The 60948-nt window shown below is 34.1% G+C and overlaps 8 protein-coding genes across 22 annotated transcripts; 6 read left to right on the top strand and 2 right to left on the bottom strand.

Annotated features, from left to right (window-relative positions):
- The first annotated feature begins 1436 nt into the window (after positions 1-1436).
- Positions 1437-9785, top strand: LOC123226594 (cleavage and polyadenylation specificity factor subunit 2). The gene is made up of 18 exons (XM_044651142.1): positions 1437-1774; positions 1852-2020; positions 2448-2544; positions 2620-2746; positions 2836-2948; positions 3090-3184; positions 3272-3423; positions 3642-3699; positions 3784-3891; positions 4618-4870; positions 5332-5516; positions 6379-6468; positions 7246-7344; positions 7920-8051; positions 8141-8185; positions 8275-8442; positions 9306-9383; positions 9517-9785. Exons 1-18 carry the CDS (start codon positions 1626-1628, stop codon positions 9616-9618), a joined length of 2220 nt encoding a protein of 739 aa, XP_044507077.1. The 5' UTR covers positions 1437-1625; the 3' UTR covers positions 9619-9785.
- A 1342-nt stretch (positions 9786-11127) lies between these two features.
- On the top strand, positions 11128-16615 carry LOC123225759. Of its 3 annotated transcripts, XM_044649975.1 has the most exons (11): positions 11129-11525; positions 11904-11990; positions 12102-12242; positions 12456-13132; positions 13275-13363; positions 13516-13619; positions 13726-13816; positions 14360-14435; positions 14590-14704; positions 14799-15330; positions 15889-16615. In XM_044649975.1, exons 1-11 carry the CDS (start codon positions 11243-11245, stop codon positions 16379-16381), a joined length of 2688 nt encoding a protein of 895 aa, XP_044505910.1. In that variant the 5' UTR covers positions 11129-11242; the 3' UTR covers positions 16382-16615. The 3 variants fall into 3 exon arrangements, with proteins under 3 accessions (XP_044505909.1, XP_044505910.1, XP_044505912.1); XM_044649974.1 differs by having other exon boundaries at positions 11128-11525; positions 12102-13132; XM_044649977.1 differs by having other exon boundaries at positions 11383-11525; positions 11893-11990; positions 12102-13132.
- A 1586-nt stretch (positions 16616-18201) lies between these two features.
- On the bottom strand, positions 18202-20004 carry LOC123225761 (60S ribosomal protein L36-3-like). 2 transcript variants are annotated; one of them, XM_044649982.1, is made up of 4 exons: positions 19886-20004; positions 19186-19290; positions 18583-18782; positions 18202-18395 (listed from the first exon to the last, which is right to left on the bottom strand). In XM_044649982.1, the coding sequence occupies exons 2-4, from the start codon at positions 19285-19287 to the stop codon at positions 18365-18367; spliced, it is 333 nt and encodes a 110-aa protein (XP_044505917.1). In that variant the 5' UTR covers positions 19288-19290; positions 19886-20004; the 3' UTR covers positions 18202-18364. The 2 variants fall into 2 exon arrangements, with proteins under 2 accessions (XP_044505917.1, XP_044505916.1); XM_044649981.1 differs by having other exon boundaries at positions 19186-19339; positions 19886-19970.
- Positions 20005-21280: 1276 nt separating this feature from the next.
- On the top strand, positions 21281-25697 carry LOC123225760. 3 transcript variants are annotated; one of them, XM_044649978.1, is made up of 6 exons: positions 21281-21444; positions 21642-22605; positions 23613-23671; positions 24458-24586; positions 24815-24950; positions 25282-25697. In XM_044649978.1, the coding sequence occupies exons 2-6, from the start codon at positions 21901-21903 to the stop codon at positions 25609-25611; spliced, it is 1359 nt and encodes a 452-aa protein (XP_044505913.1). In that variant the 5' UTR covers positions 21281-21444; positions 21642-21900; the 3' UTR covers positions 25612-25697. The 3 variants fall into 3 exon arrangements, with proteins under 3 accessions (XP_044505913.1, XP_044505915.1, XP_044505914.1); XM_044649980.1 differs by having other exon boundaries at positions 21281-21455; XM_044649979.1 differs by having other exon boundaries at positions 21281-21488.
- Positions 25698-26506: 809 nt separating this feature from the next.
- On the top strand, positions 26507-29501 carry LOC123225058 (probable prolyl 4-hydroxylase 12). The gene is made up of 7 exons (XM_044648904.1): positions 26507-26792; positions 27204-27317; positions 27579-27636; positions 27711-27794; positions 28421-28478; positions 28579-28751; positions 28849-29501. Exons 1-7 carry the CDS (start codon positions 26722-26724, stop codon positions 29200-29202), a joined length of 912 nt encoding a protein of 303 aa, XP_044504839.1. The 5' UTR covers positions 26507-26721; the 3' UTR covers positions 29203-29501.
- Positions 29502-30815: 1314 nt separating this feature from the next.
- On the top strand, positions 30816-36342 carry LOC123225930. Of its 6 annotated transcripts, none has more exons than XM_044650295.1 (10): positions 30816-31041; positions 31871-32095; positions 32450-32586; positions 32833-32877; positions 32956-33009; positions 33579-33683; positions 33789-33992; positions 34161-34246; positions 34654-35681; positions 35791-36342. In XM_044650295.1, exons 2-10 carry the CDS (start codon positions 31915-31917, stop codon positions 35970-35972), a joined length of 2022 nt encoding a protein of 673 aa, XP_044506230.1. In that variant the 5' UTR covers positions 30816-31041; positions 31871-31914; the 3' UTR covers positions 35973-36342. The 6 variants fall into 6 exon arrangements, with proteins under 6 accessions (XP_044506230.1, XP_044506232.1, XP_044506235.1 ...); XM_044650300.1 differs by lacking the exon at positions 30816-31041 and adding an exon at positions 32216-32320 and having other exon boundaries at positions 31956-32095; XM_044650297.1 differs by lacking the exon at positions 31871-32095 and having other exon boundaries at positions 30817-31041.
- Positions 36343-38700: 2358 nt separating this feature from the next.
- On the top strand, positions 38701-45015 carry LOC123224907 (short-chain dehydrogenase TIC 32, chloroplastic-like). The gene is made up of 8 exons (XM_044648675.1): positions 38701-38889; positions 39868-40099; positions 40262-40341; positions 40933-41086; positions 42842-42920; positions 43787-43868; positions 44150-44196; positions 44668-45015. Exons 1-8 carry the CDS (start codon positions 38784-38786, stop codon positions 44824-44826), a joined length of 939 nt encoding a protein of 312 aa, XP_044504610.1. The 5' UTR covers positions 38701-38783; the 3' UTR covers positions 44827-45015.
- A 179-nt stretch (positions 45016-45194) lies between these two features.
- LOC123224906 (mitogen-activated protein kinase kinase kinase YODA-like) lies at positions 45195-55735 on the bottom strand. 5 transcript variants are annotated; one of them, XM_044648673.1, is made up of 14 exons: positions 55439-55735; positions 54741-54793; positions 54367-54665; positions 53862-54255; positions 51696-52436; positions 51322-51406; positions 51082-51144; positions 50601-50761; positions 50426-50501; positions 50121-50180; positions 49927-50034; positions 49580-49819; positions 48246-48334; positions 45195-47160 (listed from the first exon to the last, which is right to left on the bottom strand). In XM_044648673.1, the coding sequence occupies exons 3-14, from the start codon at positions 54407-54409 to the stop codon at positions 46647-46649; spliced, it is 2574 nt and encodes an 857-aa protein (XP_044504608.1). In that variant the 5' UTR covers positions 54410-54665; positions 54741-54793; positions 55439-55735; the 3' UTR covers positions 45195-46646. The 5 variants fall into 5 exon arrangements, with proteins under 5 accessions (XP_044504608.1, XP_044504604.1, XP_044504606.1 ...); XM_044648669.1 differs by having other exon boundaries at positions 53862-54665; XM_044648671.1 differs by having other exon boundaries at positions 53862-54665; positions 55612-55735.
- Between the last annotated feature and the right edge of the window lie 5213 nt (positions 55736-60948).

Here is a 60948-nt window from a genome sequence, read left to right as displayed (position 1 = left end):
GTCCTATCACTTAGATAATCCCCAAGTGTAGCAAAATTCACTAGCCTTGTTTCGGTGTTTTATACAACGGTCAAGAAGTGGAAAAAGAGAGAAGTTAAAAAACGACACGGGAATGTTGAGTGATATTAATTTTATTGTATATTATAAAAATGTAACAAATTTTTATTAATTGTTAAAATTATTGTATAATTTCAAGTAAGTGTGAAAAAATGAAAACGTGAATCATGGAGAATGTCGTTTCATTGAAGTTTAGGTGGTACATAGTAATTTGGCCTTTTGACCGATAAAATATTTCATCACGCATCATTTTAAAAATTTCACATTGATACTTAATTTTATTGATTAGAAAATCCATATCTCAAGCGAAGTGTAATTGGTAAACAGTCATTTGGCCTTTGGCCTTTTGAACCATCAAATGTCTCATCACACATCAATATTAATATTCAGATTGTGCTTAATTGATACTTTAATTTTATTGATCAGAAAGTCCGTGTCTTGATCAAACCTGAGTGGTAACTGCTCTGGCATCAGTGGTATTATAAAGGCCAAAGGACTTATTCCCACCCAAAATTTATCTTTTTCAAGTTTTCATTCCTTATTCTTAAAAAATCTAAATTCTCATTTATAAATTATTAAATTTATTAATTTTAAAGATAAAATTATTATTTAATCAATAATATTAAAAATAAATTAAAATTTTATTTTTTCTCTCTAAAAATTAATAATTTTTTCTCGTACCAAGTTTAAAAAAAATATATTTTCCTCTCTAGGTTTTAGTTTTCTTTCTCTAGTGCCATCTCTAGCATCTTTTTCCTTCTGAGGCTTTCTCTTTTTTCGACGATCTTTCTCTCCTCATCTCTCCCTCCAGTTACTATGTAAACTAGAAAGACCTGTGCAACAAATTCCTAGACAAAGCAATGCTTTTGTGAGGAACTATGAAGGGCCAACGAGAGAGAGAGAGAAATTGTTAGAGGGAGAGACCATCGAAAAATAAAAACTAAATCCTAAAGAGAAAAATGTTACTTTTTTAATATTAACTTAAAAAGAAATAATTAGTTTTTAAAATTTAAGAAAGAAAATAAGATAAAAATTTTAAACTAATAAATTTAATTAATTTTAATATCTCATAACTAAATATTTAAATATTTATAAAATAATGAATAAGAATTTAAGAAAATAATAAACTTTACATTGAAATAAGACATTTGGCCTATTATAAAATGCCAGTCAAGTAAACTTCTTGCACTTTTCTATTTTATAATTTTATTTTTGAAAAATCTACTTTCAGTTGCAAATAATTTTTTTTATATTTTAATTTCAATATTTATGAAAATATAAATTAATAATTTTCAATTAACCTGACAAACTACGTCATTTATTTGAACTGGAAGCCTTTTTGTTATCTGTAATGCTTACGAGAATTGTGAAAAGTTCCATGAGAGGCGTATTCGGATTGGACCGGTTCGTATAAAACCCTGACCCGAACCGATGTAGTGTCTCCGAGACTCTCCGTTTTTTCAACAGTGACACTAAAAACGGCATCGTTGCACTCTTCTGCTTCACTACTAAAATTCCGACTCAAAAGAAAGCGGAGGAGTTCGTGTCGTGTGTAGCAGTTTCAGAAAATGGGAACATCAGTGCAGGTAACTCCATTATGCGGAGTGTTTAACGAGAATCCATTATCTTACTTAGTCTCAATAGACGGCTTCAACTTCTTAATCGATTGTGGATGGAACGACCATTTCGATCCTTCTCTCCTTCAACCTCTTTCCAAGTACTTCTCTCGATCCTTCATTCCGTTCTAATTTATTATTTTTTTATTTTTATAAATAATTACGCACTTTTATTCAGGGTAGCGTCCACTGTAGATGCGGTGCTTCTTTCTCATTCAGATACGCTTCACTTGGGAGCTCTCCCTTATGCCATGAAGCAACTCGGCCTCTCCGCTCCGGTTTTTTCTACTGAGCCTGTCCACAGATTAGGTCTTCTCACTATGTACGATCAGTACCTTGCCCGGAGGGTAATTGCTATAATTCTACTTCTTGCATTCTCTATGTCTTTTTGTTTCCACTGGTGGGGCTGGGCCCTGCGCTCGACTCCCGAATTTGTTTAGATAGAGCTCGCACCAGGATGGCCAACACGTTTTTGAAACCGAGAGTTTGGCTTGCGAGCCTGAGATTGTTTTGGGTATTGTTAGGTTCAATGAACCATAAACTCAAACCATGATTTTGAGCTATCGAGCCAAGTTTCAAAATTCAGACTTAGGGATCTAATCAAACTCAAGCTACCTTTAACTTTGGCTCAATGAACTCAAGCCAAACTTGAGCTGTCTTATTTTTTGTTTGAGCTGAACTCTGGCTAGGGGTGTTTGTGCTCGGCTTGGTTCATAACCAGGCCTATCCACTGGGAGAGTTTTGTTTACAGGAATTCTACATTTTCCTTTGCAGCAAGTCTCGGAGTTTGAGTTGTTTACGTTGGATGATATTGACTCTGCTTTCCAAAATGTGACAAGGCTAACCTACTCTCAGAATTACCATCTGTCTGGTAACATTTTCTGCAAATATTGGCTATTGATTCATTAATTAATTTATTTAAGCTTGTAATTGTGATTGTTATTAGGGAAAGGAGAGGGGATTGTGATTGCTCCTCATGTGGCTGGGCATCTCCTTGGAGGAACTGTGTGGAAAATTACTAAGGATGGAGAAGATGTTATATATGCTGTTGACTATAACCGTCGCAAGGAAAAGTATACACCTTCCTGATCACCTCAATCAAAATGCTTTGCATAAATTTAATTTTGTGCCAATCCTATTTCTTGGTGTGCCTTTGTCTCAGGCATTTGAATGGAACTGTTCTAGAATCTTTTGTTCGGCCTGCAGTTCTAATAACGGATGCCTACAATGCTTTGAACAATCAACCTCCCAGGCAGCAAAGAGAGATTTTTCAAGGTATATTATTATGTGGTGTTGGATATTATTGTTAACAGCTCTATTTTTCTTTTTTCCTCCTATGATTGCACATGCATACAAGAATGTGTGCCTCAAAATTTAGTTCAAAGATTTTCATGTCATTGTCTCCATTTGTTTTAGATACTATTTCAAAAACTCTAAGAGCTGGTGGGAATGTATTACTACCTGTGGACACTGCTGGGCGAGTACTGGAACTTCTCTTGATTTTGGAAGATGTGAGTAGTAGGAATAGGGATGGCAGTTTTGTAAGTCTGGTTAACTATTTCATGATTATAAAAGTTAATTCTTTATGAAAATTGCAGTACTGGCAAGAAAATTCCTTGAACTATCCCATTTTCTTCCTCACATATGTTGCATCAAGCACAATTGATTATATCAAGAGTTTTCTGGAGTGGATGGGTGATTCCATAACAAAGTCCTTTGAAACGTCACGTGACAATGCTTTTCTTCTGAAGTATGTAGTCCTGTTTATTTTTCTTTCTTTTATGGTATACTATTGTACTTTATGTTGTTTTAATTTTTTTCTAACTTAGATTGTCAATTCTTTTATCGCAATACAATCTAAATGCATACTTAGTTGTAGATTGGTTCATTCGAATTTGTGAAGTATACAATGTAATTGCTAATCTTAAGGAATAGTTCCTTACTGGGAATTTGTATCTTCATTTGCAGGCATGTCACCCTTCTGATTAACAAGAGTGAACTTGATAAAGCTCCTGATGGTCCCAAGGTTGATTTTTCTATACACTTTAGCAAGTGGATTATGTCTCAACTTGTTATTTTTTATGATTTTGATTTGTTATATGTTATTTAGGTTGTCCTAGCATCCATGGCCAGTTTGGAAGCCGGTTTTTCTCATGATATATTTGTTGAATGGGCAAGTGATGCTAAGAATCTTGTTCTTTTTACTGAAAGAGGCCAGGTATGCTCCCAAGGTTATATGATGTTCTACTAGCTATATATGTATTGCATTTGCCTGCTAAGTTTTTTCCTTTTGGGGTTCTGATGTATTTAAAAAGTTTTCATGCTTGATCTCCTGCTATGTTATATGTCTGAAGCTGAGAATTTACGTATCATTATCCACATTCACTGAAGCTATTAAAAATTTTGTTGGTTGTATTTCAATGAGATTAGTAGCAACTAGCATTTAACTCCTCAGTGGATACTTAATGTGCTGTTTGTTGGTTTAGAATTCTTCATCTTGTACTACACCAACTCTTCTCTTGATCTTCAAACCATGTTTAAGATGCTGTTTACTCAGTTTTGTATTACTATTTTAGATGATACAAATATATAAAATAAAAAATTAATTGCTGTCTATTCAGTTCTTTTGCATCAAATCCAGTATGCAGCAATGTCCATTTTATTTTTTCTTTTAGCAGTGGCAACAATCATCTCCTTCCTTAGCATTATTTAAGCTTGTTATGGAATCAGTCAACCACTTGGCCACATATTCACTCTATTTCTTATCTTTCCTGAAAAGAAAAAGGAATTTTTTCTATAATATTATTTGAATGGTGGGACTTATTTTTTTCTACCCCTTTTATAGAATGATTCTATGGCAGCATTGAATAAATCAATGTCTTTTTAATTGCTATTTGGAACTTTTCTGTGTATCAATGTACAATCTCTTGCGCTTTGAATGCAGTTTGGTAGTTTAGCCCGCATGCTTCAGGCGGATCCACCACCAAAAGCTGTTAAAGTCAACATGTCTAGGAGGGTTCCTTTGGTTGGAGAGGAATTGATTGCTTATGAAGAAGAGCAAAACCGATTGAAAAAGGAAGAAGCTCTGAAAGCCAGTCTCATCAAAGAGGAAGAATCTAAAGCATGTCATGGGCCTGATAACAATTTGAGTGACCCGATGATCATTGATGCTGACAATGCACACACTCCTCTAGATGGTAAGTTTATCCATTTTCTGACTTTTTATTGTTTGATGAGTTTTCAAGTTTCAATTCTGTTTATGATGCCTCTGATCCATTTAAAATCCTACATTACATGTAAAAGAACATGACCACTGGAAAGGTGAAGGATTATTTTGTGAAATTTTGTGTTGAAAGATAGTATTATAGTTATGGAGTAGTTTTTTGCTTTTCTGAATTTTGGTGTTTTTGTTATTGCTTTTCCTATGGAGTATAGATATGATATTTAGGGATTTTGAATGTGTCAAATGCCAAATTAAACTAACAGTCACAAAATAGAGACATTGTAATAATTTTTGAAACCACAAGTACCTCTTTGCCTTTCAGCCAAAAGTAGGGGCATGAGTTATAATCTTCCTTAAAAGTTATTCTTGGCTGTCACTTGATGTAAATGTCAGCATGTAGAGCATGATCTAAAGTATTCTCATTGTGATTTGCAGTGGTTGATCCTCCTGGGGGTGCGTACAAGGACATATTAATTGATGGATTTGTTCCTCCATCCACCAGTGTTGCCCCAATGTTTCCATTCTATGAAAATACATTTGAGTGGGATGATTTTGGTGAAGTCATAAATCCTGATGATTATGTGATTAATGATCAAGACATGGATCAGGCAGCAATGACTGTAAGTGTTCATATTGATATTTTTACCTCTTTGTTTCTTTGTGATTTTTCTCTAGCTGAAATGATTGCTTTGCCATTTCCACCTTTAAATTCTATATTCACTAGTTATTATCAGTCATTGTAGAATGGATAAATTTTGTGAAAACTAATTAAAAGTATGTCATTACAAAAGTATTACAGCACCTGTTATATGTAAAATATTCTGTAACAGCTAGAAATGTTACCTTGTTATATTTTTGCATGATGCTATGGAAGCTTTTCTTAATACTAGATCATTACTATGAAACCATTACATGTAAAGTCAAAATGAAGACTACGTAGTCCTTGTTAATTGTGCTTCACAACTTGTGTTGACATTAGCAAATTATAATATAAATGATGTTCAAATGTATTGTTAAAAAAAGTTTCTTAAAGGGAAGTGTGAAGTGTTGGAAAGATAACTAGCATGGAGTTAAATTCGTTATAGCATGGAGTAAATTCGTTATCTAATTTAATTGATTGTATCTCTGCTCAGAGATATTGGAATACTGTAGTAAAAAAGTTTGCTACTTTAAGGTGGACTTTGTGCTATTTGCTTCTTTTGTAATGTTTTAATTTTTCCTTAGAATGGATAAAATTATTGATATTTGTATGAATTTTGTTTGCACTTGAAGGGTTTATTTCTTTTAGTTTCTCAATTGAAACTTTTCAGCATTCATTATATTTCTTTATGTTCTACAAATTTATGAAAATAATATCTATATTTTCTTTGTTTCATTAATACTGAAAGATTTGAATGACACAATTATTGACTTTTACATACATCCATAATTTAGCAATGTGGTTGGTTGCTATCTCATCTAGTAGTTCATCTTCGTTCTCAGGTTGGGGATATGGATGGAAAGCTTGATGAAGGTTCTGCTAGTTTGATCCTTGATACAAAGCCTTCAAAAGTTGTATCAAATGAACTGACTGTAAGTTGAATTCTGCTTCAAGCTACGCTAGAAAGTGCTATTTCACCCCTTTTTATTCCAAGATCACATAACTTGTGGAGCATTAGATGTTTTCGATGGTTTTGTTTGACAAATTTCCAATATTATGTTGATCATTTCCATATTAATTCAGCAAACAATCGTTTAACTGAAAATATCATATAAATGAGGTCCTTCTTTCATTAACTGATTTCAGTTAAGGGTCGGTGATTTTTCCTACTGATAATGTCTCTTTTCTTTTTTTGTTCTCTATCTTATTCTATTTTTTAATTGAATATGAGGCACTAGGGGTGAGGAAATTTTAAACTGGTTTATGCTGTAGCGAACAATTTCTGTTGGTTCTTGTAATATCTGTGGTTGGTGAACTCAGACTAACTTCTTTTGTGTGTTTTTTTTCTAACGACATATTGTATTTTTTTCAATAATCAAGCATAACCGACATGCTTAACTGGATCCAAGATTTAAGTTTAAACCTTAGTCAACCCAAAAATTTGTATTCTATTGAATACTAATCAGAGGTTTCAGGATTACATCTTAATTTCAATTTATTATTTGTGCTGAAATGGAAATGGAATCAATGAATTTATATTAGCAGTTCTACCATCAGTTTTAAGCAGATTTGTGTCTTCTGTTGGATCTATCTATAATTCTTACTGTAATAGTTTTGTAGCTTTATCTTTTTTTTTAAAAAGCAGGTCCAGGTGCAATCTGGCATAAATTTTGCTCTTTTCTAAACCTGTTTTCTACATTGGTGGTCAGGTACAAGTGAAGTGTTCGTTGATTTATATGGACTATGAGGGGCGTGCTGATGGCCGCTCAATCAAAACAATACTTGCTCATGTGGCCCCTTTGAAGCTTGTACGGGTTTTTCTTTGTGCTTGTCATCTTTCCTTTACTAGTGCTAAGGCTGTGGATATGATGTTTTTGTGTGCTATAATGTTCCTTTTGGCGGGGGATTCTTTTTTTCTTTTTTTTTTTTTGCACATCTTGTCAGTTTAAGCCACAATTAATCATTTAAATGGCTTCTGCATGTGCTAATTTATTTTCACCTCATTCTGTGGCAGTTTTGACACATCATTGCTCTGTATGATTAAAGCTACTTTTGGTTTATGACTTTTCTGTTAGTAATGAATCGTGAGTAGTTTTACCACTGAGTTGGGCATGTCAAGAATGGATCATATCAGGAAATTGGACATTGCAAAATAAGAAAATAACCATTTTTCTTTAGAAGCATATTAGTTTAGTCAGTTCTTAGGTGCCCCCTTGGTGAGTGCCCTTGAGTCTTAGGCATCACCACTTCTTTTATTAACATTAAATCTGATCTTCCAAGCAATCAATTTATTAGCCTTAGTGAAACATCAGAGCTTTTCCAGAATTTGCATGTGTGTTGAGTATAATTCTGAAGTTTATGGCATTTGTTTTTTTCCTTCAAGGTTTTGGTACACGGATCAGCAGAGGCGACTGAGCATTTGAAACAAAACTGCTTGAAGCATGTTTGCCCTCATGTTTATACTCCACAAATTGAAGAAACAATTGATGTCACCTCTGATTTATGTGCTTATAAGGTATAATTTGGTTTCATTTTGATTTTTTTTTTTCTGTGGATTAATGTTTCCTGAAGTAAGATTCATTTTGTTCTTTACATGACACTTAGGTACAACTTTCTGAGAAGTTGATGAGTAATGTGCTCTTTAAGAAGGCAAGTGTTACAGCAACTCATAGATTGTGATGCTTAATGATATCACATAAATCATCTTCCTCTAATGCCTTGTAATATTACAATTTCAGTTGGGAGATCATGAAATAGCTTGGGTTGATGCTGAAGTAGGGAAGACAGAGAGTGGCATGCTGTCTTTATTACCAATCTCAACCTCCCCTCCACCACATAAATCGGTGCTTGTTGGTGATCTAAAAATGGCTGATTTTAAGTCTTTTCTCAGCAGTAAGGGTATCCAGGTACTTTTCGAACAACACACTGAAATAATTTTTTGTTGAAGAAAATTAATGAAAATTATGTGGTTAATTGTGACTGACATTTGTTTTCCATCTTTTCTGTTTTTGCCCTTATCGTATGTTTCTTATTCAAACCCTCTTTTAAGTTTACTGTGATAGTAATTGGCGATGCAACACACCAATACTAGGTCAAAAATTATTTAACTCGGGCTTAAAAACAAAAAGGAAAATCACACACTTTTCACTTTGGCATGTTCTGTATGTGGTTGCAGATCATCTGCATTCCCATGGCTTTTCCTCTTCCAAGGTGATTGCATCCTGATAAGGTCCTGGAGATTACATAGTCTCTGCCTAACTGCTAGTTCTTTTATTGATTGCTTGGCTAGCTCAATGAAGAAACTACTTCAGTGTTGTAAGACCAAGTGAATGAGGTTATTATCGGCACCTCATCTTGCTCAAAAACTGAATCAGAAACTAAATGATGCCATCCATGTGTATGATATTTGCATGCAGATATGTGTACATGTCTACCTTACTACAGAATTTGCACAGAGGTTGCATGTCTTTTTGGCCCTCTGGACCTCTGTGTAAGATTGTATATGCATCTTTGCGTGCACATTTCCTGGCATTGGGAATCCATCCCATTGCCATCTCAAATTTGAGTTCATTGAAGATTTACCACTCTAATGATTGTCATTTATTTGGTTTACAACTCATATTTATCATTAATATTTGACTTGCTACATTATTTTCTTTCTCACCATACGATCACCGTGTTATAATATGAAAAGATGATCATAACTTTATGAACCATAGTCCACAAAATCTTGTGATCATAACTTAAAAGAGTGTTATATCTTTTACAGGTAGAATTTGCCCTTGGTGGAGCTTTGCGATGTGGTGAGTATGTCACAATACGCAAGATCGGGACTGCAGGCCAGAAGGTGAGAGTAATTCCACTTTGACGTGTTATTTTCTTTTCATTTTTTCCAGTTGAACTTTGTGGGAAGCAATCATGCATGAAATATTAATTGTTGCAGAAAATTACTATGGTTTTTTTATGTTTCCATTATGCAGGGTGGAGGTTCTGGTACCCAGCAGATTGTGATTGAAGGCCCCTTATGTGAAGACTACTACAAGATTCGTGAGTATCTGTATTCACAGTTTTATTTGCTATAACATGAAGAATGGCACCTAAGCAGTTTCGCATGCTCATCTATTTCTGATTGTAACTGGAGCAAAATGTACAATTTCATTTCTGGTGATTTGTTTACCTCACTTTTATACGGGTCATTCCATAGTTCTGACACCTTTTGAGCTGATATAAAAATTTCATTTTATGCAAATAGTCCTTTCAAGTATGGGACAATATTTTAGACTTAAACCGGGCTTTGAGTCAGTCAAGACGCTGGTCTGGGTCTTTCCTAGGCGAGATGTAAGAATTATTGATATACATATATATTTAAAATATATACCCAAATAGAATTGTGGTCTATTGGTGCATTGCATGCTGCTAATTCTTGGGACCCAAAGATGTCAGCGGATTGGTTGATGAACCGTGCCATGTTCAATGGCTTAAACACTATTGAAACTTCACCCGGACCAGCCATCAGGTTCCAGTCAAACCAGGCAGACCAGGTTTCAAAACTGTGGTACGGCATAGCATATTTCTTTTACCTGGTAAAGGATCAGAGCATTTAACATACAATTTTTGGACTTTAATTTGAACGATTTTTGTTTTTTTGTTCTTAAAATTTCTGCCAATGATAAAGTAAGACCGGTATTCTTGTATGAGTTCCTTGTTTTCATTTGTTGGAGTTTGTATGGATAGGAAGGCAAAGTAATTGATTAAATGGGACCAACGGCAAGTCACATGTGCAATTACAATTAAATCACATGTGCAATTACTAGGTACAAGGACAAGCTATTGTGAGGCGGAACCACTATGTCCCACCCAAACTTTGATGAAATGAGATGTCTCACCCTTGAATATGAAAAGTTTGTATAGATCCATCAAACATAGAGGGTGTAAAATCCGTTGCATTCATATCTAGATTCGAATTGAGTTGAATACGAGCTTGGCTATATTTAAGTTTGGCTCGTTTAAAAAAGAGACGAGTTGGCTTTGGAGCTCAAGTTTGTTGGATCTCGAGGATGGTTGGTTGAGTTTGAGATCAATATTTGATGAATGACGTGAATTTGATTCTATTAAGTTTGACACTATATTGTTAAGTTCAAAGTCGAGCTTTAGCTCAAGACAAAATTTGTTAAAGTGAAATGACAATATTTCACATCGATTTTATCAGTAAAATGATATCATTTTAATGTTATATTAAATTACATATTTTTGAAGTAAAACTGAATAACTTAGAGGTGGTATGTTTTTGTTTCGGAAAAATTCGAGATTAAATTAGGGTTCAAGCTCAAACTTGTAAATAAAATATATTATTTGGTCTTATACAAGCCACATCTATCAACTTGCTCGGAATAATTAGATTCAAATTTACACTACTTTTATCAAACTCGTGTCGCAAATATAGTAGGCCTAAAGCAAATAGAAAACGATAGTTGAGGTTACAGAAGCAGATATTTTTAGTCAATTGTTGGCAGAAGTGTCATTTATCAGACACTATTCATTTTAATTTCTTTTTTTGTATTTTTAATATTTAAAACATCAGGCAATTTTTCAGCCACAAAAAATTAAAAAAGAAGAGAAAAACTCCGAGCAAAACGCCAGCCTAGATTTCTTCTTCATTTCTCAACCATCCTTGAATTTCAATTCAACCAAATCGTACCCTTTTCAATGGCTTCTACGACTGCCTTGTGCTCTCCCACCTCTCCCCAGCTGCGGCTGTCTCTCAATTGCAGGAATTGCCGAAATTCCACTACAATTCTTATTCGCTGTCGTTTCAAGAACCTTAATCATCCCGTTCGCCTTCTCTGCTATTCGCCGAGCGGTAAATGGCGTCTTTATGGAAAGACACGGATCGAGTCGAAATCATCGAGCGATGCCTTTTCCGGGTGGTCCGGTTCGGCCGATGATGGTGAAGAATCACTTGAATCGCAGAGAAAGAAATGGCTTGGAGGTATGAGGAAGGATCTCTTTTGCCTTTTTTTTTTTTTTCTCGGCTCAAATTTTCTGGTCACGTTAGTTTAATATAATATGCGAAATGCAGTTCGAGCGTCCCGATTGATCTTTGAAAGCTTAACGAATTGAATGTATATTTAGTGCTTTTCTTGAATTGTTAACTACTTTCTATGCTAAATTACAGTAATGTCATTGTGTTATGTATGCTAACGCTTCGTTGACTTCAATATGGCTGGAAAGTTCATGATTGGGCGGAGTTAGATGATGATAAAGTTTTTTTTTTTTTTTTTTTTTCGAATCGGCGAGTAGATGATGATGATGATAAGGTTGGTTTTTATATTAGTCTAATAACACTTTCAAAGTAGTTTGCTTTCAGGGATGGTGGGTACCGGCATCGCTGGAGTAGTTCTGCTTGCGGGGCTTACCTTTGCCACATTGTCTCTAAGCAAGCGGAGTACTTCCAGTAAGTTGTGGCCTCTTCTTGCTCTTTTTGAAATAAAATTTGCTGAGTGCTTAAGTATATCCACCATGTTGTTTTCTTGCACTTATGATTTATATATATTCTTGAACACAGGGGTTAAACCGGAAATGGAAGCCTTGACAACTCAGCAGGAAGTTTCATTGGCCTCCAATAATGAGAAAGTTAAAGTTGATGAGGATGGAGACGGGGAGCGTGATACGAAGCTAGATGATAATAGTGTGGAAAACAAAACAGGTACAAATAATGTTCCTCCTTCTGAATATAATGAAGCTCCCAGTGAAACTAAAATTGCCAACAATGATCAAATACTGCCGGTAGACGATGTCAATTATGCATCTAGTGCCGTTCATTTTTTTGATAATACTTCCATTCAAGAGAATTTGCAACATGAATCAGCTTTCTATGACACATCAGTTGCATTTGATGCAATGAAATTGTTTGAACCAGATAATGTTGGCGGTTCCTTAAGTGCCCTTAGTCTTAAATATTCAGATGATAGCCCTGATGCATGTTTACTCGAATCAACTTCTGAAATCAGTAAAGACACCCTTGCAAATTTTGAAGAAACCAACTTTTTTAATCCAACCGACCCTGGCAGTGATCATCTGGAAGGGTTGCCTGGATCAAATATTTCCAATGTTTCTTCGTATCCCACTTCTGCTACCATTGCTCATGTACCCACTGAGCCTGTGGCTGTGAATATATCAGTCGGTTCAGGCACATTTTTAAACCCCGAGATAGTGGCCAAAGATCCTATGGAAGCTGTATCCTCACCTTCATCCATGGAAAATCTTGAACTCAGCAAAAAGGTACAAATCTCAGGTGAAAGAAACAATTCTTCCCTGGAATCTCATAACCTCAGTGAGATTAGGTCTTCCAGAACAACATCTGTGTCAGAATCTGCCAATCCATTTTCAAATGAAAAAGAGACATATCAACAAAATGAAACTAATGAAATCAGGTCAAATACTGTACCAGCTACTAGGAGTTGCTTCTCCCCTGCTGGTATACCTGCTCCATCTGTAGTTTCTGCAGCTCTACAGGTGCTCCCTGGGAAGGTTTTGGTTCCTGCAGTCGTTGATCAGGTTCAAGGGCAAGCATTAGCAGCACTGCAAGTGTTGAAGGTACTTTCTTAGTTTGTGTATATGATTTGTTTTAACTATCTAACAAGGCAGTGTCCTCATTTACATTATGCCCTAATTGAATTCTATGGTCAAAATTATTGTTGTTAAGAGTTTTATCAATAATGAAAATATTTCTATTCAGGTTATTGAGTCTGGTGCTCAACCCACCGATCTTTGCACTCGTCGAGAGTATGCTCGTTGGTTGGTGTCTGCAAGTAGTGCTCTTTCTAGGTACGTTCGTCCTTCCTCTGAATGGTTGGATGTGGTTTCAGGAATTCTTTAGGATTAGCAAATGCTAGATGCACATTGTTTGTATTTGAATAGCAATACAAAAATCATAAGTTCAGAATTTTGTGATCCGATAGTTGTTCATTTACTTGCAGGAATACAGTTTCAAAAGTGTATCCCGCAATGTATATAGACAATGTTACAGAACTTGCATTTGATGACGTTACACCTGAAGACCCTGATTTTTCATCAATTCAAGGTAAGCATTATTAGTATCTTGATTTTGGTCTATAATTATTGTTGATAGCATACCAGTTATTGTATACTGCTTTGTTGCATCTTAATGAGCTTGATTGATGTTTCAGGCTTGGCGGAAGCAGGGCTTATCTCAAGCAGGCTTTCTCAACGTGATTTGTTTAATGAAGATCCTGGCCCACTCTGCTTCTCTCCTGAAAGGTGATTTGGCCAATGATCTGCAATATAATTCTGTGCGTTTGATTAGATTGTTGGATTCCTTGAATGCCAATCTTCCTTGCTGTTGCTACAATTTCATGGCAGAAAATAATGTTTACATTACTGGTTCTATTGCTCTACCTAATGCTACTCAATTAGCTTTCCATGGTTAATCTAAATCCATTACTATTGAAATTGATTACTGAAATTATTTATTTATTTTTATTTTTCTGAGTATCTGGACCTGTTCAATATTCATTATATCATGTATGATGTTCTTTGTGATTTTTCATATCCTTAATGGTATTGGTACAAATTTTCTGAATGGTGACCAAAACCTTGTAGGCATGATGTGGAGGCTGGGTAATGCATGTTAATGCTAATTCCTTCACTTGGAGAAGAATAAAATAATGAATAAATAAAAAATAAGAATGTGATATATGTCAAGTTTGCCATTTTTTAGGTCTTTCAGATATGAACTTACTATGTGTTGTATTTCGCCAGGACTGCTTCCATTTAATAGTTATAAACTCTTCTGTACTGCAGCCCATTATCACGGCAGGATCTTGTTAGTTGGAAGATGGCCCTTGAGAAAAGACAACTCCCAGAAGCTGACAGAAAGGTTTTATTTTATATGGCTTTGCCTGGTTTAAAGTTTCAGCTACATTTCTTTTGCATAGTTCCGAATGTAATGATAGATTTTCTTACCACAAAAAAAAAAAAAAAAAGTGCAATGATAGATCTTGCAATTGTATTTCCTGCAATGTCATGTGCAGATCCTACACCAACTTTCTGGTTTTATTGATATTGATAAAATAAACCCAGATGCATGGCCTGCACTTGTGGCTGATTTGTCTGCTGGAGAACAGGGAATAATAGCACTTGCTTTTGGTCAGTGGCATTCACTGATGATCTATTTTTTTTCAGTTTGTATCTCAAATTTTTATGTCTAATACGCCTTCTTTTTTTTCTCATTTGAAAAAAGGTTGCACAAGACTCTTCCAGCCAAATAAACCTGTCACAAAAGCCCAAGCTGCTGTTGCCCTTGCAATTGGCGAGGCTTCTGACATAGTTAGTGATGAGCTTGCACGAATTGAAGCAGAATCTGCAGCAGAGAATGCAGTTTCTGCACATAATGCCTTGGTAGCTGAAGTTGAGAAGGATATCAATGCAAGTTTTGAGAAGGAGCTTTCCATGGAAAGGAGCAAGATCGATGCTGTGGACAAAATGGCTGAAGAGGCAAGAAAGGAACTGGAAAGGTTGAAAGCTGAGAGAGAGGGGGATAGAATTGCCTTGACGAAGGAGCGTGCTGCTATTGAATCAGAAATGGAAATTCTGTCAAAGTTGCGGCGTGAAGTGGAGGAGCAGTTGGAGAGCCTTATGAGTAACAAGGTAGAGATGTCATATGAAAAGAAAAGAATTAACAAACTTAGAATAGAAGCAGAGAATGAAAACCAGGAGATTGCCAGGTTACAATATGAGCTTGAGGTTGAGCGGAAAGCCTTGTCTATGGCTAGGTAAGTAAAAAATGATTTTATTTGCTGGAAGCAGTTATATACAGTTAGCATTTTCTTTGATGCTATGATATGAACCTAAAGTGAGTTCTTGATGTGTTTAAGATGAAGAAAAGATGTGCCACATATACATATATGCCTTTTACTTCCTCATGAAATTAATAAATTAAAGAGAGAGATAATACTTATGTTTAGATGTTTATAGTTATGCAAGTTTATAGAGTGTGAGAATGGTGAATTCTTAGAGGTAAGCCTTTGCACTTAACTGTGTTTTGTCAATTTTACAACAATTTTAACTCCTCTGTCCTACTTGTGGAAATGACTAAACCTTGGCACAGCTTGCATATCTAACTCTTTTTAATTACTGAAGCTCATATTTTTTGTTCTTATTATATGATTACCAATATTTTGACCAGAGACTGGTTAAATTTAAACCTGCAATGTATTTCTCTATAACCTAAAATGACGAATGTTGTACATGGCCAAATTATTTGTCATATCAATTCTTTTAAAACCATCACATCCTATTCATTAGCATTTTCTTATTTTCTCCAAATGCAGGGCTTGGGCTGAGGATGAGGCTAAAAGAGCAAGGGAGCAGGCAAAAGCCCTGGAGGAAGCAAGAGATCGGTGGGAGAAACATGGCATTAAAGTAGTAGTTGACAGTGACCTCCGTGAAGAGAGTGCTGGTGGAGTTACATGGCTTAGCGCTGGTGAGCAATTCTCTGTTGAAGGAAGTGTCAACAGGGCTCAGAATCTGGTGGACAAGCTCAAGGCATTGGCAGATGAGGTTAGAGGGAAATCTAAAGAAATTATTAATAAGGTCATTCAGAAGGTACTTCTCTTTATTTCAGTTGTAAAGGAGTGGGTCTCAAAGGCTGGTACAAGAGCTGAAGAATTAAAAGATGCAGCCATCTTGAAAGCGAAGGGATCAGTACACAACTTGCAGCAAAGCACTGCAGAATTTAAATTAGCTGTCACTGAAGGTGCAAAGCGGGTAGCCGGAGAATGTAGAGAAGGCGTCGAGAAACTCACTCAGAGGTTCAAAACGTAAGTTGTCCTCTTTGTTTTCCTTTTCTAGAGCACCAATAAGTTTTTGTGCCGGCAATTGCAGCTGAGAAGCCGGAAGTGTAATATCTATTCATAAATCTGGCCAATTTTTGCTCAGTTTTGTAGTTGTAACTGATGAGTAGGGGCCGTTTAATGAGCTCTTAGGCAAGGAGAAAAATCTTGTCTTAAATTCTATGGAAATCACTTCAAACCGAGTTAAATGTTCAATTTTGTGAAATCCGGTCATGTTGATGTGGTGTAAAAATTGATTTTTATTTTCTTTTTAGTTTTTGCAATTGTTAGGATTTAAATCTGGCACCTCGCAGTTGAATGTTGACACGGGTATCAAATCCAATTCAATTTTGATTTATTATAATTCAAATTTTGTATGTAATGAATAAATATAATTTTTTTTTAATATTAGTTTAAAGTTTATTTAAGTAGTTTATCGGTTTGATCAGTGTCCGATTGAGGCATTTAATTGGGTTAAAACCTGGTCCGGGTTTTAAAATTAGAACATCGGGTATGTTGCAACTTAAAACTAAGCAGGACAGTATGACATTTAAATTCCCCAATATTTCTTACTAAAATATAGCTATCAAAACCTAAACTGATCTTTACATAGGAATGGCAACGAGGAGGGATGAGGTAAAGATCTAAATCCCCGTTCTCGTTTCTGTTAGAAATATTAATTTCTATGCTCGGTGTGTCCTCATTATGAGAATAAAAATGATTCTTTGACCCCTTTCCGTGTAGAAAAATGCTTTTTATATATTTGTAAAATAAAATCTTCTTCTCATATATTAAATAACAAAATTAAGTAAAAGTAAAACTAATTTATTATTTCAAATGTCAAAAAAATAATATATTAACTATTTTAATATATACAACAAAAATTTAAATAAATTTAAAAAATATAAATAATTTAAAATTATAAAAATATGATAATATTTTAAATAAATTTATTAATATAAAGAAATAGGAACGAGACAAAAAGATAATATATATAGAATTTTTTAGTCTCCAATCCTTTTCCCGTTTCTTTTAAAAAATCTTTTCTCGATTAGAGTAAAAAGAGGGTCAAAACTCTTAAAGTCAGACCAAAATTACTATTTTTATCTTTACTTGCTCTTATGTGTACCGCCTAGATATGGACTAGGCAGTGTTAGATTACACCAACACCGATGCAGCCTGTCAATATATTGCTTCTTGATTCGATCATTTATCAATTTGAAGAAGCTGTGCTTCCTTCCCCAAATGCGTTGAATGAGGATATTTGGAATGATGAATGATAGAAACCTACCAACATAACAAATCCTACTTCAAGCTCATGGTTAATTAACCTGTTTGAAGCAAGATTTGTGATGTTGGTAGGTTCCCTTATTCAAAGAGAGTTAATATTTCGCTTTAAGGGTTCATTAGTTCAAGCAATTGAGCTTATCCAAACATTCATCCAGAACCAACCCAAACATTCTTCCTACCAGTAATTGAGAAAATTACTGACCATTCACTGACTCTAGAATTCGATGATTTGGACTCTTTGTAAGTTCAAACCAAGCCAAACATTCAAATTTAAAAATAAGATTGTTTTCAAACTAGATTTTAATATCTACTCATCAATCTCAAACCAATTACGAATTCGCAATGAGAGTCTTGTTTGAACTCATCAAAGTCTGTATAGTTTCTTAAGTATTTATGTTTACTTATTAAGGGAATGTAATCTACGTAGATAGACAAAAGAATTATAGGTTCTGTTACTATTCCAGAGGGTGAGAATCGTAGTATTCAGCATTAAAAAAGGTGAAAAAACTCTGGAAAATATAATTAAGCAACAAAGAATTGAAATCAGATAACTAAATATTTCTCCAAACAAAAAAAATGCCACAGCAGAATAAACGTTTTAATGCTTTCAATATGTTCTAGAGTAATCGAAAAACAGCATAAGATAAACAAACTCATCTATCTATGATGAAGTCAGAAGTCAAGCTTACTTCTTCTTATCTCCACCTCCGGTTGCCCTGCAGTGAAAATTCATAGAGAAAGGAGTTAAAGATTGTCTAGAAAGAAATCCTAGCTTTTAAAAAACCAACCATATTTCATCTCATAAACATAATTCGATACAATGGCGTATACCAGTTTTAGGAACATTTCAATGCCAATAAAACATTAAAACATACATAAAAACAGTATCCACTTGAACATTACCTCATCTTGCGGAGAACACTAGACATCTCTTCACGCTTCTTCTTTGCCCTCTTGTGGGTACCCAACTTTCTTTTAGCAACCTTCAATGCTCGCTTGTCCTTTCCAACTTTCAAAAGCTCAGTGATCCTCTTCTCATATGGTGCAAAACCAGCAACTTCCCTGATTACATTCCTCACAAAGTGGACCCTTTTGCTTGATTTCTGCATGAAAATAACGGTACATGGTGACCACTTTGAACATGAGCATTTTTCACTTGCAAATTTGAAGGAAGTCCTAAGGTTTTAACATAACAGCAAGATAAACCTAAAATTGCAAATTGAAAAGCTAATATGAAGATGACACTGCAAACCATCCCTGAAAAAGATACAATACAAAGGAATCATGGAATCCCTAGAAAAATTAAATAACGGTTTGATTGTTGTTGAATGCCAATACAAACACTTCTCTCTAAAGGTAAAGAATACTAATGTTTATAAAGAACACCAAAATTATGAGAACGACTGGTTCGCAGATCACTAGATGGGGTACAAGAAAAAAGAAAGTACATTTGCCAATATTTGAACCAAAGACTGCTATAAATATCTTGGGACATAAAAAACTTACCCCTTTACGATCAGACGGGCATGGAGGCAATTCCTTCTTGGTCACAATATGACCTTTGTTTAACCCTACAAAGAGACCAGTATTTGGCTGTTTTGGAGCCATTACCTGCCAACACATAAACGCCAGCCAAATTATGTCCCAAGAGCACCGAATTCTTAACACCCAGAAAACAAAACATAAACATGCATTTCAGCCCTTTCCGTTCAAATATTGTCACCCAAATCAAATACCTAAAATCATTGTTATCATTTTAAGTACAGAGATATAATTATTTATAAGAACCTCCTAACTTTTATTAAATCCTTTTAACATAACATAACTGCGTCTGTCCAAAATAAATACTGTAAGTTAAATACATTCCCCTGTTCGCTTCCTCAACCAATATAAACGCATTTCCCTGTAATCATTGAATTTTCGGCTAAACTGATAACAGAACTGAAATGGGATTTTATAACCGTGCCTGACTCTATGTTGTAACACCAGACCCAGTAGCAAACGAACTATTCATGAGTGCACAAAGTATAGCAAAAGCAATACGAAGTAACTAAAATTACCCTTAAAAAAAGAGAACACAAATGAAGAAAGCTAGAGACAGACCAAGCAATTCAGTATTGCTTGCGTTTTCATCAACTAATAGCCAAGTCAGCTTCATAGAGAAACGATCTAGAGAACCACACAGAATAAGAGGAAAAGATGGTACCTCTAGACGAGCCTGAGCTGAGCTGCGAAGACCTGACAGAAGAAAAACTAGGGTTTCGGCATTGTGGTGCTTTTATAGGAAACTAAGAGGATAAATGTGACAACCTCAAGGGTATTTTAGTTTGTCTTGATTGAAACGCAGCGTTTTAGTCACAACATTGTGAGCTGGATTACCGAATTAAATAATTGGGCCCAATAAACAAAAAGCCCAATTGCAATTTTCATAAAAGGGCAAGGGAAGAACGAGATGAAGCAGAGATGCTGGGCCTTCGGTAGACTGCCGAAATCACAGCAGCAAAGGCGGCGAACCAGACGCCCAGGACAGAAGCAGGGGCTGCAGCAAAAAACTGCTGCAAAATCTGGCCTGGAACTCAAGAGGGAAGCAAGCAAAAAGACGTGGGAGTCAAAGCAATGTTGGGCAAATCATCCAAGGAGAAAATTCTTCACAGGCTGAACAAACAGAAAATTGGGCAGCTGAAAGTGGAGTAATCTAGTTGTGGAACCAGTATTTTGCCAAACCAGCAGAAGACTTGGGCTGATTCTGCAGACCAGGGCAGGAACAATGCAACACCTGCAGGAGGTTATGAGCAACTGGAAATTAAACCTGGAACAAAGAGTGAGGTGCGGCAACAAGGGGAGGCTCTGGAGCTGCAGCTGGGGGCCAAACAAAGCTGAAGACCAATTAAAGAAGCAGATCCTACTAGACAGATTGCCGGCAGGAGGAAAAACCAGAGATCTTAGGACATATTGGGAGAGGACAGAATGCAGGGAACTAGGACAATGACTGGGCGGTAAGTAAGCAGCAAATCCAGAACAGGAGAAGAGTCAAGGCTGATGGAGATGTGTACAAACTGCCATTGGAGGAAGTTATAGGGTTTAACTAAATTTCTTTAGCCTAATTCAAGTCAGTCATTTCGAATTTAAGCATGAATTCAAGCCACGAACTTCCCAATTTGACAAATTTAAACTTGAGCTTTGCGTAAGCATAATGGAGTCCAGTAATATTCGGCTCAAAATTCACATTTTCGGAATTAAAAAAGTTTCAGTTTTCCCTTCAAATATCAAAATAGTAAATTGAAATATAATTCCACAAAAATTTGTCCCAATTATTAATCTAGCTTTTATAGAAAGTTTAAATTTTTTTGCCGCACGAAGTTACCAACGGTCCAATTCCAAATATTGGGCACATCTGCACATGCGTCATCTCAGATCTTCCGAATGACCGAATTATTCATAGAATAGAACAAATTTACACTGATGCCACTCAGTGATGGCCAATAATCTTCTTTCGCGTTTCAATGCCCACCTAAATTTTGTCTTTGACTTGCAGGTGGCCTTGTTTTCTTTCCGATTCATAACTTAATATATTTAAAAAAATTAATTTTACACGACTCAGCATTTAAAACAAAGTTTGATGTTCACCGTCAACCTTCTTCATCAGTTTTCCACACCTGAATGAAGAAGTTTTGATCATCAGTTAACTTACTTCATCTTGAAGATTCAGTATCTGGGTTTTTATATATTTTCAATTTTGATATCTGGCGAGTGGTGCCTTGACAGGTGACTTTACTGTACGGTTTTCAACTCAATTTTTCTTAAAGAAGGTGTTATTTCTGCTGTTCCCCTGTTTTTATTTCCTTTAGTTGTTGTATTCATTTGATTTGGATCTGTACTTTATGGAATTTTTGTAGCTCATAACTTAACATTGTTCAGTGTTCACTTGATTTATACTTTCAAATTTATCTAAAACATTGCAGGGTCATCTTCTTTTTCCTGCTAGTCACAATCGCATCGCTGCCAGGGCCCAATTGAATTATTGTTTCTTACTTTAAGAAGAAAGTTTGATTTTTTTTATGTAACTACTTCATTGCTATATCAAAGCAGAAAATTTGTCCCGATCGAGATTTCCAACTTGTTTCCTTTCTCTTGGTTGTATATTTCCTAGTTTTGTTTGTCACTGATATGCAGAAGTTATCATGTTTGATATATTTTAGTATAGTTAGAGCATAGGGATCGATGTCGCTTTTATGTTGCGTCCCTCTTCTTGAGTGTGTGTATTGCCTGGCATGTGCCCGCTGGGCGTGGAAGCGATGTCTACACTCAGCTGGCCATGACAGTGAAACTTGGGGGGTTGCAACTGCCGAGGAATTTGAGCCTGTTCCTCGCCTATGTCGATATATCTTAGCTGTCTATGAAGATGATCTTAGTCATCCGATTTGGGAGCCACCTGGAGGATATGGAATAAAACCAGATTGGTTACTGCTAAAAAAAACTTATGAAGATACTCGAGGACAGGCTCCTTCCTATATATTGTATCTTGATCATGAACATTCGGATATAGTCCTTGCCATCAGGGGCCTTAATTTGGCGAAGGAGAGTGACTATCAAGTGCTTTTGGATAATAAGTTAGGGCAAAGGAAGTTCGATGGTGGGTACGTCCATAATGGTCTACTGAAGGCTGCTGGGTGGGTTTTGGATGCAGAGTGTGAGATCTTGAAGGAATTGGTAGAGAAGTATCCAAAATATACATTGACTTTCGCAGGACATTCTCTTGGGTCAGGTGTGGCAGCAATGCTAGCATTAGTGGTGGTGCAAAATAGGGATAAATTGAGCAACATTGAAAGAAAGAGGATCAGATGCTATGCAATTGCACCCGCCAGGTGTATGTCACTGAATTTGGCAGTCAGATATGCAGATGTTATCAATTCTGTTGTACTTCAGGCAAGTTCCAAGTCCTTTTCATGTTTGGTGCTGCTGTTTTTGGTAGGAAGAATTTTAGAACTGCATCTAGATCTATTTCCACGTTTTGTAGTTTTATTATATGAATTGATTTTAGGCTTTTCTGGAATAGGGAAACTTTAAAGTTGCTTCTCATTATAGTGTTTCTGTTCGTTGGAATTGCTAGTAGCATTCACTTTTACCTTTTTTTGGGCTTATCTGTTTGTTGGTGTTGCTAAGATATTTTGTTCTGGATAAGATACCAAACATATATATGATGGAGGAGCACAGCTCTGGGCGGCTACTGCTATCATCTTTGATCCCAAATTGCCTGTATAATTACAGCAGGATCAAAGTGAATTATCTGCCTCATGACTATCTATGTAAAGACAGCATCAATTTTGTGTCTAGAAAGGATTTGTTTCCATAGAGAGCTTGCATCTAGTTGTTGTAGGGCTATATCAGCAGAACTCCTGATGCAGATGAAAATTCATTGGAAGTTTGTCAAAAAGACACATTTGCATGCATATCTTCTTATTTATTGTTGACTAGCTGACCATCTCTAGATTTCTGGCAGAAATCCATTTCTGCCTCTCGAAGAAATGCAATTTCTTTCCACAAGTTGCAGATGATATAGTTTTGTGTCCTAGTCTTGGAAGGCCATTTATACTTGCTCATCTCATGGAATTGTTATGTGACAATGATGCTCGCCATTCATTTTGATTTGGTATATATTTATAAGATTTAGATGAATCTGCTGGATGTGAACCAGTGAGTAAATAAAAGAAGAAAAAATATACATACATTTCATGTGTCTGCAACATTAAATAATGACCTTCTTACAAGGTAATAACTATATTTGGTTGTGTATGGTTGACGTTGATCATAGAACCTCTGATGCCACATTTTGTTGAAGATATTATGTATAAATTTAGAAAATAAGAATAGTTTACTTTAACTGTCTTCCATTTTACTCTTTATGTTTAATTTTGACTATTATACTGAATCAGGATGACTTCTTGCCCAGAACAGCCACACCTCTGGAAGACATTTTCAAATCACTTTTCTGGTATAATTAAACTCTATCATACCTTTTATTTATATTTTCATTTGTTTAGCAGCTAATAACCTCTTGTGATTGATACTAGTTGTGGTGCCAACACTGTTGACTATTTAATCCAAAAAAGTCACTAGTAATGCTAATTTTTTTAGGAGGAAGAAAAAAAGCTCTTGATTTTTATGTTTTGGAAGGACTAAATTGGACTGAGCCATTGGACAAGGGGAAGTTTATTGTGAAAATATCTTAAACTTGTTTAAGCACTGGTCCATGTAGACATCTAAGAAAATATCGAAGGTGCATTTAGTTTGGATAATCTTTTATCATCAAGAACGAAAAATTATCAATTGTTAGGTACAAATAATTATTGTATTTAGTTGAATGTAATTAAAAATTACTAAATTATTATTTTACTTAAATTTCTTCGGATATAATTATTCTAAAATATTTTTCGTATTATCGTTATATTAATTGAAAATGAAGATATTTTTATCTTAAAAAATTAATAAATAAGGATAAAACTGTAACAAAATCAAAATTACTTTTATATTTTTTTAATGTTTAAAGTGAAAGTGGTAAACAAATTACCCTTTATAATAAAAAATTACCGGAATTTTTTATTACTTAACAAATCAAACAAAATAATGTCAGTAATAAAAGATGGATTACCAAAGTAATATTTGAATACTTGAACCAAACAGCCCCTAATATTTATTGGACATTTCAAGAGCATGAAATATTACCTATTGATATTCTGGTATCTGTTAAATATTAACAGAGTTTCCTGTATATGAATAGCTTGCCATGTCTACTATGCGGAAGGTGTATGAGGGATACATGTATACCTGAGGAGAGGCTGCTCAGAGATCCAAGGAGACTCTATGCACCTGGTCGCTTGTATCACATTGTTGAGAGAAAACCCTTCAGGTATAATTAACAGAACAGGCATTAAAGCATAGGTCTGTTTCCTTTCCTCTTAAACTAAGGTTCTATTTATATATATTTTTACTCAGAGACACCCTGCAAGATTTTTACCTATATTCAAGTTTGTATTAAAACATGCATTGTATTTTCTTTTTCTTGCATATCAATTCCACTGTCAAAAGTTGACCTTTGACCACTGAGTGGACATCTGATTCCATTATTTGCTTGCAGACTAGGAAGATATCCCCCGGTTGTAAGGACAGCAGTCCCGGTGGACGGGAGGTTTGAACACGTAGTTCTTTCTTGTAATGCCACTTCTGATCATGCAATCATTTCGATAGAGAGAGAAGCCCATAGGGCTCTGGACGTAAGTTTTCAAATCTCATTATCTTGATATTGATGGCTAAAAAATCCAACTTCTTTCAAGTTTTTTTCAAGGGTCTCTCTAAACTGATTCTAGTGTTTAACTTTCTTTTATTCATCTGTGACAACACCTTTACATATTTGCTTCCCTTGATGTGGTAACACATTTCTTGCATTTTGTTCCACTCTTGAGGAAACTGGGTTTCAAATATTGGTTTTTCATTTCATGCTTAGGAGGAAATCTGGTGCCGCCTATAAGCACTTCTTCCATTGTCTATTTTAACTCAAATCACAAATGTCATAGTGAAGCTTGGTGTTTTTTTCTCACACCACAGATAATGTTAGAGAAAGATCAGGTGATGGAAATACCAGAGAAGCAAAAGATGGAGAGGCAGGAGACTTTGCATGAAGAACACATTCAGGAGTACAAGGCAGCTCTGCAGAGGGCTGTTACATTGTCTGTGCCGCACGCTTTTGTGCCTTCTCAGTATGGAACTTTCGATGAAGAAGGCAGTGATATCTCTCACGGATCTAGCGGAGAAACATCAGTTTCGTCATCTACGAAAAGCAAAGCAAAAGAAAATTGGGATGAATTGATTGAGCGCCTTTTTGAGAAAGATGAATCTGGGCACATGATGCTCAAGAAATCTCATAGGGATGATTGATGACATTTTTGTTTGAGAACAACACATAATTTCATTCATTCGTTTGTACTTCTTACACATTTATTAAATATGATGTTTTTGCTTTCTGATAGAGTAAGAGCAGAGATGAAAGCAGGGTTAGAAAATAGTAGATCCTTGGAAAGACAAAAAAGATAAAAGGCAGTATACATACTATGACAATTGGAATGATGTTCATGAGAAATGAACGAAGCCAAATTTTAAAGCCAAATGTTAATGTTAAAAATTCTTTGATGTTGCCTCTACCCTTGTATAGCAAGTCATTTAAAGCTGCAAGGTATTGTCTGTGTTGAATTTTATTGGTCTCATGGTCTGTGACCTTCCTTGGTTTCATTTCATGGTCTTGCCCTTAAAAGACTCTTCAAAGAGAGGGAGACAATGGGTTTTCAGTGACCCAACGCCTTCAGTTTTTGTTTAATATGAGATTTTTGATATCAATATAATTTCTATCTTGTCGAGAGACGTGGTATAAAATTTAAAGTTAATGCTTTAAAACTCGGATCAATTGATTTAATTTGTTCAATCGAGATCTAATTCAATCATTATATTAACGTCCGAATGTTATTTAGCAAAATTTTACAATTGCTAGAATTTGATTGATGAATGAAGACAATAGATAGAACTTATTTATCCATAACTTTATTCAACTATCATACTGACCCTTAAATAATATGCAAAATTATGAATTCGTTAGTATTCAATTAAAGGGTGAGCCTTTTGTATTTTTTAGGCTTTCAATTACAATTTTGTTTAGTTAAATATTATTTTATTATTTATTTATATAATTTATCGGTTCAACTATCATAGAACCGATGAAAATCTGGACCGGCCCTTCACCGGGTCAGTGCCCGTTTCGGGTTTCCGAACATTGCATTTACCTTGTGATTGAAGAAAGAAAATGGGTTTTCAGTTTGGTTCGCTAGAATCAGTAGTACTTTACAGTTAAACTAGAAGGTACCACTGATTAAAGCATTGAGATAAAGAAAAGAGGGAAAAAGAGCTCCACATTGAAGAAAGAATCTCCATTTGTTGGGAAACTGTGTTGGCTTCGATCTGCGATCAATATTTGTTTTTTTGTCTTTTTATTAATCAATGGCTTCCCTTCGTTTCATTTTTCTTCTTTTGGCTTTTACCTCTCGTCTCTTTTTCTGTTCGTCGGCAAGGTAAACGACACACAATCTCAAATTTCTCATATTTTAATTGACATATTTATGCTTTCAATATTTGAAAAAAATTGCAGTTCATTATGTAGATGAGTTTCATGGGTGTCATTGATCTGTTGTTGAAATGCTTTCTCTTTGTGTGTGTGAGAATCTTGTTGTCCCCAAACCAGTTTTTTGAATTTGATTTCGAGGATCCGAGTAAAATGGGATTTGATGTAACAGAAATATCTTGCCCCTTTGAATTAAAAGCTTTCTTCTTTCTGTAAATAGCGTCTCAACGAATTCTACAACTGGGTTTTTTGTATGAGTTTTAGATTGTAGATCTTTTTTGAGATATTTGTTCATATGGGTTGCTGAGTGAATGTTTGTTAATAATTCTCTTTGCCATTTTTTGTCTGGTTTCAATGGCAGGAAGGAATTGGGGGATAAAGAAACCTACCAGGGAAATGTTACAAAATTATTTCATTCCGTAAAAGTAAACAAAATTGATCCATCACGAGTTATCGAACTCTCATGGCAACCAAGGTCAGTTACTTGGGGTATATTTGTATTGTTTTCTTGCTGTGTATTGTAATCATACTTTCTTTACAAAATGTCCAATTATTCTATCTGCAGAAGAAAAACAAAATCAAATCCTTTTTCCTATAAAATTTGCATCTTGAACATCATTTTCTCAAATCTCTAGTCTTCTTGACAAGAGCAAGTTGGTATAAGTATGCCACAAATATTTTTTGTTTTCACTGGCTTGTTGACGTTTAAAAATTGACATTATATTTCTTGCAATAGGGTATTTCTGTATAGCGGTTTTCTATCAGATGAGGAGTGTGACCACCTTGTTTCTCTGGTAGACTCCTGCTCTGTTCTTCCAGCATATTAGTTGTATCTGTACGGGTTAAAAATGTTTGTTTTTGGACCTAGGCTAACGGAGCAAAAGGAAAAAAATTGGAAACTAGTCTTCACTCAGATAATGTTTTCATGAACCGAACTCAATTAACTACAAAGGTGAGTTTTTATGTTTGCTGATATTTTTATATGATAAAGTTATGATTATTCTGTATATTAAGTATTGGAAATAGGATTTAGTATGTTTACATTTTCCTGAAGACACGCTTTTTCCCCTTGGTTTCCTCTACCAATTTGTAATTACCATTGTGTATGGTGCTTCTCTATCCATTGGCCTTTATACTGGATTTTTTTGTCTCCTGTTTAGATTGAGGTTCTTTTTCTAGTTTGAAGCTCACACATAATGCTGATGAGCTGTAGTTTGATCAATTGTTATTTTGAAAGTTTTTCTGTAGCTTTCTTTGGCCAATCATGACATAGTCTTAGCTTTTCTAAAGTTCTCAATGTTACATGATTTTTTCCTACTAGTGTTGTGGTCCATGAGGTCTCCGATGGTTTTTTTTAGTGTCTTCATGCCATGAGTTTGTAGTGGGAGTTTTTTTTCTTATCTTCATGAGTTCTATATTTCAATCCAATTATCTTTATATTCTAATAGTTACTTGGCTGACCAAAAATTAAAGGGCATTAATATCAATCTCCTGTTTCTTGATCACTTGTCATACTACCAATTATATGTGTATATTTATCTTTTTGATAATGCTGCCAATGATATTTGTATATTCTAGGATGATATTGTTGCAAGGATTGAGGAGAGAATTTCGGCGTGGACATTCCTTCCCAAAGGTATTCTTCTGATACCTGGTCCTTACCTTCTAAAAATCCATTCCTGCTTCAACATTTTCCTTGTCAATCTGTTGTTAATATGATGTCTATTGTCCTTCAGAGAACAGTAAGCCTCTACATGTTATGCATTATGGGTTCGAAGAGAGCAAACAGAAGTTAGATTATTTTGGTAATAAATCCATGCTAGGGTTAAGTGATCGTTTGATGGCAACAGTTATATTGTATCTGTCAAATGTCACCCGTGGTGGTGAGATTCTGTTCCCCGATTCAATGGTAAGAGGGAAAACTACCTAAATTTTCTTTCTGTTGTTGTGATGGGGCTAGTGTAAGTTCATCTTTCATTAACAAATACAGTTTCAATTTGTCGCAGGTGAAGAACAAGATGTGGTCCGATTGCACAAAAGTTAGCAATGTCCAAAGACCTATTAAAGGGAACGCAATTTTGTTTTTCAGTTTGCGTCCCAATGCATCCCTGGACGAGAGTAGCTCCCATGGCAGATGCCCTGTTCTTGAAGGGGAAATGTGGTGTGCAGCGAAATTCTTCCAAGTAAGAAATGCAAATAAAGAAAAATTTTTAGTGGAATCAGATGGTGATGAATGCACTGATGAAGATGAAGATTGTCCTCACTGGGCTGCCACAGGGGAATGCCAAAGGAATCCTGTCTTCATGATCGGCACGCCTGATTATTATGGGACCTGTAGGAAGAGTTGCAGTGCATGCTGACTGGTAATCTTTAATGTGTACTATCTTCTACTACCCATTTGTAACAAATGTGACATGGGTTAGTGATCGATCGATACCAACCTTTTGAGTTCATAAGAAGAGAATTATTCTCGTAGGGGATGAAGATTTCCCGTAATCCTTCTAGGGGGAGATGGGGGAGCCATCACCACTCATTCCATCCTAGGGCCCAAATGACATCATACGAATTTGATGAAAAAACCTGGGAAAACTAATCCCAATCCATTTACCAATACATTTACAAATAATCATATTTGATGATTTTGATGATGGTTGAATAATTAGTTACTTGTCGCATATTTACTTGAGACCAAACGACCAATGATTTCATGTCAAAACCATGTATTGACTTATTACAAGTTTGGTTAAAGTTTAAATTGGTTCAATTGATGGGCTGATTTGGGGGTTGAATGAGTCAAACCGAATTGAGTAATATTTGATGTGAGTTTGACTTGATTACATATTTACAAAGCTAGTACTCGAGCTCATCGAATTGCTGAAATTGTGATTCAATTCGAGGTAAAATTGGTTGATTTCAATTTGGTTAGAAAATTTATATTTTAGCTAGTTAATTTTCAAAAAATTATTTTAAACTCCATGACTTGAATTTTATCAACTATTCTTCTGCATTCAAAATTAAGAAATAAGATTTTAAGTATATAAGTGTTAGATTTGCAAATTTTAGGGGTTTCTAATATTTGATTTGAACCAAATCGTGAACTCATGGGTTCATTGAATCAACCAACATTAAGTTCAAGTGTCAATCGATTCATTTATAAACCTAGGTTTGATCAATGATAAATTAAATAAATATTAGAGTAATATTCATCAAAATAGAGTTATATACATATTCTTTATATGAAAGACTCAATTTAGATCCCAACAATTACAAAAAATTTTCAAAAAAGTTTTGCCATTTAATTAAAATCGTATAATCGTGTGGCATTTACTGGGTTCAAGTTTCAAGTTTAAGTTCTAGTTTCAATAATTACAAAATTTTTCTTGGTAACTCTAATACGATAGTTTGATTTGATTAATCTACTAATTGAATTCTTTCCAATGAGTAGTCACATTTTAAACACTAATCTAAATTAAATTGACCATTGAATCTCAATCAAAACAGTTTGGCCAATCAGTCCAATCTAGGTTTTAGCTCATGTTCACAATTATTTCTATATTTTTGATTGGGTGAAAATAACAGAAAAGTGATGTTATGTATATAAATAATGTGTATAATTTTATATATAAATAATTATATATTACTATATAATTAGATAACTTTAAATTAAAGATAAAATGATATCTAATCATATAATAACATATCATTATTTATATATATAATTTTATTGATAATAAAATAAATCATCAGTACTCAATGAAATATATATTTATATATATCATTATATAATTAGATATTATTTTATCCTAATTTAAAATTATTTAATTATATATATATATATATTTATTTATATATGTGTATATAAAGCGGTTAATATAATATAATTTTATCGGTACCGAATTAATACTGAAATCTGTAACTTCATCGTTGGATTGTTTTTTTTTTTTTAAAAAAAAAAACGTTAAATTTAATTTCCTCGGTATAAGGGGGTTCTGTTCTGTTTGCACCTTTGATAAAATTTTCCTTTTCACTCACATATAGCTCTCCCTCAAAACATTTTTCTGTTTCCCTTGAGTTCAGGGCGGATCACTTTCTCGCATTTTCTCGGCGTTTTTCTCTCCCGTCAAACACTTCTCAATCTTGTCCTCGTTCACTCCAAATCAATCCGATCGCCTCTAACCGATATCTTTCACGCGCCACTTGCACGCCAACTGATCGCTTCGCTTTCTTTCTGTTATGCGTTTCCATGTATATTTGTACAATTCGACAAGAAGTTTTGGTCATTGATTACGTTACATGAAACGCTAACAATCTTAGCCTTTTCCATTAATTCATTTTCTTTATTTTTTTTTTATATTTTTATGCAGACATTCGATGGTTGCTCCTTTTGGTAGCTGATGATAAGTTGATAACTATTATTATATTATCATATTTTAAATTTTAAATCTCTTGGGTCTTCGCAGATAAACACATTTTCTGAGGTAAAGCTAGAACTTAGAACTTCAGTTAGTGCGGACGATGGACAATGGAGGACTTAAAGTTATTAAGTTTTCTTTTAAATTTTATACCAACGAAACGGAATTGATAGTACTTTATTACTTTTGCGATCTGGTTTTCTTCCTATTCTTAACAGAAAGTGCTACGTTTTTTTTTCTTTTTCTAAAATGTTCTGGTTCAGTAGATTCTGTGTCTGATTGTTTCTACGATGAATTCTATTTTTCATAGATTTTTTTTTTGGGCATTTACCACACGTATGTTATTTCTTAAAAATGCTTGAGATTTAATAATTTGTGTGTAGAACCATCCACTCTTGGGATATTTCATTGGCTGCAAAATGGTATCTAGTTTTATTTATGACCCTTCCATTTCTTGTAACAATTGTGAAATGGTGAAATAGGATCTCACTCTTCAGTTAAATTAATTTATTTATATTTGATGTCATTATTTTCATTTCTTGGATGAATGCGTGGTAAATATGTTGTTTTCTTCACAGTTGTGGGGTTGTCATGTATGTTCTTGTTATTGTTGTAGCGGTGTCTTATGAGATTGCAGGCATAAATTTCCTGTTTGCATAAATGCCTGTTGCAAAACTGAAAGCCTTTAACACCACAGATGTGGTGAAAGCAGAGGAAGAAAATGAGTCAGTAGACACTCTTATCGAACAGTCGATTGGAAAAGAGCCTCTTCTTTCTTTTTCTAGAAATGGGGACAGCTCAGTTCAGTTGATCCAGTTACTCCAAGCTTTGGATCAGCAAGGTACCAATGGTTTGAAAGTAGCAATATTGAAGAAAGGAGCATTTTCTTGACCAGTTTAGTAGTTTCAATGCATATGAATCTATGATTAATGGAAATACGGGATCTGTTCATTACAAATAGGTGTTGGCATCTTTTTCTGGAGCGCATTGACAGCATCTGAAAGAATGCTTCAGATGTAATCCCTCATATTTCCTGAGGCTGTTGTTGCCACTTCTCAGGCTAGTTGTGGGTCTGAATACTGTGTCTCCTATGTGCCTATATGTGTTTGTATATCACATGTAATTTTGAATGTCCGCGTGGTGTATATGAATATGCCTTTTTTGAAGTTGAAGCCATGTAACTTTACTTTGGCAGAACTCCCTGGTTGGCCTTTGCTTTCTACTATGAAGATACAGTTGCAGAAATGTGACAAATGTTCCCGAGAATTGTGTTCCACTATTAACTACAGGAGACATATACGTGTGCACCATCGGTTGAAAAAGCTTGATAAGGTTTCATTACTGTCTTGAAAATTTAATTATATCTTTATCAGTATGATTACATTATTATTATTATTTTTTTATGTTCTAACTATGCAGCGGCAGAATCTGGGTATTTCCTTTTTTCACTAATATAGATATTGGCAATAATGTTTGAGTTGATTTTTAATCTTTCTTCAAGTTGTACCTTTCTCAACTATATTGATGTTGTCCCTCATATTTAGGATTCTCACTGAAGAATATGTTTTACATCTCTAGGATTCTGCCAAAAACAGGGATCTTTTAGGAGCATTTTGGGATAAGGTGATAGCTCCTCTGAGTAGTTTCTGATTAAGGTCTCCCTACTTGTTCATATTACTCATCTTTTTATGTTGCACACAGCTTTCTGTGAATGAAGCAAAGGAAGTTGTATCATTCAATGACGTGAACTTGGAGGTGAAACTCTCTCTCCTTCATTTCATACAAGATAAACTGAGCTTCCTGTCCAGCATGTTGATATATTAGCACAATTCCCATAAGATGTGTGCAGTAATGGAAATTATTCTTGCTTTTTGTAATGAAAACGATGATGAATGAATTATATTTTTGCCCTTTTTTAAAATAAGACTGATTTTTTTTTTTAGAAAATCAAATCCTTTTACTGCCTTCTTGTATGGGTTGCTGTGGAATTTCTTATTAAGTGGTGTAGGACAGAAACCATGACTAGAATATTTTTGAAAATGTTATTTAGTTTGATTTCTTTTCCCATAAGAGTTGGATGACTTTGTTATATAATTGTATGATTTGCATAATTTAATTTCATTTGTGTTGGCAGTGTTCAGATGTATCAACTTGAGACTGATAATATTTCCATTAAGAAGTTCTTTGAACGTAGCTATGTAATATATAGTAGTATTATGATGCACATTTGGATACTTTATTCCAATTTGGTCTTCGCCACTTAGCTCATTTCTTTCTTTTATTTTTTTTTCTAAGTAATTGTTCTTTCTGTCTTCACCACCTAGGGAGTAACAGGGTCTTCTATAATAAAGTCATTGACAGCAGTTATTCGGAAACCTATACATGTTTCTCTCCCTCAACTTTGTGTGAGGGCTGGTTCTGCCCTTCTGGTAAGGAAACATTTCTATTTTCATATATTTTCTTGCAGATATTTTTGCTTGAGCTGCCATAACTTTTCTTATTGTTTGCATGTCCTATACCTGGAATTTTTGTAGGATATCGTTCAAGCTAGGCCTTCCAGGTTTCCTATATCTTCCCAAGAATTATTCAGTATCCTTGATGATGCTAGTGAAAAGACATTCCTATCAGGGACAGCAGCATCAATGCAAAAATATATATTTGATGGTGAAGCTGGGAAGAGTGGTCTTGAAACAAGGAACTTGGTTGCATGCACCAGCTTTCTGGTGGAACAGATTTTGGTATTTTCTACTTTTGTCCTTATAGATTTTAGGTTATTCATTACTGGACCCCGTGAGATATGCACAATTTTGCATTTGATTCTTTTCATTGAGATGAAAAAAACTGTGAGGTCAAAAAAAGGGGTGGTTTTGGCTGTCACATTTTTAAATCTGTTGTTATGTGTTTAGGTCAAAGCATGGCTAGCTGATAAGGATGCAGAAGCTTTAAGGTGCCAGAAATTGTTAGTGGAGGAGGAAGAAGCTGCTCAGAGAAGGTACATTGTGCTCGACTTTTTGCTCCCTAATTTATATTACTTGTTTGAAATAACTCTGGGGAAGCTAGTATGATACAACCCTTTTTAGTAAAAGAAATTTCTTTTCCGCAGTTAACTAGTTTGTACATTAGCCTAAGTCACTCTATGAACAACATATAGGATTAGGATCAGGTAACTGGGGGGATTCTGTTCTGACTACCTCTGAAACTATTGAGTGGAACAAACGAAGAGGTTTAAAGTTTCAGTGTCCTGAAGGCACACCCCTGTCCTATTACCTTCTTAGCCAATTGAAAAAGGTTCTCTTGCAAAGAAGCCTTGTTTCAGCGAGAAAATTGGCTTTTGATAATGCTGATATCTAGTTTTCTACATTTCTCTATAAACTTATTTTTCCTGTAAAACTTGAACAGGCAAGCAGAGCTCTTGGAAAGGAAAAGACAGAAAAAGCTGAGGCAAAAGGAGCAGAAAGGAAAAGAGCAGAGACATGGGGAGAGAGTAGATGATAACGAGAGCACTGATGGCACAGCTGAGTCTGTGCCTCCACCAGAAACATCCAGTCCTCTGGCTACATCTGATTCTGACAAACAGAATGCAGATGCTTTGCCAGATCATGTTCCCTCATCTCTTGAACCCTTCCAACTTGCAAACTCTGATGAAGATTTGGATCATGAAGTTCAGGCCGGGTCTGGAAATGGTTATGCTGATTTAGGCCCTGGACAGAATATTGAACGATGGATGGTACAAGGAAGTGGCCGTCCCCAGAAGGTTGTTATTCAGCATTATTTGCCACCAAAATCACAAGGTATGCTCAATGGTTTTCATCCCAGTAAAAATTCTCAAGCATCATCAAAGCTTGGAGGAGTGCAAAAGCATGGAAATTACAGAAATGTAAGGGCTTCTCCTGTAATTGGTGGCAATAAGGTTTGGAGCCAGAAGCCAAAACCTAAAAATGATTATGGGAATTTGAAACCTAGAGTACTAAATGAAGCCATAAACCAACCCCAACAAGATAAGAACCATGAGGTTTTGATTGGCTCGATATCTGTCACACTTGCACATTGTAATCATCATGACGGTAGAAGTGTGGCTGAAGCCCAAGATGATTGCATAGAAGAGCATCGGATGCCAAAAAAGAACTACTTTACCGAGAAGCCTATTCAGTCTGGCACAGACAGGTCAAATGTTAAGTGTTGGAGACCAGTTAGCCAGCATGGGACTAAAGTTCCTGCCCCGGTTCAAAATGGCTGTAGAGAAACTGAAATGGATGTGAATTCTGGACAAGCCATTGATCAGACCCTATCTAGTGAAAGCCATCTAAGATTATCAATGGATGATTATAATGATGGGCCTGGGAGTTCCACTTCACTCATGGAGGACAGTATGTGTCCAGGAAGCATGCAATTTGATTGTCATGCTGCAAAAGCCTTTCTATCAGAGAGTAAGTTTCAACTTTGTTTATGTGCCAGGTTTTTTGGTCTAAATTAGCCATTATCGTATTTGCTTTTCCTGATAATGAAATTATCTCACTGGCTACAAAATTCATGCAGGATGGAAGGATGCAATTTCAGCCGAACACGTGAAATTGATTCTGCCCCCAGATCCTGAATCTGTCCGGGATCAAGAGTTTGAAAGTAACTGTCAAGCAACAGTAATGCAGTCATCAGATTCTTACAAATGGCTAGCTAATGGTGGATCTCAAATCTTCAACGGCAACCGGAGCTTCAGCTAAACCCAAGTTGAGAATAAAACCTAACAAAGGTCCCAAGATAAAGTATATCCCTAAACACCAGATCTTCACCTGAAGAGGAAGAGATGCAATTTCTTTAGCTATAGAAACGTGCACAGGTAAGTAGCCTACCATACTTTTAGCAGAGGTTCCAGTTTTTCTGATGGTCTTCTGTCAGGAAATTATAGAAAAGAAAGAGAAAAAAAAGGTTTTGCAGGAAAATTCAATTTCAGTCCAATTTTTTCCCTCAAAGTATGGTAGGCTACTTACCTGTGCACGTTAATTTTCCTGTGAATATTGGTATAATATAATAAATATATTATATGATATGATATGACATAATAAATATCCCATGAACAAAATTGAGAAAGGATACCCACTTGTGATAGCATGGCTGAAAATCAAAAGACAACCCAACAAGAAGATGAAATTAAATAAAATTCGAGACAAATCAGCAGATTTTTGCTCACTCATCTCTCAAGAGTTGCTTCTTTTTAACCCTAAACGTTTCTTTCTAATTGAACAAAAGCTCCCAAAAACGAAAAAATGCATTTTGTGAAGGTAAAAAACAAACGAGTATACCCACATACGCAGTGGACACAAGAAAAAGTGCCAACTTTTCTGCTTTCTTGCACTGGAAAAACTCTGGGCGTCAATATTTTGACACATATAATGACCTATTGATCTCGAGGTTAAGAGTATGTATCGTATATCATAGGATACTAATAATTTAAATCTTGACATAAAGAAATTTTTTAAAACGGGATTATTAACTATTATTATCAGGTAATTTTAAGGCCAAACGACTATTTCTCACCCAAGGTTTGATGTTTTCTCAAGTTTTCACTTTTTAACTATGGAAACACCAAACACTCACCCATGACCGGTTAGATTTAACAAAATTCTAACAGTGGTAAGGGTAAAATCGTCATTTTCGTTATAATATTAAAAATAAACTAAAATAGAATATAATATTGCCCCCCTAAACTTTAAAAACTAATTTTTTCCCCTATCTAAGTTTTAAAAAATCGCAATTTCACCCTAGGGTTTGGTTTTGAAATCTCCGACGATCTCTCCGGCTCCGTTGACGATGGCCTCTCCTAGAGGTCTTCTTCTGAGAAGATGACCGTCTTTCCAGACGAAGATGACGGCTTCATCTGATCGTTTGGGAAGACGAAGAACTTCGTCTTCCCCGACGAAGCTCTTCATCTCTCAAGACGTCTTCGACATCGATCGGACCTTCAAAAAAGAGGAAAAAGATCACCGAAAGGAGAGGTTGCTTCGGGAAGGAGAGGTCGCCGTCAACAGAGCCGGAGAGGTCACCGGAGATTTCAAAACCAAACCAAAGTGAAATTATGATTTTTTAAAACTTAGGTTGAAAGAAAATTTTAGTTTTTAAAGTTTACGGGGGCAAAAAGAGATAAAAATTTTAGACGTTAGGGTTCTATTAAATCTAACAGGTCATGAGTGGGTGTTTGGTGTTTCCATAGTTAAAAGGGGGGACATTTGAGAAAATATCAAACCTTGGGTGGGAAATAGTTGTTTGGCCTAATTTTAAACAATCAATGTTTTCAATCAAGCATCACTTGTGCTTCCTTTACAATGGTCCCAAGTTTGAATCCTCGTCATCATCCATTTAAATAAATGGTGTTGAAATCAACACGGTAGTCTGATAGAATTAGTTTGATGGTTGAATGATGGTTTGCTCGATTCAACCATAAGTTAATCTAATTTGAGTGTGACTTTTCCTGTTACTGTTGAGTCAATTTGATTGGATGACTAAAACAAAACCTTAACCTAAACCAACTTGGTTATCAATTCTTAGTCAAACCAACTATTCTAGTCCAAATTTTAAAACATTTGCTTGAAATAAATGCCGAGAATTGTCGCCTCTATAAAGTGTCGAATTACTATTTATTTTTTTTATTAAACGAATACAACTCTTTTTGTCAGAGATATCGAACTTTTAAAATTTTTTATTAAATGGATCAAGTTTTAAATTTTTCGATTAAATGACTAAATTTTTATAATTTCGATTAAATAAGAGAAAACAAATAATTCATATTGTCTTTGTTTGATATCTAATTTATTTTAAAGAAAAATCTGAAAGTGCTATCATTTGAATAAGAAAATATAATAATTTCGATTTTTTAATTACAAAACAATTATATGCTTTGATAAAAAAAAAATAGAGTAATATTATACGTGCTCATTTATATATTTTATCTTTAATTTTAAAATATCTAATTATATGATAATACGTATTAAATATATATTTATTTAAATATTTAAAATAAATACATATAATTTTATTAAAAAAATATAAATTCAATTCCTTTCAAATAAATTTAGCATACTTAATTTTACAATCTTATTGAGTCTGTCAAACCCATGAGTTTCATGAGCCGTATCGAGCATCTTCAAATTCCAACCATATAAAAAAATTAAATAATTTTAAATTTTAAAAAATAATTTGATATGTCGATCCACTAAAGTTTTTTGAAGCCACGATTTGAAAGTTTTCGAACTGTGTCTTAAGCTTTGGTATGCCCCACACCGATATGGTCCACAAAGTCTATCATTTGGCACTGGACAACCGATATGACCTGTCATGAAGTAGATCGTGTTGAAAATGGCCCAACACGGCCCATTGGTCTGTCACATACATGAAACGGTCCGCTTCACCTTTCGAATAGACCACTCATCTGAACAAGTATTTGACAACTATTTTACTGTACCATATAACTCCACCGGTCCTTGATTTTTTCAGCTTTGTTAGAAGTATGTGTTAGCGAGAATTTTGTGAAAAGAGAGATGTGGTTTTTTGGTAGAAAAGGGCCATCTGGGTTCTCTTCTTCTTCAACAGCTGAGGAAGTTACCCAAGGAATTGATGGAACTGGTCTCACTGCCATTGTTACAGGTCTTTTTTCTTTTAATTTATTTATTATGTTCATTATTGAATGAGTTCTTTTTGCTTTTAGAATTCTTGGGTTGTCGGTTACATGGTTTGCAAATATGATTCAATTAGTTTCTATGCTGTATTTGGCATCTTTAATATTGAGGAATGTTAACTGTTACACTGTTAAGCTTACGCAAATGTTAGATGAGAGCATTTATTTCTTTACAGCTAAAATGGGATTTGTACTGTTGAATTTTTATCTGGTGTGGCCAATTGCAGTTTGGTTGATATTGATGAAAACACAGAGTACAAATTCCTGCTAAATATCTGCTAATTTATGTTCATTAACTTTTGGGTTCCTTTTGTCAGAGATGCCATCCCATCACTCTCCTTCCTTATGCTAAATAAACAACTTATGGAGTAGTACTACACATATAAATTATGTGTGATAAAGATTAAATGCTTGATTCGAACGAGTTGGAGCTCCAGTTTGGCAACTCAACTCAAGATTGGCTTGTTTGCCCATTGATGGCACTGTTTATTCTGCCGATGACACTGTTAATCATTCCGATAATGATATTCACCCTGCTGGCAGCTTTTCAGTGACATTATGCACTAGCTTGAATGAGCTCAAATTGGATATTATGGATTCTATCCAAAATTGAGCTGGCCCCTAGCTTGAATAGGATTGAATCCACCCTATTTAAGGGATTTACCTAAAGAACTTTCAGTTATTTTTGTACTCAAGGGTTCTGTCACTTGCATGTTAATTTGATTTTTTTTAATCCTAGATGTCACTTTAAATATGAAGATTGGACTTCATCCTTATGCTCCTTGGTTAGGTAGACATTTCTCTAATTGCTACTTATGACTTGGGTAAGAATTGGAAATTCCATGGGCTGTGGACATATCAAACATCAAGGGTGACCTGTTTTTGTATGATATTTGCTGTTTATATGAACTTGTGTACTTTTTCCCTCATGGCTGCTGTGGTTACAGGAGCAACCAGTGGGATTGGCACTGAAACTACACGTGTCCTCGCATTGCGGGGCGTCCATGTTATTATGGGGGTCAGGAATATGGCTCTGGCTAGAGATGTCAAAGAAGCAATAGTCAAGGAAATCCCCAAAGCTAAAGTTGATGCAATGGAGTTGGATCTCAGTTCCATGGCTTCTGTGAGGAAATTTGCAACAGATTTCAATAATCAGGGTCTTCCACTGAATCTTTTAATGTAAGAAAACAATAAGTGCTTGAATGGTAGAGGTCTTTTAATGTCTTTTGGTCTTTACCTCTTTAATTTAGACATACATAAATAAATTTGCTCTTTTTTATTTGGCTTGATAAGCTCAAGGAACTATTCTATTAAGTACTAAACTTTCTTTTCTGCCACAAGAAACAATGCAGGAATTATGGCATCCCCATTCATGCTTTCCAAGGACAATATAGAGATGCAGTTTGCTACAAATCATGTAGGTGAGTTACATATTGATATGGACATTGAGAGAACTGCTAGTTATTGAGATTGAAAACCCTAAAACTATATAAACTCTACACTAGAAAACTTTGGGTTAACACTGCAATACTGATATCACCACCACCCGTGTTATACGATTGTAACTAAGAGACATGGTGATAACTCTAATATCAAATAATATGAACTTTGAGAGAATTTTCTCCACACCTCAAAAACTATTGAGATTGGAGAACCTAAAACTATATAAACCCCACACTAGAAACTCATATTATCTAATATAGGATCTAAGTTTTATAACTTATACTTGGAATCTTAACACATCTATTTCGGGGATATAGTGTAATCTTGGTGCTCTTAAGGAGTAGTGTCAATACCCAGAATCAACAAATAATTTTCATCTTGTTAAATGTTAGTTAATATTATTTTTTTACTCTTGGCACATATTACTTGGCAATGGGGATCAGTTTTCTCTAAAGAGTTGCAACAACATAGTAGTCTTGAAGAAAGAGAAAAATCTTTCCTATTTTACTTTCGATGATATCTTGGTGGATCTTAGTTTGCTAACCATTGCTTTCTAATACAATTGGCAGGTCATTTTCTTTTGACTAGTCTTTTATTGGACACTATGAAGAAAACAGCCCGGAAGAGCAACAGGGAAGGAAGAATTGTAAATGTCTCCTCAGGGGCTCACGGATGGGGATATCGTGAAGGAATTCGTTTTGACAAAATTAATGATGAATCAGGGTAAAACCATCCAACCCAAGCCCAGAAATATCCTTCTTTTTTTTATACTTCCAAGTTGGCATCTTTAACGATCATTCATCGACCAATCAGGTGTGTTGAATTTGGGTTGTTTTGTCGGAAAATACAATTATGAGTAAATGACATTTTTCCACTCAGGGCTTGGCCAATGAACACTTTTTCACCCTAGTTAATATAAATAATATTGTTCAGTCCAAATTTAAACTCTGTTAAAAAAATATAACAACATAAATGTAAAATAGTAATTTTACTATCAATTCATTATAAAAATAAAAGCAAATTTGTGTTAAATCTAAACATTTTAAATATGACAATTTAATCTTATAAAAATTCAATTTCATTTTGTTCAAATATTTGAGTGTAACATTTTTTTTGAAAATATTAGGGGGTACTATGATGTTTCAAAAATTTCTAAAAAAACCCAAACTTTTTATAAAAATTTCAGTAACCATTGAAAAATTTTATAAAGACTATTATTTTCAAAACTGTCGTTTTCCCTTGATACATAATTGTACATCAAAGACATCCCCATTTATAGGATGAGAGGAAGAAGAAGTGAAAATGAAAGGAAAAAAAAAAAAGAGATTTTTTATATATATAATTTAGATATTTAAAATATTTTTTTAATTTTTATTAATTTAAGATTATATGATAATTTTAAAATACAAAATAATTAAGATAAAATAATAATTTTACTTTTAAATGTTGTTTTTTCATTAATAAAGTCTAATTTTAGGTGGAAAAAGTGTTATTTATGTTTGATTTTGAAAGAGAAAATGTTATTTATACCAACTAAGGGTGAAAAAGTGTTTTAGAGCTAAACCTTGGTGGGCAAAGGTAATTTTCTCTGCAATTATTAATTTACCTCTGAAGTTGCTTAACAGGGGACATTTGTTTCAGAAATATAGCATGCTTTATACAGAGTACAGGATGGATTTTATTTTTATAGATTGCATGTCTGCCTTGTTCATTTAATTATATTGATGTGTATTCACTCTAGATTATTATTATTATTACTATTATTTTTGTAACGAAGAATCTTATCTAAGTTGAACCATCATATTGGGTTAAAATTAATTACATCAAATAGGATAAATATTAGGTCTAGCTAGTGTTAGATCTGAACCAAACTGGTTTGAGCTCAAAAGTCGATTTGGTTTAAATTTATTTAGTTCAAATATAAACCGGTTTGAGTTATGAAGTTCGGTTTGTTTTAAAACTAAATCGAACTCAAGCTAGAAAGAGTTCATTTCAGTTTGGCTCGCGAATTTGATAGATGACTCGATTCAATTCGAACTTAGCTCATGACTCGATTCAAATTATGTTAAATAATTGTTAAACAGTGTTGTTTTGTCAATGAGTTATGAATTCAAACCACGAATCTGAATCACATATTCGAATCATGAATTTGAACCAACCGAGTCATTTTTTTTCAAACTGAATTCAAACCATCTTTAATATTAATTTGACAAATTCAAATCAAGTTATTTTTCATTAGAGCCGAACTCGAGTTAAAAAGTGTTCAAATTTGATTTAATTTATTACCCCCCTGAATTTAGTGACCGGTCTCACAACTACTGAATTATGCTAATACTTTATTCAGAAATATTATTTAGTTAATTTGTTGTGTCACATTAAGTTCATAAAGTTGACCCCCTCGTAATCATGTTGAATTTTAATGCACTTATACTATAGCATGCAGAATAAGTTTGATTATCTGCTCTTGCTTATGGACAGGTACAGCAGTTTTCGTGCATATGGTCAATCAAAGCTTGCCAACATTTTGCATGCTAATGAGCTTGCAAAACAATTGAAGGTCGGCTTTTCTGTCAAATAAGTGCTTTTCTAAATCAATTTTTTCTTTCGAAGGACTTTTAGTGCTCAATTTCACAATACACTATCACTGAGAAATATCAGCTCTATCCGTGCACAAATCAATGTTTTTAAAATCAGATCAGTGATTGAACCAGTTATCTCATTAATTCATGATTCGATTAGTTAAACCAAAAACCGGTCGATTCATCTTATTATTAAATTATAATGCATTTTTTAAATAATATCATATTAACTAACAGATTTTACGTAAAAATTTGTAAAAAAAAATCAATTATAATATCTAGACCTATAGTGATTAAAACGTATCATTTCTATAGAATGATAATGATTAATTTTATTTCAATTAAATAATTAAATTAAAAAAATGTTCCTATCTCATGATACAAGAAAAAATACATAACCCTGTAAGTCATTGTCTACAAAAAGCATTTCAATAGATATGAGATTTTTTTTTCTTCTTTTTCATTTTATTTTTTAACTTATGTTTTTTTTTCAAATCTGTATAAATTCATTCAATTAAATTACTTAAAAATAATTAAATTTTCTAAAAATGTCCTAAATTTTGGTTAAACTCAGTTCTATCAGTTTTAACCGGTTTATCCGATTCATTGGTTTTGACCAAGTAACAAATAAATTACTTGTTAATATTACCATAACTGGACTTGAAACTGATTCTCCGTTCCTGGATCAATCAGTTGAACTGGCCGGTCTAGTTAGGTTTTTAAAACAGTAATAAAAACTATTGAAAAGATAACCTATATAATCACGCAAGCACATACATTGTCAATGTATGCATGCCACATACATCATGGACTTTGTTATAATGGTGCTTGGTTTTCTGAATAGGAAGGAGCAAATATAACTGCGAATTCTCTTCATCCGGGACCAATTGCTACAAATCTTGCTCGTTATAACAGAGTCATGAGAGGTAATCACTTCATCATTTCGTGTAATGACATGGAAATTTTAGATGTAGGTGTCCTGAGGAAAACTTATTTTCTGGTCAATAAACAACATTAGAGAAGGGTTGGTGGGTTGTTGCTTTAGAGAAAAATTAATGTAGATGGGTTAACTCTTTGCTTGAACTCCCGTTTGAACTTAATTTTTTTTTTTTAGGCATTTTATAAGATGGAATCAGTTGAATTTGGCAGTCATGTGTTTGGAGCAAAGGCCTTTCATGGTCTCTCAGCTTTTTCTGTTTTGATGCAGGCTTTTGTAGTACGGTTGGCGAATATGTGCTTAAAGATGTTAAGCAGGTAAGTTGTATATCTCATAAATCTGTACAGAATATAAGTGAGACACTTGTGCACATTATTGACACAGTTTTTGAAGAGTTGTGCTTGTTTCAAGTATTCATACCATCCAAACTTGAACAAACCCCTCTACGGAGAAATGAATTTCAAATTTTGTCAATTATATTTCATGGGTATCTGCTAGGCCAGGTGAAGGTTAAGAATACGCGTATTGCAAACACTATTGGCAAATCCTACATTAACAAAACATGAAAGAGATGTTGGATATGTATTAGACATCTGACATCGTTTAAAGATAATAAAACAAAACTGATTAAATACTCTTTGAATTTTTAACGAGTTATAAAACCTAAAAACAATCAAAGTAGATAATATCTTGATAGTAAATCATTGAAACCAATGATAAGTATCATCACACAAACTTGTTTCAAATTCTTAAATTTTACACATGTAAATTTGTGAATGGGAATACAGGGAGCTGCTACGACATGCTATGTGGCCTTGCATCCCCAAGTCCAGGGGATAAGCGGGGAGTACTTCTCGGACAGTAACCTAGCGAAGACAAGCGCGCAGGGTAAGGATGCTGATTTGGCCAAGAAGCTCTGGGATTTCAGCATGAATTTAATCAAATGATGGTGGTACTATAGCCAAGCCAGCCATATATAAGGTAAGCTATAAGTTGTACCCAACAGAGAAGGCTTGCCAGTATGTGAATGTTCTACAGATTGTAAAAAAAGTGTGTTCATAAACCAAAGATTAATAGAATTGGTGGAACATTAAAACTTTTAAATAAAAGATTTGGATTCAAATCTCTTTCATGTTTGTGAACTCTTGATATATTATTACTGTATCTTATAGCCAAATCACTATCTTTCACCCAAAGTTTGATGAAACAACAATTCCCTCCCTTTAAGTTTGAAACAAGCATTTTCCCTGGGAATAATATTCGTGGTTCCTGCTGAGTGCATGCTTCAAATCATGCAAGGAAATTGAGCATCTAATGATTCTAATCAAATACAGTTTGATTTTTATTTTTTCATTAGAACAGTTCCAACCTGTACAATGAAGCATACATGTAAACACTAGAATAGATTCGATCCGAATTGAACCAAGTCTGGGATTGACTCAAACAAAGATTGAAACCATAATACCCAACTCAAGGTTGTTCAAATTGGTACACATTATCACTAGAGAGCTATCAATAGGTTAAACAATGTGGTAGAGGTAAATAGTATGGTGGGATAATTAGTATCACCGGATAAATAAATAAGTTGATTTCAGACCAAGCTAAAACTCTAATTCAAAATCAACCCATTCAGGCCAAGCCAGCTCAAATCCACCCCTACTCAACACATTCCAAAATTTTTCTCTCTCGAACTATATCATCATTGAAAGGGGCAAGCCCATTTCTTCGCCTGAAAATGGCATCAAAACATATCAGATTCAAAGAACTTGCCTTCTCAGAAACATATCATACGAGAATAATGCAGACCCCATTTCTCCTCTCATAAAAACAGCGTCACCTGCCAGAACTTGGAAAATTTACAATATCTAGTCCAATGTATGACAATGAATTCTTGCTCCAGAAAGTGTGTCAGAAAATACAGATTCATGGCAGGGGTAATGTCCATACAAGGAATCAGATTGAACAGTATGCACAAGAAACAGATGCAGAAGCTCAACAAATCTGTGATGATTCTGTTCCTCATCTTCTGTACAGCAGTTTGACCCCAAAAAATTAGTCTACATGCTAATTATTTTACCAGCTTAATCGCTCTTCTTTTTTTCCTATACAGTGATTTAAAAAACTGTACTGAAGTCACAGCGATTAATTTGCTCCTAAAGGGCCATACACTGGATCAACAGTAACTCAGAAGCCATCTTCCACCATTAAATTATGCTCTTAATACCACAATTCAGTTAGCCACTAGATGACAATTATGGACTCAGCTCTGTACAAAGTTGATGCCGCATCATATCACAAATTATCAACATCGGCAAGTTTGTTATTTGCTGGGAAGCCAGCTCCATTTTGGATCCATTGGTTCCACTGAAATTCAACTCTACAATCATTTTGTCAAATAGCTTAAGATAAGAGCCTGAAAGACAACCTGGCCTCCAGCCACTTTGCCCAATTTATTCCAGAGATTTCCCATTCCCGCCTTTATTGACAAAATCAGCTTCCTGAAGTCGGCATGGTGATAAAGTGTTCAGTGGGACTAAACCTCCAGTGTGACAAACTTCTGAGTTCTCTCAGATTGGTGTGCCACAAAAAGAAATGCGTTAAGATTAGAAACCGCTGGTCCTGGTGGGTTAAGGGAGTGCTGGGACTTAGATCCAGGGATAGATTCCACAGTAGTTAACATGGTAAATAAATATTTCAGCAGGACCAAAAATCCAGTCTGACAAACTTCTTTATCAGACTGGTGAGCCACAAAAGAAAATGCATAAGTTTAGATACCACTAGTCCTGGTGGATAGAGGAGAGCTGGGACCTAGATCCAGTGATGGATTCATCTTCACATGATCCCCAAGGAGCTGCCAAGATACACGATCAGCCAAGACTGACTGTCCATCATAAGGTTCTCCACAAACAGGCCTTCCAAGTTGCTTCCCAAAAACATCATTTTCAGAGGGTAATAAGTCTGAGAAAATGTGAGACCCTGGCTGCATCCCTCGAAAAATGCTGTGATTTGAATCTTGATAAGGGCCATTGCTATAGAAACTATTTGAGGGCTTTGGCATGCTTCCATAACCCTCTTGCAAGTAAACTGGTTGTTTCAAGTGATTGAAAGGTATAGCACCACTGCCACCTGTGAGAGGCGTGGAAGAACCTGAAGTGGTTCGTGGGCTGGATATAGGAGAAGGAGAAAACCTTCCATTCAGGTGTTGCAGCGGCCTTGGATGTAAAAGTGGGCTCCCAATGGGAGACACCGGACATGATTTGTTCTTTGGAATAAGGATATCACTGCAGATCAGGGACTGACATTAGGGTACAAGTTCATGATTCTGACAGTAAGAAAAAATAATTGCATTGCAAAAGCAGAATTTTTTTTTTTGGCCTGGGTCAAAACAAATTTTGCAATAACAAAATTGAGATTCCGATAAAAGGAAATTTTATTTTCTCTTTTGACTTAACAAAATAGAATTTTCGTGGAGTGGCTTATTAAATATTATGCATTTTGTCCATATAATGCTTCTAATTGCACCCACTTATCACTAAAATCATTAATTTTTATTAAGGATAGGATTGATATATTATTTATGGAGGACGTATTTCAAATATAGACAAGTACACATTTACAAAATTTTGATCTTTACAGAAACAATACTAGCTGAAAGCTATAAGTAGCCAAAAAACAAAAGAAAATGCTGAATAACAGCTCTGAAAATAGAACTGAACCAAAATTAAAACAACCAACCCACAGCCTCTTTTTTATTTAGGTTTATGTAGATAAGAAAGAAGTATAATGAACCTCACATCACTGATGTCCCTATGAAAATGTGTGGTAACAGCACTTTGGGTCACTTATGTAGAAGCAACAGTATGAAATTTGAAGAAGTTAATTGAGAAATTTTGATTGGCTCGAGGGATTAATAGGTTTTTCGCATCTATGTGAGCTAAAGTTTCAAGACACCTCTTTCTTCTCAGCTGGTTTTATTTTTGTTTTGGAGGCATGTTTTTACATAAAGATCTTATATCTAATCTGGTTTTTTCCACAGCTTTTACAAAACCATTTCGGTATACTTTTTGTTGAGTTCTTGCTTTCCTCAGAAATTGATCATCTTAGTGAACATCTGATCCCTTTTTTTTTCTCACTTTTCTTTTAATGTGCTTTTATGTTCCACATCAAAAACTGATAATCAAACAGGTACTAAGAAATAAGTTCTATGGCACAATAGAAGTTAACATCTTCTTATCCTGTTCCCGCTTCACTCTTGCCATATATCCAAAAAAGCACCAAAACATCACATTTCCAGATAAGTATGAGCATGTGTGGTGTGTGAGTGCAAGCACATGAGGAAAAGAGAGAGAGAGAGAGAGAGGGGAACCTGGCATGAGGAGCAGTCAATACTCTTGATGAATGAACTGCAAGTTTTTCTGAATCTAACGGAGAGTAGTTTCTCACTTGCCCAATAGCCTAAAAAGATGATCAACAAGCCAAAGTAAAAGTCAGAATTGGGGGGCACACAATGAACAGGTTTGAGTTCAATTTAGCAAACAAGCCAGATCCTTAAGATTTCATGCGGACACATGCAAAAACATGAACCCATTGAAAATTTTCTTGGTTCTTCTGCACAGTCAAAACAGCACCTGTACCAACTCTATAATTGCAAACAGACACATCAATTATCAAATACTTGCTCAGTTTTAGAAGACAACTGGCATATTTGGGTTGCTGTTATAGTCGTCACCATTACCGAGGCCTATCACAACAATTTAGGGTTATTAGAACCAATCATTTCCTCGTTTTGGGGTTATATCATGCTCAAATGCATTATTCAATTGACCATTTGAACCTACAAAATCAATCCACCTTGACCCTTTCACTATCAAAACTTTTATTATCCTCCAATTTGCTCCATGATCCTGGAACAGTTGCTCTCTATTTGTAACAAAATTCTGATGGAAAATTTGATCATATAACAGTTCTAAAAAAAATTAGCCACCCATCTCCAGTAAATCATCATCCACTTCAATCTTTATCTTCTTGTGATATAAAACTCGAGATCAACTTGCAAAAGCATCTCCATGTCATTAATTATTGCTCAAACATTTTTGACAGGACTTTACAGCAAATACTATGTCAATCTAATTATTTTAAACCTGACTTTGGAAAGGTTGCATATGTTGTTATGTTCTGAGAGTAATAGATTTCTCTTCCAACTCCTACTAAACAGAATATAAACAGTAAAGATTCTTCCTTCTTTGGCCTAAGGTTTGAGATATTTTATTTCTCGTTAAGGATTATACATTCTACATGTCTCTTTCCAAGCCAACTTCCATCAAGCACCAAACAAAACTAATACAAAATTACAAATCCATGTCATTTACATGGAAAATAATTAAACTGGCATCAGAAATCACTGTTTTACACAGCTCTTTAGGAACTTCTTAATACAAATTCACTGCCAACACGGGGATCAGACAGCAGCCATATTGCTAGACTATGTTATGCACATAATAGAAATAGCATGCTAAACCCCACCCAAGATCATTGAAATTTATGAAAATATATTCAGAAAAGCTTGCCAGTATGAATTTTATATTATAACCAGATTTCCTGGCCAAAACAAAGGAAACTATGAAGAAACAAAGTATCATCAAAGGCCAGTACCGCAAGTTCAAAAGAAGATTAAATGGAAATCAATGAAAACGAACATACCAGATTTTTCACTCCATTTGTAACCCCTGGGGGTATATCTGAATGCTCAACATCCAGAATGGGTCTTTCCAAAGGTGCAGCATACTTCACAAAAGGATGCTCCAAAAGCTTAGCAGCTGTAGGACGATATGCAGGATTGCGTTGCAAACATTGCCACACAAAATCCTTTCCCTCATCTGAGAGGTGATCCGGAATTGCTGGGAGTTCCTTACTGTTCCCAATCTTAAACATGGCAGCAATCTGTACACCACAACGAGTAAATATATCTCATAAAGAAATTGAGTATTTCGACAAACTGAAATCTTAAGAAGATAAAATAAAGATCTTTTAATGTGTTCAATCCTGACCCCTTCATATTGGTTCCAAGGTGGTTTTGTCGTAGCCATTTCCAGAACTGTGCATCCAAGACTCCATATATCAACAGCAAGATTGCAGCCATTTGAGTTCTTTATAACCTGCACAAGCATTAAGGCTTATGATACACTGTCTACAACCAAGTGATGATTAAGAAGGTTAAGCACAAAAAAGAAAAGTTTCCAACCTCAGGTGCCATCCAATAAGGGCTTCCTTTGAATGATAATGGACATGATTGCCCAGCAATCTGCAAAGAGCACAGAAGATAAGTTGGCAAAGCAGTCTCTAATAAACCTAAAAGATTATTTGCACATGTAACTGTGTAATTTCACAATTTTATACTTCTGACAATATTCAACTAAATTCATATAAACCCTAGCACATTATTTAACTCCGATGCATCATTTTTGTAATCCCACATTTCCAATTTCATATCTGCGCTTAGTTTAGTCCCCATTTATTGTAACAAAAGATAATTAAGCCTATACTTACATGCTTTGCCATCCCAAAATCTGCCAACTTGACCCGACCATTAGGGTCTACGAGTATGTTTGCCCCTTTAATGTCTCTATTAAAAAAATGAAGTTATTTAAGAATGTAGATAGAACATCTGACAGAGAGAAGCTACAAGCTCAACTTAAATTCAAAATTGAGTAGATTCATTCACCTATGAACAGTATGTTTAGAGTGTAAGTAGGCAAGCCCTGACAAAATTTGTTGAGTATAACTACGCATTGCTAGTTCACCAAATTGTCCGTAATCCTGAAGAAGTTTATAAATGGATCCACCAGATACATACTCCAGGTATATATAAATTTTTTCACCTACCTGCTTGAAAAATAGTAAAGATTTAACGCATAAACATGACAATGACCAGACTTGTCAAATAAGTTATGATGATATTGTTAAAAATAAATTAACCATAAACTTATTTCCCAGAAGTTTCTCAAACATAAATTAAATGTCCACAGAATGCATACATTTATTACTAATAACAACCCTTTTCCTTGTCAATGCACTTTTTTCCAAATCTAATCTTTTACACTAAGTTGATGAATGCATGGCATTATGGCAAATATAATACTGAAAGGGAAAAAAAATAACAATTCATAAGATGAATTATAGGAATGATCATAAATTAGACTTACAGTTTTGGACCCATAATACTGCACAATGTTTGGGTGCCTTAAGCGGCTCAGCAAGGCAATTTCCTGAAGAAGACTTGAGTGTGAACTTTTTGTAGGTAGGCAGTATTAAAATAAAACAAGGGACAATTAAATAAATCCTCTATTAAAAGGTACCATAAAGTTACCAAGTTAAAAAAGAGAAAAAAATAATAATAATCTCGAAAACTGATAGCTCCCCTGTCTACTGAGAAGTCAATCTACCTGCATCAACTGCTTAGCACTTTCCTTTGACTTGGCATCATCAAACAATGTAACCTCCTTCATTGCACACATTTCTCCGCTATCACTAAACCAATTAAGAAAAAGAAATTAATTCAGATCATAATATCTAAGTAAGGTTCACTATGGGAAAACACCTGACTAACGTAAATATTCTTTTTTTTCATTAGAAACAGACTTAATCATAGCTTAGAAACCCAAAGGAGCCAGTGCAATTGGTTAACAAGATAAACAAATAAATTGATGGGAGAATAATACAACTCTATCCTGCAAGTCATTCAGGAACTCACCTACATGCTTGAGATGTAAAGACCCGAAAGCAAAAAATGAACTCAAGCATTTTTTTTATAGGATACCTGTTAAAACCAACATAAACATGTCCAAATGTGCCTCTGCCCAGAAGCTTTCCCTTTTTCCAATGTGACTCAAGGCTCACTGGATTCTCTACCCTTCCAGGACTTCGTGGTACTCGGGGTGAAGTAGCTGCAGAATTTGAATGAGAGAAAGGGGAAGAGTTGGAAATTGTTATAGGAGGAAGAGGCAAGCGATGGCTTTGCTGTTTCCCATCATCAAGCCAGCTTGTTTGCGACTCAATAGCTGTCCCTCCAGCTCTTGGATGAATAGGGGTAACAGCACCACTTTGGATTCTGGAACTGGGCCCAGGGCTAGCCATTCTGGGACTTGGTATAGGAGAGTATTCCGGGCTACCCCTACTTTGTTGCCAAAATAATTGCCCTGAAATGTCTCCTCCCATGGAATTGTGCCCAGAAGTTTGACCTGAACCTGGACTACAGTGGCCAGATCCATGTATTGTGACATCCACATAAGGCTTCCCTGCCCAGAAAGCAGAATTAACAACTTGCTCGGAGCTAAACCCATTGATTGGACTTCTGGAAGGACTTGACTTGGAGCTGTCAGGCGCACTGCTGAAGGCATTATGAAGTGGAACCTGTAGATTTGGCACAACGCCACTTAAAGGTCTTTGCTTAGGTGATTTAGGAGAGAGACGATTACCCAATGAAAGGTTTAATGTGCTTTTTTCCTCTCTCGAGGTTGTTTGAACAGCATTGGACGGATGATCCTTGGGTACCACCATGCTTGGGGAGAAAGAATTGGAGTTAATTGATAGGGATGATTAAGAATTTAAGTATACAAAAACATTCATGGCACAAGAACATAAATTACTTCTCATTAGGATCAATTGAAACAACCACTTGGAAGTTTCAAACACTAAAATATAGATGTGAATTTTGGGTGTATTACAAAATCACCCTTAATGCTCTGAAGATTAGTTAGATACCACCCCTAAAGCTGACCCTGTTACAAATTATGTTATCGACTAAGGAGAAACTTGTCTTTTGACTCACTTCCCAAAACACAAAATGAAAACAATAAAACTAAATGCATTTATAATGAGACTAATTTGTATACTGATAATGATATGTCACTATGTAATTAGTTAGTTTAAAGTGGAGATAAAGTAACAACCAATCACATAGTGATATATTATCGTTAGTACATAAATAAGTACTTATTGTTAGTGCACATTGTTGTATTCATAAACAATAAAAACCCCCAACCCCACCCTTTCACAGCCATACAAACAAACCACCACAACACAACAGCCCTTTATATCAGCACCAAATCCACAGAACACCACCCAACAAATTAACTCCAAAATCAACACAACCCCCAACAAATCAAAGCTACAGGACTCACCTCACAAAATCACAAGTCCAAACCAAATCCACCTCCACTATCACTCTCCACAACCCCCCCTTCCCTCCCCCAAAAAAAAAGAAATCCCCACAGGCACCAAAAAACACCACCATCACTTCATCATAACAACAGACTTAACAATCATAATGAAATACATCCAGCGGTTCCAAGACCAAAGTCCACCAACATAAATAAATCAAAAACAGAAAACCCATACAACAAATGCAACGTCAAAGAAAAAAATCCAAAAAACAACCAAAAAAATACAGAGTAAAAAATTAAGTAAAAGAATGAAATAATGACGGAAATGAGAGTTCAGCAATAGGGTGATGTGTGAGTGCCCTTGGTTGACAACTTACAGTGGTGGCATAGAAAGCTGCTAGGTGCGGGCAATAGGGGCTGTTGGGGTACGGGGAGTGGAGGGGAGAGAAAGTTGTGGTGGTGAGGGAAGAAAAAGAGGATGGGTTGCAACTGCCAGCAAAGGGTCAGCGACAAGCTGCTGACAAAGGGTGAGGGGAGTTGGTTGGCTAATAGAGGATCGTAAGTGAAGCGAATTTTTTTGTTTAAAACAATTTGAAAAGATCATAATAAGTCAAATTTTGTACACTTCTGATACAAAAGGGTGATATTTGACTAATCTTCAAAATAATATGGTGATTTTTGCATAATAAACCCAAAGGCAGCTCTAAGTTCAGTTTCCGAAACCTCCAGGTGGTTGGTACAATTGATCCTTCTCATTACAATGCATATAAATTTACATCAATAGTTAAAGCATCAAAGTTAATGGGTTAGAATATGCTCACCGCGAAGAGCTGCTTAAAGCAGTTCTAGTTCCATTATCATAGTCATTTGCCAGGGGGCTGTGATGATGGGAATCTGCTGGATCATCACTATCAATGGACCCCTCACTGGAAAAGGAAGTGGTGACCAGATCTCCATCTAAATCAGTAGCATTTGCCCTGGCACGTATGCATGCTGGTTTTGGGAGAGGCAAAAACAAGGATGCCTTTGAAACTTTTCCCAATCTTGGCTTAGTTAATACACTAATTTCAGAATCAGTCCGACCTACAGCTGCAGGGTGTGGACCAGGAAGTGGTAGTGGTTGAGTATTAGTCCTTTCAGCAAAGCTCTGACACCTGAATACTTGTTTGGAAGGTGATGTTGATCTAGATTCAGCTCGAGATTGAGAACCCAATCCTGAAACATTATCATTGTAACATCTTTGAGACCCTCCTGATCTACTGCTTTGTTTACATTCTGATGTAGTCTTAAATTTTTGATTTAATGTGCAAATAATATTTTCCTTACTGGCTTTCTTCTTCGATGATGACTTCCTCCACCAAGAAGGCATTTTGTTTATTGTGAAGATATAGATTAATGGCAGACAAGTTCTTCTAAAATACTTCCATCTCTGCAACCCATATATATCACCATGTACCCCAAGATATTTACAACTTCTAAAGCTTACTGAGTCCAACAAGAAGGCTTGGTTTTCTTTTTTCCAACAGTTACATTCACTGGCACTAACTTGGAAAGTCACAATTACTGAGCTAAGAATGTCGGTGACCACTGAAGTGACCTTCCCAATAATATAAAAATACTATAACCTACAAAAGATAACAAAGAATAGGTAAAAGGAAAATTAAGCATTAGAATTTTTCTTCAAGAAATTGATATCTCACATGCTTGATGGCAATTGATCACCAGATATTTGTGGTATTTGTCAACTGAAAGACTGCATATACAGAACAAGAAAATAGCTTCAGCAGAACAAACTTTTAATTATGTTGGTCCACACACACTATTACATATGATTGAATGTATTGCTAATTGTGATGCCTCCAAAGAAGACTTGAATGAGGGAAGTACCTGTCTCTAACAAGTAACGACGCAAAGTCCAACACCCTACCACTTAGACCGGTAAAATCTGACTCAAACAAGCAAACTAAGCGGATAATGCAGAACACCCTTAAAGTTTTTATTAAGGCAAAAAAATTATCCCACATATAAAAAAGTTAAGACTAGTCAGCCAATCTTCGGCTGACCTCCTCAAGGTTCAGAGTTTTGACTGTTTCATGTCTACTTCATCCAGCAACTTTGAAAGGAACTACATTTTTGACTTAATCAACTCAACGGACATTATAAAACCATAAATCATTCGAATTCAGTTTCAAATTATAAAAAATGGTGCCCCTCAATATCAAGTTATACCTAAAACTCATTCCTCATAATACACCAAATCAAATATCTTAGAAACAGAGGGTTAGGATCTTAGCTTACCAGATCTAAAAGCAGATAGCCAAACAAAAACATAATAAAAAATTAAAATAAGAATCGAAGCCAGCTAATAGTAAAAGAAAACAGAAAATAAAGAACTCACTTCACATGCTGAATGGCAATGAATCTAAAGAGAAGAAGAAGATGAAGAAGAAGTGATTATTACTAGAGAGGCGAAATGGAGTGAAGAGAATCAGGAGAATCGTTGAGTAATTGAAGAAATAAATAAAATAAAAATAAACCCTAAGAAATGAGAAAGAGAGTGAAGAGAGATACTTTGAGAAATATAGAGTTGGAAGTTTGAGAAGAGATCGCGTAGAGAAGAAGACAGAGATTGATACAAGTGTTTGCAGAGAGAGTGTGTCTGAGCTGAGACATGGACGGGGTTGTCTGTCTCTGCGTTGATTTCACAATATTTTTATAACTTAAATAAAAATTGACTTATTAATATAATTAACTAATACGTAAGTGCGGTAAATCCAAGGCTTGGACTTTGGACTTTATAATAGTGAAGTAAAATCTGATTTTAAGTTCGAACCGATTCATCTGATCGGTTAAATCTTCAATGATTAATTAAATTGATTAAATCAGAAATAAAATTATTATTAATAATTAATTAAATTTATTAAATTAAAAATAAATTTTAATTTAATTTAGTTAATATAAAATAATAATTTTCTAAAATTTATTATAAAAATTTGAATCAAAACCTTATAAGAGTAAAATTAAATATTTTTTTATTTTTATTATATTTCTTATATTTTATTTTTAGAAAAACACAACAATATTTTCAAGATGTTTTTATATGCAAATTTTGTTAAAAATATTACTATTGGTATAAAACCTTATGGCCTAAATAGATTATTACTTGATTTTGTTTCTTTTTTTTTATTCTTTTTGTCTTAATGTAGATTTATAATTATTGTTTCAAATCTCAGTCTAAGCAAAAATTAAATCTAGTTTTGAGTCATAATTAAAACTCGTTAAAGTCATTAAATTGAATTTGACAAAAGACTTATTCACACTCAAAGTTTAGTACATTATCAAACTATCATTTATTAAATTTCAAAAATATAAATACACATCGACCAATGTTGTTTATGACATTTGGCGCTCTCTATCTAAAGATGAAATATTATTGTATGCTCGAAAAGCGTCGAAAACAAAGGCACAGTCAAGTTGCCACAGATAGCATTTGCTAAACACATTTGGTTTTGTCAAATTGGAGAAAAGACGTGTTCGTTTGGTTTCGAGAGTGAGAGAAAGTGCCGATGGAGAAAGAATATGGGTTATCGCTCGGAGTTCGATCATTGGAGAAGCAAAGGAAAAGAATAAAACCCTAAAAGAGAAAAGGTAAGTTTTCAAAACTTAGATCAGAGGAAAATTAAAACTAAGATAGATAAATAAGATAAACTTTGTTAATATGTAGATATTTAAATTTTCATAATTTAACATATAAGAATTTGATAATGAATTAAACATTAGGTGAGAATAAGACTTTTGGCTAATTAGAGTAATCCAAAACTGAATCGGATAAATACTCACTATCGAATCATACCATCCCACCGTCATATTTAAAATTAATCTACTTACAAACCAATCCTTTGACCAAGTCCGCACTCGATCCACAAGTAAAAATATTGTTTATTTGAGGTTTTGATTTATTGTATCCCAAGAAATTCTTATGAGAATTGAGAAATTAAAATTAATTATTTTTAATATAAAACAAGTAATTCTAAATTATTATTAGACAGCCATGAATAATAGTTATATCACAAAGTTCTGCTGAAAAAATAATTTTTTATTTTTACAATTTCAATCAAATATTGGAAAAAGATGAAGAAAATTTTGTAATAATATCAAAATTACTTCTAATTCAGTTAGTCTGAAATTGGGCACCATTTGACTTAGTTTTATTTATTTATTTTTAGTTTGAATACATAGCCAAGACCAAAGTAAAAAGTCTTATCGAAACTATTTATGTGACAGTGTAATGACATGTGACATAAAATAAGACCAAATAGACTGTGGTACACAACATATTATAGCCGAAAAACGAATTATATTATATATCAAAAATTTAATTTTTATATTTGTTTTGAGCAGTATAACGAATCATATAATATAATTTTTAAAATATAAAATAATTATAATTAATACACTATTATTTTAAAAAATATCAAAAATATCTTTAAAATTTTAAAATTTTTTATATATATCTCTGTTACATTATTATTTTCTCTAAAAAAAGTATATCGATTTGTATTAATAAAATATATTATATTGAATAATATATCTACCATATGATATTAACTATACAAAGATATGTCTGTGAATATGGTGGTCCTCAATTTTAATCCCATGCTCTTGGACCACTTTGAATTGTTGGCTTCCACTTCAAATTTGTTATATGCTGTTGTTTTGGGTGATGCGCTCGTTTGGCTGCAACCATCCACAAATTTGGTAACTCTAAGGAGACTTAAGACTGGACCCGGATGAAACAGAGTTTAACTCAATCTGACTCATAATTTGGATGATAGTTCAATTTAATTCAATACTAGCTCATAAGTCAATTTGAGTCATCTTAAGTAATTATCAAAATGATATCATTCTGTTGATTATTGGATAAAACAATATCATTTTGTTAATGAATAATGAATCACAGATTCTGACTCTAAACTTAAATCGAGTTTTAACTTCAAACTTAAGTATCAAATCAAACTTGAATTATCCTTAACTTTTGCTCATTTTATATCTACCCCTGAAAAGACTGTTCCGCAACACACTATCAAGACCTCTCATTTTAATATGAGTATATCAAAAAACATTAGTGTGTGAATTCAAATCAATTAACAAAAGTGTGGAATCAAACCTAAATTCTCTTATTTTACACATGAGATTTTATGTCTAATCATCAGTCTTTTTTGTGACGGTTTTTATTTTTTGTTTTTAATAATTATTATTACGAGAAAATAATATAAAATATCCTTTCTTATAATAAAAATATTGTACATCATGACACAATAAAGATATCTTTATATTTGTGCATGTGTGTATATATAAAAGCAATTTTAGGGATGTAAATAAGTATAGATTTGGGCTTAAATTTGAGTTTACACTAATTTAAATCGTGAACAATGACAATAGGAAGAAGAAAAAGGATAATAAAAAAAAAAATCATTGAAGAAAAAAAAGTTATTAAAACAAAAAAATTCTAATTCGATGATGTCCGAAGCCCTCAAATTTGAGTAATCACTTTAATAATATTACTATTTTTATATTATTCAATACATGAAGAAAATCATTATATGATTGAAGAAACAGAGGAATTATTTTGGAAAATAATAAAATTACACGTATATATTTTTAATATATAATTTAAATATATAAATAATATGTCATTATATAATTAAATAATTTTAAATTAAAGATAAAATTACACTCAATCATATAATTATGTATTATTTATATACCAAAATTATTTATAAAACATATATACATATAATATTAATTTTTGAAAAATAATAAAATTGTTAGAAATTTTTGATATAGACTAACATTAATTATGTTTTGATTTCGTAAATTCGGATAATTGAATTGTCTAATGCCTATTTATAAATGAATTTGAGTGATTAATAAAAATATGTCCAATATACTTTAAAGGTTATCAGTCTGAGTAAACGGTTTAATATGAGTCTTTGGTTATTGGATCTTTATGGAAAAGTCTAAATAATCTCTTATAAATAGATTAGGGCTCCACTCTAAAATTTAATTTTGATACATTCATCCATTCAAAGTCATCATAAAGAAGTTTTTGAAACAGAAAACCTGTCATAACATATCTTCAAATTTTAGATAATTTTTAAAGATCTTTGGTTTTGAAAATATGACTTGAATAATTTATTTATATTCTTAATTTTGATTTTATATTTAATTTAACTATGCAATTTAGTATCTTATATTTTATACCTAGTCGATTTAAATCCAAATTTAAAACTTACAAAAATGAATTAGGGAAATTAATGAGAGATTATAGTTAGATTCGAACTGAATTAAATTTAAGCTCGTTTGAGCTCGAGTTTGACTCGATTTATATATAACTGAGTTCGAGTTCAAACTCGTGAAAACCAAGTTTGAACTCAGTTTGAATTATTTTTCGTTATTTAAATGATGTCGTTTTAATACATATTAATTAAAACGACATCGTTTTGTATCAAAATTTTTTATTAAAAAATTTGATGAATAGTTCGAGTTTGAGCTTGAGCTTGATTAAGTTTGATTATGATTAATTCATTTTAAGCTTGTTCAAATTAAACTTAAATTAAAATTTAAATAAACTCAATTCAAATCTAACCCTGGAGAGATGAAAAAGTGTGTGGATAATTACAAAAAAAGTGTGTGGATGAAGAAAGGGGAGATGAATGTAGAAGATTTGAATCACACAGCACGTGCCAAGTGCCCCACCTTTACTCACTTATCATGTTTATTGACTTCCCAACTTGTCGTGTTATTTTGTTCTTCTTCTTCTTCTCCTTCTCGCATCACATCAATAGCCATTCCCACATTCATACTTCATATTTATTAGCTTACCATGTGTTTGTTGAATTCCACGTCAACTCGAATGATCCAAATTCGAGATAAAACTATAATTTAGTTTGAATTCAAAGGTTTGTTGATAATTCAATTCATCCTTTCAATATTATCTATCGATCTAATCTTTAGTAAAGTGATATTTATGTTATTTTATTTAAATATTATAATAATAGTAAAATGAATTGTCATTTATACTCGAGGCTTAAAATATTATTATAATAATAATATTATAACAGTGTAAATGTCTATTTACTTTATCCAGTCTTTAGATGTGGTAAAACAAATCGGTTATTTATAAGATCCACGAGTAACTATCTAAATATGGATACTAATTTTAGATTTTTTTGATTTGTATTTGCAAATAATAATTTTTTGTGGACAAACTAGGTATGCCCACAAGTCACTTTTTTTTTTAACTTATCTTTTCCTCTCCTTCAACATTAAACTTACAATATACCCAACACAAATTTTAAATATTTTCCCTTCTCTTGACATGAAATGAACTCAAATTCACCCTAAAATTAAAAAATTTATTGTATTGAAAACAAATTTAAAAAATATAAGTATTAAACACTTTGTTATCAATATTTATTTCGTATTTAATACTAAAATTTTTCAAATTTATAAAAAACATTTTTGTAATTTAAGGTAAATTTTCATTTTCATGCAATAGTTATGTACTTAAAGATAAAATATTGAAAATTACAAAAAGAATATATTAAAATAATAAAAATAAAAGAGAAACAGTAAAAAATTAATATTAACGGTAATTTGTGGGTTTACTTGTACTTATAAGGTCGGATACGAGTTTTAGAAATCATTATTCATATAACTCATCTTGTTTTACCCGTAATCGTATTGACTTGGCCCGACTTGCCCATTTGCCACCTATACTTATTTTGGATATATATTATAACCCTAATAGTTTGTAATGTAATATTTATATAATTAATTTTTGTTTAGTTTTTTAGATGTATAACTATCATTTTTTAAACTACTTTGTATTATTAAAATTTTAAA

This window comes from Mangifera indica, chromosome 9 (assembly GCF_011075055.1).
Source record: "Mangifera indica cultivar Alphonso chromosome 9, CATAS_Mindica_2.1, whole genome shotgun sequence".
Classification (NCBI taxonomy): domain Eukaryota; kingdom Viridiplantae; phylum Streptophyta; class Magnoliopsida; order Sapindales; family Anacardiaceae; genus Mangifera; species Mangifera indica.
The sequence above is the reverse complement of the archived record's forward strand: the minus strand, read 5'-3'. Positions and strand labels throughout refer to the sequence as shown.

Excerpts from the sequence above, each read along its gene's own strand:
- LOC123226594 (XM_044651142.1), top strand. The coding sequence starts at position 1,626 with ATGGGAACATCAGTGCAGGTAACTCCATTATGCGGAGTGTTTAACGAG. Across the intron at positions 2,747-2,835 it reads TATAACCGTCGCAAGGAAAA|GCATTTGAATGGAACTGTTC; the intron begins GTATACACCTTC and ends CCTTTGTCTCAG. Across the intron at positions 3,424-3,641 it reads GACAATGCTTTTCTTCTGAA|GCATGTCACCCTTCTGATTA; the intron begins GTATGTAGTCCT and ends CTTCATTTGCAG.
- LOC123225759 (XM_044649974.1), top strand. The coding sequence starts at position 11,243 with ATGGCTTCTACGACTGCCTTGTGCTCTCCCACCTCTCCCCAGCTGCGG. Across the intron at positions 14,436-14,589 it reads TCCCAGAAGCTGACAGAAAG|ATCCTACACCAACTTTCTGG; the intron begins GTTTTATTTTAT and ends TGTCATGTGCAG. Across the intron at positions 14,705-14,798 it reads AATAATAGCACTTGCTTTTG|GTTGCACAAGACTCTTCCAG; the intron begins GTCAGTGGCATT and ends ATTTGAAAAAAG.
- LOC123225761 (XM_044649981.1), bottom strand. The coding sequence starts at position 19,302 with ATGTGTTGGCAGGTAATGGCTCCAAAACAGCCAAATACTGGTCTCTTT. Across the intron at positions 18,783-19,185 it reads GCCCGTCTGATCGTAAAGGG|AAATCAAGCAAAAGGGTCCA; the intron begins GTAAGTTTTTTA and ends ATTTTCATGCAG. Across the intron at positions 18,396-18,582 it reads AGTGTTCTCCGCAAGATGAG|GGCAACCGGAGGTGGAGATA; the intron begins GTAATGTTCAAG and ends TTTTCACTGCAG.
- LOC123225760 (XM_044649978.1), top strand. The coding sequence starts at position 21,901 with ATGTCGCTTTTATGTTGCGTCCCTCTTCTTGAGTGTGTGTATTGCCTG. Across the intron at positions 24,587-24,814 it reads GTTGAGAGAAAACCCTTCAG|ACTAGGAAGATATCCCCCGG; the intron begins GTATAATTAACA and ends ATTTGCTTGCAG. Across the intron at positions 24,951-25,281 it reads AAGCCCATAGGGCTCTGGAC|ATAATGTTAGAGAAAGATCA; the intron begins GTAAGTTTTCAA and ends CTCACACCACAG.
- LOC123225058 (XM_044648904.1), top strand. The coding sequence starts at position 26,722 with ATGGCTTCCCTTCGTTTCATTTTTCTTCTTTTGGCTTTTACCTCTCGT. Across the intron at positions 27,637-27,710 it reads GTGACCACCTTGTTTCTCTG|GCTAACGGAGCAAAAGGAAA; the intron begins GTAGACTCCTGC and ends TTTTGGACCTAG. Across the intron at positions 28,752-28,848 it reads TTCTGTTCCCCGATTCAATG|GTGAAGAACAAGATGTGGTC; the intron begins GTAAGAGGGAAA and ends AATTTGTCGCAG.
- LOC123225930 (XM_044650295.1), top strand. The coding sequence starts at position 31,915 with ATGCCTGTTGCAAAACTGAAAGCCTTTAACACCACAGATGTGGTGAAA. Across the intron at positions 34,247-34,653 it reads GAAGAAGCTGCTCAGAGAAG|GCAAGCAGAGCTCTTGGAAA; the intron begins GTACATTGTGCT and ends AAACTTGAACAG. Across the intron at positions 35,682-35,790 it reads AAAAGCCTTTCTATCAGAGA|GATGGAAGGATGCAATTTCA; the intron begins GTAAGTTTCAAC and ends AAATTCATGCAG.
- LOC123224907 (XM_044648675.1), top strand. The coding sequence starts at position 38,784 with ATGTGGTTTTTTGGTAGAAAAGGGCCATCTGGGTTCTCTTCTTCTTCA. Across the intron at positions 38,890-39,867 it reads TCTCACTGCCATTGTTACAG|GAGCAACCAGTGGGATTGGC; the intron begins GTCTTTTTTCTT and ends CTGTGGTTACAG. Across the intron at positions 42,921-43,786 it reads AGCTTGCAAAACAATTGAAG|GAAGGAGCAAATATAACTGC; the intron begins GTCGGCTTTTCT and ends TTTTCTGAATAG.
- LOC123224906 (XM_044648669.1), bottom strand. The coding sequence starts at position 54,409 with ATGCCTTCTTGGTGGAGGAAGTCATCATCGAAGAAGAAAGCCAGTAAG. Across the intron at positions 50,035-50,120 it reads CTTATTGGATGGCACCTGAG|GTTATAAAGAACTCAAATGG; the intron begins GTTGGAAACTTT and ends ATGCTTGTGCAG. Across the intron at positions 47,161-48,245 it reads TTGACTGCTCCTCATGCCAG|TGATATCCTTATTCCAAAGA; the intron begins GTTCCCCTCTCT and ends CCTGATCTGCAG.